This window comes from Protomyctophum parallelum, assembly GCF_964188405.1.
Source record: "Protomyctophum parallelum genome assembly, chromosome: 6".
In the NCBI taxonomy this organism is placed as follows: Eukaryota; Metazoa; Chordata; class Actinopteri; order Myctophiformes; family Myctophidae; genus Protomyctophum; species Protomyctophum parallelum.
In genome coordinates, this window is record NC_139701.1 from 8,730,694 (window position 1) to 8,802,782 (window position 72,089).

The following is a 72,089-nucleotide window of genomic DNA, read 5'->3' on the forward strand; positions in this document are numbered from 1 at the left end:
TTATTTATTTTTTATCAATCGTTCTGAAAATCTTTTAATACAGCAATGCATTGATACGAAAAAAGAACATTTAATTGTACGAATTTGACTGAGCAACTTTGAGTAATATTTGACCAGGAGTATCTATACTTTGACTATAAAAGTACACTGGGGTTGAGTATTTTTTCCACCACTGCCAGGACTAATGCATTGAAATAACATTGAACATCAGTGAACTTACTTAGCTTCCATGGTTCTCTTTTGCCTTTCCCCTTGTGGGTTCCATGCAGCTTAAACCTTGTCGTGTGAGATTTTCAGAAGTTATGGTCGATCCATCTTCTGATCTCCTCTGAATCTTCTCCTCTACACGGCCAACACGGGCATGTGTGTTCCTGATGGTCCATGTCTCTGACTGTCTGTCCACCTTGTCTGGAGGATCAGTCTCAGTCTCTTGTTTAAGAAGGTTTGTTTTGCTGTTACTATTTAACCGCAACCCTCTCCCGACCCGCAGCGCACCTCGGTCGGATGATAGGACGTCTCCCCAGTAGTTGAAGAAGCTGACATCCTTCCGTGGTTGATTTCTGAGGGTGATTGGGTTGTTTGACTTGATGTTTTGCTGCATGACTTTGGCTTTTGTCTCTGTGTTTAATCATAGCTGTGAAGCCTATGATGATATGCCTTGGTTCGCATCTGTTGGTGGTTGTTGACACGGGCCAGGTCACTTTGTGAGGGATGTGATCCCAGCCTCACATGAAGTGAAGACTCTTCAATCTCTACACTCTGATTTTTGCCTTCCTTCTACCTTCTAATATTAACATTTGCAATAATTATATGATAAAACACAACCAGTAATTAAGAATTGCTTAGTGACAATATTTACTGTTGTACTAATGCTTTTGCTCTTCATTGTCTCCACCAGGCCGAAGGCATGTGGGGAGAGTATGTTTTGCACTCCGTCCGTCCGTCCGTCCGTCCGTCCGTTAGCAGCTAATCTCGGCCACCGTTAACCCGGTCGATGCCACATTTTGCACACACACTCCCTGGATGCCAACGATGAACCTCTGCCCCAAACTTTCCAGAACGGCCTGTTATAGCGCCACCAGGAGGCCGCTTTGTGCAAAACAAGTTTTTGCACAGTACACCTACAGATTTTGTCCAAACATCACGCAAATTGGTACACAGTCTCTCTACAGCCATTCAACGAAACCGCTCTTTCAGATTTCTCACACTCCATCCTGATTGGTTAAGATTGGCTTCCAAAGTTCACAGGAGTGCTCAGTTTCAAACAAAATGCTGAACACATCGCGTGATTTCCGTGAAATTGTGCACCCACATTCCCACTAGGCCGAGGACAAAATGCCACATGAACAATTTCAACTCAGCCTCAAGGTGGCGCTATAACTGGCCAAAAAGTGTTTTTACCTCTAACTGCACGGATCTGTGGATAACTTTGTATGCCAACTCCCTAGAGGCCAAGGAAAAATCTTTGTCTGGAATTTTTCACATCTGCTCTTTATAGCGCCACCAGGAGGCCGACATATGTAAAACACATTTTCTATTATTACTCCTTCAGATTTTATCCAAATTTCACGCAAATCGGTACACATCATCTCCATAGTCATGTGATCAAGACAGGTTTGTTTGATTTCTCATATTCCATCCTGATTGGCCACGATTGGCTCCTACAGTTTTCAGGAGTAGCAAATGGCCACAACTCCTCAACGCAGCATCCGATTGCGATGAAACTGTGCATGCATATTCCCACTAGGCTGAGGAAGAATCCTGGTGGAGACCTGTGCCGATTGGCAATTTATCTAGTTTAGTTCCTGCAATGGCAAAAGATGAGACTGGGGGGGGTGGAGCCAGCTTTGCTGAGGACCATACCAACAGACTTGATTGAGAAGGGGGGGATTGGGAATTGTTTAGTGATTCCAGTTGGCTCTAATTGCTGTCAACCCCTGTGTGTATTTATTGGTTTGATCCACCACTATATAATCCTCTCATATGCCATTGTACCAGGTCTGCTCTGCTGGTTGAGTTCATTTCCTGTTTGGTTCCACATTATTTTCATTTAAGTTATGTTATGTTGACCTCAAGGGCCCTACCACTTCAGTGGTTGAAACTTTTTAAAATTATTTGTTACTTTTGACATTAAAACAAACTTTGAGTTTGAAAACCTGTGTCATCCTTAAGCTTTGACTGCTCGGTCCCACACTTGCAAAGCCTAGGTTCTTGCGTCTATTATAATACTTACTAAATGGCATTATTATTATTTTTTTGGTGGTCTAATAATAAAACTTTATTTGTATAGCACCTTTCATGACATGCAATGCAGCTCAGTGCTTTACAGAGCAATGCATGTTCGCCAACCTTAATGCATGTTAGGACTAACTTTGGATCTATGGGTAGTTCCCATGTTAGTTTGCCATGCCCATGATTGGTTGGGATCTGGTCTGTTATGCTCTACAATTTACAATTTACAATTTAGGCATTTAGCAGACGCTCTTAATCCAGAGCGACTTACATTTAAGCAAGAACAAAGCATGGGAATACATCACATAAAAAGCATTTATCATGAAACATGCGTAAGCTAAGAAAGTAACAGTGGAATATTTATATAGTGAAACTATACATACACTATACACTATACATATAAACTATACATATAAACTATACATCTTTACTACTATGCTATATATGTGTACTATGGCGTGCTATGACTACATACAATACAATTACAGTGCTGTCTACATAACATGCTATAAGTCTGTATCAAATGCTATATAATCCAACAGAAATGCTATCTAAGGGTTTATCTAGTATACAGTAATGCCATAGGAGCATCCACAGGGTCTCTCTGTTCAGGCTATCGCAGGGATTTTCAACAGGTGGTCCGTGGACCACTGGTGGTCCGTGAAGGTATTGCATGTGGTCCCTGATCATGCATTTAGTATTGTTGCGAACGCAGTGATTGCGAACGCAGTGATTGCGAACGCAATGAGCACTAACTATGACAGCAAGGGCTGAATGTCTGTGTGTGTGTGTGTGTGTGTGTCCCGCTGTTACACCACCCGCCCGCCACCAGAGGGCGCAGCTGTATCACACAAAACACACACACGCACTCACGCACTCACACACACACACACACACACACACACACACACACACACACACACACACACACACACACACACACACACACACACACACACACACACACACACACACACACAACTTAACTTAAAAAAAACTTAACTTAAAATGAAAAAGAAAAAACTTAACTTCAAAAAAACTTTAAAAACACTTAACTTCAAAAAACTTAACTTCAAAATAAAAACTTAAAAACTTAAAAAAACACAAAAAAACTTAACTTCAAAAAGAAACTTTAAAAACACTTAAACTTCAAAAAACTTAACTTAAAAATAAAATCTTAAAAAAACACAAAAAAGTGAAGTTTAAAAAGAAAACCTTAAAAAAGTATGTAATTTATTCTAATTGTTATTGCCATTTACGAGCTGCGTTCGCTTCCCGCGTTTGCGCGTCTTACTTGTAGCAAAGAAGATTTTGTATTGTGCATAAATGTAACTTCCACAGAAAAGGGAGTTCTCAAGAAGGGTGCAGTCTACCAGCTTACCTGATTGAGTCATCATTATTAGGAAATGTGCCCATTTGTCTGCTCTATCAGTACAGCCTACTGTATCAGTTAACCTGAGTTTAATGGGAGGATGGATGAAGTAAGAGAAGTGAAGTGTAACCGTGGGATAGGAATAGATCAGTGGTTCTCAAAAGATATATCTTTTGGCTCTGGACCACTCGTATATATTTCAGTTAAATAATGCCTTGGCTTGATACAATTTGTTGCACGTAGTATCGTGCAATGAATGAAATCAAGCCCTTAACAGTCATGATTTCTTTTTATTAGCTATCATTTCAAATATTTTCTTACATTTGATGTTTAATTTCAATCTTTTTTATTAGCTATTGATTTATTAGATTAAAATATTTTCTTACATTTGATGTTTAATTTCAATCTTTTTATAAGCTATCGATTCAAATATTTTCTTACATTTGATGGACTTTTGAAATACTGTATTATTTAAACATATTTTAATACATCTAAAAAGACATTTTATTTATATTTTCCCATGGACCACCTGCATGCCTATTATGCCATGGACCACTAGTAGTCCGTGGACCATCTGTTAAGAAACAGTGGTATGTAAATATTGCATAGCATTGGCAAGTGTTATGAAAGCGCTAAGCTTAGCCCATATACCCTCCCAACACAACAGTAGTCCCTAGCTTGATATGGCAGTGGTGTCAGATTACATACATGTATTATGGGCATTACCTTTAATCCTCCCGACACTAAAACATATCGTCATTACGTCACCATCGAAAACCAATTAGACCCTGCATTGGGTCCTTTAATCCACATCTTTATTACGTCATCATTGAGAGTGACCTTGACGTCATATGCTGCTATACGCATCAAACGGGGCATACGCAAAGTAACCACAGTATACCGCTAATCAATTTACAAATTACATATACACCCGACATAATAATCCACCCGACACTGTACTTGCGTGCTCTGCTTGCGCAAATGGCCTACTTGTGTGCAACAAGCAAGTAGGCAGAGTGCAGTTCCAGTTTTATTATGTCTCCTGTTTTCTATTCCTCTGGGATTTTTTCCTCCTGACATATTTTGTTGAATAAGCCAAACAGCATGTCAGTGGAGGCGTTCAGGTCCACTTTGATGAATGGCTTTGTGGATCTCCTCTTTGCTAGGCGGCCTGTTGCAGTTGACTTGAAGGTCTGTTTCTGCTGGATGCTGAGTGTGGTCTGAGGTCCTGGGGTAACATGTCATTGGTTCGACCTCCCGTTAGATCGACCATTACCAACCCTATCTCTAACTCTAACCTAAACATAACCGCAAGAACGGGAGCAACACATCCCTCACCAACCTTAAACCGGTCGTTTGAACGCATCCCTCAACAACCTTAATCCGGTCAAACGAACAGGAGGTCGAACCTTATGGCAGCCCCTGGTCCGGGTCCATTCAGTAGCTCTTTAAAGTGCTCTGCCCATCTTTCCATTAGGTTGTCTTGTGTGGTGAGTGTTTTTTGTTTTTTTTAATTGTCTTCTTGTGCTGCTCCTTCCAGTTTCTTTGGGATGCTGTAAAGCTGTTTCATGATTATTTTTGCCACAGCTGCCTCTGCTTCCATGGAAAGGTAAAGGTCGTCTACAAATCTCTTCTAGTCAGCTTGAATACTGTTTCTATAACTGTATACTTCTGGTATACGTTGTCTGTGCTGATGCTTTCTCTGGCTGGGTTCAGGTGGTGTTTATGTAAGATGCCTTTTAGCTCTTATATTAGCTCGTCGTCTGAGTCTGGCCCAGAGAGCTTACATGGCAGGGACGTACGTATACAGTACTGTATGTTCAATCATGCTGGACAGGGCAAAGGAGACCAAAATTAAAAAGGAACCGCCAGTCCTCCAGGTCAGAGGTTAGGTTTGAGGCCAACTGCCTCCACCTGTAACACAAAAAAAAAAGAACCAAAACAAATCTGAGAAGCGAGCTCCTTTCATTTGTGAAGTCACAAAGATTTTGAACAATGTGAAAAGGTAATACAATTATTGGAATTTCAACAGTGGGACATGAAAGTCTCAAAATGCTATACAAAGACAAGATGCATGCATTGTTGCTCATACATGTGTGTATGTGTGTGTGTGTGTGTGTGTGTGTGTGTGTGTGTGTGTGTGTGTGTGTGTGTGTGTGTGTGTGTGTGTGTGTGTGTGTGTGTGTGTGTGTGTGTGTGCGTGCGTGCGTGCGTGCGTGCGTGCGTGCGTGCGTGCGTGCGTGCGTTGTGTGCTCGTGCACACATGTCAGAGAGAACAGGAGGTGGTGTGTAAGGAAAAATATGGTATGTCTCTGCTCTTATAACATGCTTCAACATGTAGAACCCAAAGGGGCCTCCTGAAAATGCAGCATTTCTTTAAACTACAATCACTGTCAGGCTCTGTGTAGCCAGAGGGCCACTATTCTGTAGCTAGCACTGTACATTTGATCTTAGAAAATAGGCTGTCAGCCTATATGATTAATTATTGTACTGACAACAAAGCACAATTACGTCATCATTGAGAGCTAGTTATACCAGTTATACCCTGACGTCATATGCTGCTACGATACTGTACATACGCATCAAACGGGGCGCAAAGTAACCACAGTATACCGCTGATCAACTTACAAATTACATATACATATACATAGAGGCATTTCCTTTCCACCTTTCACCTTTCCTTTAATCCACCCGACACTGATCGACATATACATCACTATCGAAAGCCGATTAATCCACATCTTTATTACGTCATCATTGAGAGCTAGTTATACCAGTTATACCTACCTACATATACATATACATAGAGGCATTGTCCTTTAATCCATCCGACACTGACATTATACGTCACCATCGAAAGCCGTCTCTTACCATACTTAACAATACTACTTTTTTACCTCGAAAAACTAGGTAGGCCTACGTAGCAAATAGCTAAACCTAATAATTCAATATTTCAAACGTCGAGATTTGAGGTTTGTAGCGGTCGAGAGTACTTGCACACTCTGCTTGCGCACTTGTTGTGTGCAACAAGCAAGTAGGCACTCGATAGAGTGTCACGATCCGTGACATGTGTTGATTTTCATGTTTTCCAGTTATGGTTTGTGTTTAACTTTTCTGTTGTGTTCCTCTGATTTATATTATACTTATATGAAGTATTGTGTTCTTGTTTTCCTAGTTCCTGTTTGAGTTTTGCTTTACCCTTGTGTGCTTTTATTTTGTAGAATTGTCCATAATGTTTCCTGTCTGTCTTGTTACTGTTTGCCTCCCTTGTCAACCTGTGCTGTGATTAGCCTAGATCCACCTTGTCCTGTTTGTTCCCCAGCCTATCACAGTGTTGTTCACCTGTGCCCTTGTGTATTTATACCCCCCCTAGCCTCGATACCAGGCTTTCATTTTTGTTGGTGCAAAAATTGAAAGCCTGGAGGAACACATTGGCCGCTCTGGTCTAAAAGTGGGAGTCAACCCTTCCGGGTGGGCGTCGCTCCAAATGATGTGACGTAGCGCTGCACTAGGGGGGAGAGGAGGGGCCGGGGGTGACGGACAGATCGATGAGATCCAATCAGGGCGTGCGCAAATCTCAGCCGCGACCAGCCCCTCTAGACCAGAAACCTAACACGTTAGCTCAGGCTATACCCCCCCTGATCCCAGTGTCTCCTTGCTCGCCCAGCAGTCTACCGTCACCCAGACAGCTACGTGCACGCGACCTCGCCCTTTAGGGTGAGGTCGCTTCTCGCCCTCAGGGCATCTTACTGGTGTAAGCCTGTTATAATATAAGTATAATTATGGATGTCAGGCCCTGTCACATCAGGCCCCTCTGACAACACTGGTCAGTGGCAGGGCTGTCATGGCCGTGTCACAGACCCTGTCATGTTACCATGGTAACATGTTACCATCCCTGTCACACAGTGCCGTGGGATGTCATGCCCTGTCTGTCACAGCCCTGTGACATGATAGTGACACGATACTGACCATGATACTGAACACTGGGCACTACAGTCAGTATCATGACACTGTACACTCAAGACACGCTCCATATATGGCCAGTACAGTATCATGCTCAATAAAGAAAGTGGGTTTGCGCACATCCAGTTTCTTGCTTGTGCTGGACACAAAATGACTGCAGTTTTAAAAGATTCTTATTTTTGAGGAGCGTGAGCCCCTCCTATGCCCAGCTTTGTCTGTTTGTGTGAACACAAACACGACGATTTTATGGCTGATCACCCCATAGCGATGATTTGAGATTGGCTGAGCAAAGTACATATTGAGGATAATAATGTGGGGGCAGAAAAGTGAAGACGGCAAAAGTGATTGGCCGGAATGACATTTGTGATGATTTGATTGGTTGAGCATGGAATGTGATGTATGATGATAAGAGTGCCCCTCACTTCACACGAGTTTGGTTTTCTAAAGATATTTTTGGGGTCTTTTATGCCTTTATTTATAGGACAGCAGTCTTACACGAAATGGGGAGAGAGATGGGGATTGGGGAGTGACACGCAAAGGTCGTCGGGATTCGATCCCGCGACACACTATCTGTATGCATTTGCAGCCTAGGTGCGCGGACCACTACCCCAGCGGTATATGAAGTGTTTCATTTATATTTTAAAACAATACTATCATTAACGGTACACAGCGCTTCTGCCATAGTTGGCCTCCATCAAGTGCTGAAACCTGCAGCTACACACAATTCAGAACCCACACCTCATAGGCCTATGCCTTGAGTTCATGAAAAATGTCACCTCAAATTTAGGCTTCGCAATTTTCACATTTAGTTGAGCAATATTTGACCAGACGTATCTATACTTTGACTCAATCATCAGCAATAAACTTGTATATGATTATGTTTGGCCAAAGGGACTTTTGTTGTGGCAGATTTTATTTGTCAAGCTTGGGAGAGAAGACAGAGTACTCTGTATAACTCTGGGCTGTAATGAAATGTATTATGAATATACTGTAATGTAAACATGCTGTAAATGCAAATGTGAAAGGGTGTCTTATAAACCCATGAGGGTGTGCAGGAAACGAAAATAAATAAACAATCACAAACAATCTATGCCAAACTTACCATATTGTACATCATGAGGGACACGATGGCGAATATGTAATCTTACTCTCATCCTCTAGTCTATGATGTCATTTGATTTTTTTTAATTCATCAAATTAAATTAAATCAAGGGTAGGCCTATCTTATTGTGTGGTATAGCATAGTTAAATAATTCTGTTCAGCTCTCAACATGTGGCAATGTGGCATGGTCCCAGAGCCTGCGGCTTCCAAAACCATCTGAATAGAGCTTGCAATGCCAATTAACAAATTTGAGGATATTTCAGGATCCCTTTTATGTTGAAATGTATATGCTCTCTTTGTAGAGGCAAGTCTTGTGAATAAAAATCACACCCGTGTGAAGTGAGGGGCACACTTATCATCTTACAACATGATGATGTAAAACAAACATTGAGACAAAACAAACATTAAATTATCTTTATTGTCAATGGCGTTTTTTTAAACAAACATTGAACTAAAAACAACATTGACCTTTATATAGGAGGGGACAGTTTTTTATTTTACTGTTAAGTGTAAAATTGCAACAAATAAGCTTTCTAACATTTCAACATCACACGTTTTGGCAAATATTGTTTGCATTTCTCAACTTCATGTGGAACCATGCAGTAGCATTATTTGGTCATTCAAGCATTTATCATAGGCATAAATGAGAAAATGTGATGCCACATCTTTTGTCATGGTGCAGCGTTTCCTTTTGGGTTTCATACACCATCTGAGTGGAAACTGACAAAACGAGTTCTGGAGACAAACTAAACTAGGACAAAAATAGGATTTCAGCCCTACAGGCTTGAACCCTTGATAATTGAATAAGCCTATTTCATACAGGCGCTCCTCCTTCTCGCTTTAAATGCACTCCTGGTTTTACAGGCAACTGTGCCCTTTGCGCCGAGTTGACATACTGACAGCTGGATCATCCAATCAGCAGACGCAAAGCGTCAACATTATGTTTGCTCCAGTTCATCCTCCAATGGAATGGACCCTTTAACAATCACGACGCCATGCGGGTTTAAATTGCAGCCATCTTGGTAAGGGAAAGTCCGATCGTTTGACCTCACTGCTGCTTTTTGCTGTAGAATAGACTGCCACAGAAAGGACTGGTTACTCTACTGTGGGTTAATCCAGTTTGTACAACTATCAACTTCGACGAAATTGTTATCCTTCCCAAGACATAAAGACCTGTGTCCACTGTTCCTATCTGTTTAATGTAGATTTAGATACAGTGTGTAATGGACTAATACATAACAGCCTAAAGCTATGAGAGAGAAGACCATGTTTGCTCTTGCTAGCCTATCACGCAGTTTCCCTTCTTTATCTATATGAATTCATCACAGACACACACTGACACTGCACAATCTCAGTCTATAGCAGCCTATTCTGTTCAATATCTCACTCTACCTTTCTCTTCTCTCTCCCTGTCTCTATCTCTCTTCCTCTGTATCTACCTCTCTCTCCCCTCTCTCTACTCTACTAGTACTCTGCCTCTTTCTCAGTCTTTTGCGCTCTCTACCACTGCCCCCGTCTGTCTGTCTGTCTGTCTCTCTGTCTCTCTGTGTGTCTCTCTCTCTCTCTCTCTCTCTCTCTCTCTCTCTCTGTCTTTCTCAGTTCAACACACACACACACACACACACACACACACACACACACACACACACACACACACACACACACACACACACACACACACACAGCTCTCTTCAATTCAATTCAAAAGCTTTATTGGCACATAATGCCAAAGCAAAAGTAACGAGAAAATAAACGTGTATAGTAAACAGAGTTGTGTTACATTAACACTTTGAGTAATACTATCTTGTGAAACTACAAAGATTGTGCATTTTCTGTCAGAGATAGTTGTACATCCATAGGAGACGATTTATACTCCCCAGTTCAACTCTCTCTTCTCTCTCTCTCTCTCTCTCTCTCTCTCCCAGTTCAACTCTCTCTCTCTCTCTCTCTCTCTCTCTCTCTCTCCCAGTTCAACTCTCTCTCTCTCTCTCTCTCTCTCTCTCTCTCTCTCTCTCGCTCTCCCAGTTCAACTCTCCCTCTCCCGACCTTCAGCAAACAACCTAGTGGTGGATAAAGAATAAATAAACTCCTCCTCTGTGAATGCGGGCGCAGAGTGTGGGGGGGGGGGGGGGGGGGGGGAGGAGGGAGGAGGGAGGAGGGAGGAGGGGAGACAGAAATGGGAGGAGAGCGATATGGATATACAGAGAAATTCAAATGCCCCTGCTCTCTCTGCCCCCCTCTCTCTCTCTGCCCCCCTCTCTCTCTCTCTCTCTGCCCCCCTCTCTCTCTCTCTCTCTTCTCATCCATATGCATTGGGAAATCCAGACACTTAATTCAAACGGGGGAAGTTGGGGAACACCTTATGGTGAGGTTCAGTTCAGGATTATGATCAACTAAAGTTTACACACACCGCCTGGCGCCTGTTGTTGGAGAGCGGATCTAAAATACGTGAGCCGCTTATTATTATGTCTGTCTTATTTGTGTGTGTGTGTGTGTGTGTGTGTGTGTGTGTGTGTGTGTGTGTGTGTGTGTGTGTGTGTGTGTGTGGCGCACTGTGTGGCCGACCGTGCGTGCTGGCGCGTGCGCGGATGAGAGTGATTGCACGCACGGGATTAAAAACTTGTCGCGCGCGCCGCCCGAGTGAAGCCGTTATGTATGACCGTGTTCCACATCACAGGTAGCCCTTGCTCAACACGTACACGTACACGCGCACAATCACGCGTGGTCGCACACGGCACGCTGATGCTGCGCAGGCGGCAGGCAGCACACGACGGAACCCACGTACACGCACATACACGCGCATACAAGACAGAGCGAGAGAGAGGGAGGGGTTGTCTATTGTTCGCGTCTGGACCAATCGCAAATCGAGTATTCTGAGACCCGGCTGACCAATCGGCGCGCCCCGTCCAGTGAACGGCCCCGCCCACCAGTCTATAAAGGCGTGAGCCCGGGCGAGCGGAGAAGCCGCTGGCAATCTGACCATTATTTTCTCCTTTTAAACTATAAAAGGAACAAAAACAAAAAACCAAAGCCGTCTCATTTCACCTTCTTCAGGTAGACATTTGCTTGTTTCTCCAGCCCTCACCCTCATTGAAAGAAGGATAAATCTAACCATGGCGGACAGTCAAGTCAAGACTAAGGAGACCAAAGGAGAGCTGAGCGCCAAGGTAAGAGGAGATGCACGGATGGAGAGAAAGAGACTAAAACAATCCTCAGTGTTTTAATTTTAATAGTTCGTATAACTCCCTGAGTCTGAACGTGTACACACGTGACCGAACAGACCCGAGTGAGAGAGTGAGTCCACTTGGACTCAACGTTTATACTTTGCACGCTCTTGAGTTAAAAGAGATTTGGGATTTAACCGTGTAGCCAGGTTAGGCTGCTGCCTGGAGCCCACCGATGCACTGTTAAGGTAAATGATGGACAAGAGGAACTCTGGTTTCTGTAGTAGACTAACATTGAACCTCAAGAGAGAGATTGAGCCTCTGTGTGTAAGCCTAATAATAAACTGACTGCACTATTTAGTGTCAGCACAGACGGTCAGGATAGGGGGGAAAAGGAAAGCGTTTCCGACCGTGCAGCTTTGTAACACTAACATTGACGATCCAAATAAGTGCAGACAGGCAGACTGAACTGGAACGAACTGTTAGCCCCCACGGTCTAATCATCATCATCATCATGCCTCTGTCCGTGAGCCTTCAACCAGGAATGAATAGACTCCAGCCTCCCGACATCACTGGACTGTACACAGTCAAAAAAAAATCCTCCTCCTCACTGTTGTTCATTTAACTCTGAGTGGCGGTGGAGCGTCCATTTGGTTCCATTTGTGCAGTCTCGTCGGAGTTGCAAATGGATAAAAAAAAAGAACACTGAGGGTTTGACTGTGTGAGCTACTAACATGTTTGGATGTGGATAATGCTTCTTTTCACGGCTCTTAACTCCGTCCCCCTGTTTAAGTCAAAACTAAACAGAGTCCATTGTTGATTATTTGTTAGGTATTCAGTGAAATCCCCCCGGGGCGCGCGTTATTGCGTGCCTCTCCGGTTGCGATTAATTATTATTTATGGCTATTAGTATTCTCAGCCGATTAGGATATAACATTTACTTTATTTTTTTTATTTTTTTTTATCTATAATTCCCTGGTATTGTCACAGACAGTTTCACATGCGCCGGCGCTTTGCTTCTTCTCCTTGACGCCCGTAACGCGTGCCAATTCCCCCGGCGAGGTGACCGTGGTGGAGAGAGAGGGCGAGAGCGAAAGAAAGGCTCAGGCAGGCTGCTGGTTGTATTGTTTGTTTAATGATGAATTGAGCCCCCGGGTCGCTCTGCCTGCTGCCTGGGTTCGGCTCTGAGTCTCAGTCTAATCCGCTGACTGGAGAGAGAGAATTATGGAGGGAGACAGATAACGTTTCCATTCCATATCACGCTGCTCGTCGTGCGTACGGTGCGTTATTACGGACCGTGTACCGAGCGAGCACAGACGTCTCTCTCTCTCTCTCTCTCTCTCTCTCTTTCTCTCTCTCTCTCTCTCTCTCTCTCTCTGTGTGTGTGTGTGTGTGTGTGTCGTTTGAACGCAGCTCGTGGTTGCTTTCATTTCTTTCATTCAGTTAAGTATTGCGAGCAGCTGGTGCGAGGAGGAGGAGGTAGAAGAGGGAGGGCACGACCGTTCACCGTCGTCTCTCTCTCTCTGTCTCTCGTCTCGGGGGACGGAGGGTTGGAACTCTGTAGACGGTAATAGCCTAGGGGTTAGATAGGCTTTTCCTCCGAGGTGGAAAGCCTGGTGACGCGAGGTTATGTAGGCTATGACTATAAGCCGCAGGCAGGCAGGCAGGCAGGGTGACTCTGCCTGGCTGGGCAGGAGGAGGGTCGCCACGGCTCCGGGGACTGGTACCCTACTACTACCGTCTCAGCGCCTCTAGATCACTGTCTCTGCTGACATCATATCATCACGCATCGCCTGCATGCCGCGCGTCTGCACTCTGACACTGACATAGGTTATATGATGTGATGATAGATCTATGGACAATATTATATATATAAATAGTTGTAGGTATAGTTGTAGGTAGGCTATTACAAAGTCCAGGTCTCTCAACATGGTGTGCGTGCGTGTGTGCGTGTGTGTGTGTGTGTGTGTGTGTGTGTGTGTGTGTGGTTTATGTAAATGATTACTATAAGCATCGGAAATCATCCTGTTATAGTGAGACGGCCCGAGGCAGCCGCTCGCTCGCTTGCGATTGGGTACCTAGAACATTGACAGACAGACCAATTAAAACAGAGAAAAACACAGCAGCTTGTACTAATCTATCAGGACATGCAAGCAGAGGTGGATTTCCTCATTGTCTTCTGTCACACTCACAGTATAGGGGGAAAGTTTCTGTCGAGGCAGCACTTATCGCCTAATAGGGTCCCAGACCAATGTAAAGTGCATGTTCTCTAGTCTTATTCACTGACAGAAATAAGTTGGGAAGTTGGGAATTTGCACATAGGCATATATTTTACATTACCTCATATTTCTATTACCATACTTGAATAATTTAAATGGACTCACACAGGACTCATTCTTTTATTATTATTATTAGGATATAGATATACTTCTATAATTTACATGGTATGTATGTATGTATGTATGTATGTATGTATGTATGTATGTATGTATGTATGTATGTATGTATGTATGTATTTATGTAAGTTTCTCTTTTTGAATATATATACACAAAAAGAGAAATAAACCTTCCAAGGAAAAGACTGCACACTCCAGGATATATATATCTATCTATATATATATATATATATATATATATATATATATATATATATATATATATAATGCCCCTCTCAGCTTTAATTATGGGCTAAAGTAATCGTCACTTGTTCCGCTGGAATTTGTAGTTGTTTCACGGGTGTGTCTTTTGGTTTCCTAATGAGACTCAGCTCTGAATGGACTACAAGCATTTATAGACAGTGTCATGTTGCAACACGGTTGCGGAGAGCTGGGAGGGATTTAAAGAGTGCCGACCAATAAGAAGCCATAAAATCTTAAGTATCACATTTCAAATGGAAAATGAATGCAACATGCCTTCCCCAACAAGTTTGGGGAAGGTTAAAGGAGGAGGGAAGAAAGAGGAGAGAAGGGGGAGGGGGAGAAACAACATCTCTGATAGATTCCCGCTCCTTTCTGGAGGAGGCAGTTCCACCTCCTACCACGAAAGAATCAACCTTAGCTTCATGTGTGTATCTAGTTAAATTATCACATATATAACACAGGTCTGAATGGTTTGTTCTAACATTAAAATCCAAGTGAATATATAATGATTCAATTGAGGACTGCAGACGGATACATTACTGAACATTGCAGTTTTCACATTCATAAAACAATATCATACCAAGAAGACATGGCAAAAATACATTCCATAACAGGGCATGAAGTCATTTCAGATCAGACCTTGGGGTGAATATAGTTTATATGCAAGTGCCAGATGTGTAAAATGTGCTATAACATACTGTAATTCAAGTGTACCATTAGTGTGTGTTTCACAGCCTTGTGGTGCAGTTCAGTCCTTGGAAGTGGGCCCAATGGGGAGGTTCCTATCTTCCTACGAGATAACAACACATACATGCTCTGGCTTCCTGAGTAAACACCTTGAATTGTAATAAAGAGAGATAGAGCACACTGAATACCATGACATGTGTGTATCTGTTAACAGGCGAGTTATGTGTGTGTGTGTGTGTGTGTGTGTGTGTGTGTGTGTGTGTGTGTGTGTTGTTTCAGGAGCTGAAGGAGAAGAAACTGACAGAAGAGAAGGAGAAAGGGAAAGACAAGGCTGCCAATGGCAAGAGCAAGAAGACTGTAAGAACAACTCCACTGTTTCACCTTCTTTAGATAGAACACAGTCCTCCTCTCTGTTCGTTTGCTGAGGTCAACATAACTTGAGTGATGAACTAATTTGACCTCTCAATGGTGTCATTCCTCACCCCCCCCCCCCCCCCGCGCCCTCTCTCTCTCTCTTTATCTGCCTCTCTCTTAGGAGGAGGAGAATGGAGAGCAGGAGAATGAGGTAGAGGAGGAAGACGAGGATGTTAACGAGGAAGAGGAAGAAGAGGATGGAGAGGGTAGGTGACTGGAAGAAACTCAAGAAAGGGATGAGAAGACAGCAGAAAGCCAAACCAGACACTTTCTTTCTTGGGCCGTGACGCGCAGCCAACAATTTGATGCAAGGGAAATAGACACTTGCATCAAGAATGGCGACCAATAGTATGTTGTCCTGTTAGCGTTGTTCTTTGTTGCCCTGTATGTAGACATTATGCCTGTTCCATTTCTGTTTAAGGAAGTACTTACATAATATGTTCATTGCCTCCTATGTCCTTAAACCCTTTAAAGACAAGTATAGAGACAGTAGTTTTACGCAGCAATTGTCCCTGCTGTTAAATCTGACCACCCACTCACTGTTTATACAGTGCTGTGGTTCTCAAACACTTTCATGTCAAGGACCCTCAAATTATGTATTTGGCTGCGGGCCCCCATTTTATAAGATTTTGTGCCAGGAACCCACATAAGAGAAGATTTCTGAACTTACGCAAAACGGTTGGTTTTCAACCAGCCAAAAGTCTCACATGTCTCCCCCCTTCTCCGCTCCCTCCATTGGCTCCCGGTTACTGCCCGTACAGAGTTCAAAACACTGATTCCTGAGGCCTACACAGCTATGGCACCACCATATCTTCTAAGTAAGTCTGATCAAACCCTACAACCCCCCCTGCTTGCTCAGATCAGCCAACACAGGGAGGCTGGCAGAACCTTCACTAAAGGTTCACTCCCAATCTTCCGCCGTAGTCTTGAATACTCACCTCTTTAGACAAAATTTTAGCTCGTAGCACTTGCCGTAGCACTTGCCCCAGCCTCGACGACCTTACAGGTGTATGCAAAGGCTAAACTTATGTAATTTAGATAGCATATTATGTAGACATAGCACTCTATAGTGTATAGCCTCTCATAGTTTAATAGATATTTCTACTGTTGTATGTTAGCTTCTTAGCTTGCTTATGATTCTTGATGACTATTTGTATGCATCTGATGTATTACCATGTGTTGTCCTTGTGTTGTCCTTGCTTCCTACTGTAAGTCGCTCTGGATCGTTTGCTAAAATTAATGCCTAAATTGTAAAATGTAAAAACTAAATAGAGCTTCCAGTTAGAGTACTGCAGAGTACTGCGCGCGGTGCAATATGAAGATTAACACCACTGTGGGAGAAATAACAGTAGCAATACTCAATGTATAAATACTCTGATACAAGTTCTGCATTCAACATTTTACTTGAGTAAAAGTAACAAAAGTAAAATATGCTTACAGTACCAAACATAAAATGACTCATTATGCAAATTTAAAAAATCATGTTATTGGAATGTATTAGATTGCATTCATGCATCAGTAAGTAATAATAACCTAAATTTGCAAAGTAACTAAATAAAAGTTGTCAAATAATTGTAGAGGCGTAGTAGAAGAAAATGGAAATACACAAGTAAAGTTAAACTACCTCAAAATTGTACTTAAGTACACTCCCTGAGTAAATGTACTTAGTTACTTTAAACCGGCGATTAACACCAGCATCGAATATCAAGTATCATGCAGGGGTCCTTAGCGATGTTAAAGTGTATGTACTGTGTATTGAGAGTATTGTACTGCTGACATACAAACAAGAGTGATTGTTCAGTTGTTCAAATTATTATGACACAGTAGTCACAGAGTGCCACCTGGTGGCCACACAGATTAATACCACTGAACACACTGAAAGCATGCACACCTTTACAGTTGAACCTTTTATTTATTTGCATTAATATAGATCAAATAAAACTAAAGAAGTTTCCACCAAGCTGTTGTCTGAGACCATAAAAGCCTCAGTCGATGGCGTGCAAATAGAACCACGCAAATACATGCCTCTGTTAGAGCAAGGCAACAAACTGAAAGCACAGCTAAAGATAGGAACAGGAAATCCATTGTTCCTATTTGTCGACTAGATTGTAACTGGCATTTGAACTTGAAGTATGATTTTGTCCTTTTCACGTTTTATTACATATATCTATAGATGTTCATACAAGTTAACCACCAAAAATGGCTGTTATGGTAACCACAGTGCATCTTTTAAACATCTAAAGATGAACGTACCTCAAATAAAATAATGTGCCACTTTTGCTTCAGTAATAGCCTTTTTTCAACAGTACAGAGAGTTGAGGGGGAAAAAACAATTGAATGTCGTGTGCTGAACTCAGCTCTTCAGGGCAGCGAAGGTTGACTGAATTAAATATAAAGGGATTGTATGTGCAAACAAAGTAAAAATTCTCCATCAAAGGGGAATACTGCTTTAAATATATCTAGCTGAAAACTCCACCATTTAGCAGCGCATTCCAAGATACGAACATACGTTGAAGATGAGAAAGAACTTAAGTGAGGTTTGCGTAGATGACATTCTCTGAACTCTAATTGTTTTTCTCCCCTCACTGTTTTAAGGGTTGCCATTTATATTTCAATTGAACGACTGAATGATTTTCATTCTGTGTGTGTGTATTCAGGTGACGACGATGACGACGACGAAGATGACCTCGATGGGCCAACGGGGAAGAGAGCAGCTGAGGAGGATGATGATGATGAGGTGAGAAGGACCGCTTTTTCTCGAAAGAGCACAGCTTTAAACATTACAAAGCTTTCTTACAGTTGCAGTTACAGTTGGATGATGCAACACTCTACTGTACCTGCAACTGTACCGTGCTGTGTATATGTCAGCATTGGTGCCTGCCCACAGCTATGAATAGATCTCTATCCAGCAGTGGTGCAAAAAGCACTCAGATGTTTTACTTAAGTAAAAAAATATCAACACCTGCAATATAGAAATATCTATTACAAGTAAAAGTCCAGAATTCAAAATGTAAAAGTAGAGGTGCAAAAGTATTGGCATAAAAATGTACTTAAAGTACCAAAAAGTACAAGACTACAAGTACTAATTATACAGAAGGTCCCATTTAAAGTTCAAATCTATAAAAAATACTTTTGAAAATAGCAGATCTACAAGCTCACAACGTGTCACGATGGGACGCATTGTGAGCTTGCAGATCGGCTATTTTCAAATGGCCGATAACAATCAAAATCTCCAAAGTAATTACTAACTAGTAACTCAAGTTTTCAAATAATTGTAGTGGAGTAAAAGTACAATATTTGCCTCTGAGATGTAGTGGAGTAGAAGTAAAAGTATTGGAAATTGATCTTTACTTGAGACTCAAATAAAGTACAAATACCTCAAAAATGTACTTAGTTACTTAACACCACTGCTACTTCCAGCATCTTTGTAGAGCCTGATTATACATACTGGAGTTGATCTGATTTCCCAAACGTTTTCATGTCAAGGACCCCAAAATTGACACTAATTAGACCTGCGGACCCCCATTTAAAAAGATATGCCAAGGACCCCCATAAGAGAAGATTTTTACGGCTCTAGCAGTGATTCTCAACCCGTTTAATTTCAAGGACCCCCAGTTTGACATGCATTAGTCTACGGACCCCCATTTAATGGATTTTTTATCTCTGGGACCCCCAATTTATATTGTATAATCAAAGTTAATTTAACTCTGAGAGTGTACAAATGGAAACAAATGGACCATTTGTATACACTCTCAGAGTTACAGACCCAATTCAATTCAAAGGAGCTTTATTGGCATGAGAAAACAAATGTTACAGGGGGATCCATTTGGTTCCAAACTATCATTTAGCTGGGGTCCCCCCTGGAACTCCGTCAAGGACCCTTAGGGGTCCCCGGATCCCACTTTGGGAACCACTGCCATAGACTAGAATTAGTCCCTTTTAGTTGCAGTCGGGGCAAACTCTAAAATTGCAGTCCATGGCTACTGCTATAACAACCAATGATTCATCGTCAGGTTGTGTTCAGAAAGGAGAAGTGTGTTCCATGTTTGAAGCCAACCCTTATCAGCTGGGGTCATTGCATTTGTCCGTGTGTACGGACACATTGGTGACCCCTGGCTTATCAGTTCTGGTGCAACAACAGAGCACCCGGGCCCGTGCACAACGGGACAAAACTCTCTGTCCGTGTCGTGCGGGGGAATAGAAACCAATGTGCTCAGAGTGTGTCACGTCTTTGTTTCCAGGAGGAAGTTGGAACCAAGAAACAGAAAACTGATGACTAGAGACGAGCACCCCTCTGCCTGGAAGACGGCAACATCATCAACAATAAACAACAACAACAAACAGCCAGTTTTCTAGAATACCCTCAAGACTTCACGGTCCTCCCTTCTTAACAAGAATACTTTAAAAAGGAGAATTTGTTTGTATTTTTATTTACATTTTATATTTTTGTAAATATTGTCAGGAGGTCGGCCATTTTGCGACAGTGATCTCTCTCTCTGGTTATCAAGCGGTGCTTTGAAGACTTTTAGATCCATGATATATACTTCATCTATCTCCCGTCCAGATCCTGTACAAGCGGAACGATTCAGCCAAACATTCCAGTCCCACTCCTGATCTTAAGGAGGCTGTGTCGTTGTCAACACATCTACGCGTCCAACTGTGGATTACACACAAATGTGTTGATGTTTAATATATAATAATAACACAAGTTCTGGTGTAAGTAACACATAACGTGTCATCCCGTGCGTAGACTGGTAGATGTGTTGAAAAAGAGCAGCTTTTTAAAGAACGTTGTGTGTCTATTACTGTAGCTGTACCATACCATCCAGTGGTAGTTTGTATGAAACATCAAGGCCGTAAGCTCTCTGCTGTCTGTCCGTCCGTCTGTCCATCTGTTATTATGGCCTGATTTTAATGGTTTTTATGTCCGTGTTATTTTGTTGAACAATAAACGGGGATTTGATTTTGTTTGTTCTTAACTCTGTCTGGATTAGTTTCTGTCTGTTAAAGGCTACATCTATCTGCAGGAAGAGACTAGCTGTGTGAGCTATATGATCTTTTCCTTGCAGGCTAAACAAGGAAAAACCTTCAGATAATGGTCATATACGTAGATTGTATTTATGTAGGAGCAAAAGAGTCGGTTTTTAACCCTGATCTTCTCCGAGCTGATTAAACACCAACAAAAAATGTTCTAAGGTGGTTGTCCTTGTTTAGAAAGCCAGTAGAAGATCAGATCTTTGAAATGTTGTTAAAAACTGGTCTTTTGTGCATGTGGAAAGTGCAGGCACATAGGGTTAAATATCAGATTGATCCTATTCCTGTGGGTATGTAGTCCTAGAAGTGATTGTCATAGAAGCTCATTGTAAATGCCTCATCATGCCTTAACATGGAGAAAACCTGGTGAATTATTCTGCTGAATAAATTGACCTGAGTTAATTGTCTTCTGATACACACTTCTTGACCTCCTCTACCTCGAGATCTCTTTCCTCGGACTGCTCCAGTCAGTCTTCACCTTTTACTCTCTTCTGGCACACATTTAATTTACATCCCTTTTCTCAATCCTTCCTCTCCTTTTCTCTTTATACCGTTTTTTCTGTCACCCTGCCATACTCTCATCTGACATTTCCCCACGCAGCCTGCTCATATCCACGAAAGCAACACTTTCTGTCCAACACTGGACAGAAAGTGCTAGCCACAAGAGGGTGCTCTAGGCTAGGGGCATGTGCATATGAGATTCAGTTTGAGTGGTCACCTTCCACTAACCTGGCTTTTTGTTTAATTTGGAGGGGGGTGGGGCAATTCAGCCAAATGCTGTGCTGTGTTTAAAAGGAGACTGTCAGGTGTCGCTCAAGTGGGAGCGAGTCCTAAGACAAGAGCCATACATGCAGAGTGCTTGCTTGCCTTGTACTATTACGGCATTGCATCAAAGGAGTCAAGCCACCTAGAACAGCATGTGTCTGTATGTAGGGCCTACCTCCCAAATAATTATTTGCCCAAATACATGTGTATGTATGTCCCCCAACTCTATATTTGGGCAAGAAGACCATGACACGCACGCGCGTACGCACGCACACACACACACACACACACACACACACACAGACACGCACGCACGCGCGTACGCACACACACACACACACACACACACACACACACACACACACACACACACACACACACACAGCCTAACCTCCAGTCTTTCCTCTCTTGTCAGACTGACACACCTGCAGCAGGTTCCCCAAATCAGCCCAGCCAGGCTATTACCAACCCAGACACAGACCCAGCAACATCTCCAAACAAACCCTGCATTGTTCATCATTTAGGCTAGAGATCGAGCCTTTCTTTTCAGTTACTTAATTTTGTTATTTTATATGTTCACAAACTATGTAATGTAGAATCTGTAGCCTATAGTCTACAATACTAAATGAGACTGCAGAGCTTTTTTTTTTTCTCTGAGGATTTTGAAGATCATCACCTGGCTGACTTCCAGTGAAAAAAAGGTATGAGTGACAAGTGACTTATCGAAACATTCTGCAATAAAGATCACATGGCACTACACACAATTTAAAACGTGACAGGATCTAGTAATGGCCCGGCATCCCTGTGCATATACTGTAGGCCAGTCTGGAGCCATCCCATATAAACATCAAGGAAATAATTCAAAACAAGTCTCACAGTCATCATCTTGATCACCATCTGAAGTCTAAATAAATCACTATGCCAGTGAAAAGACCTGTATTCTACTGCTACTATGTCAGTAATTGGATTAATTTGGATAAATGTGCACAACTGGTGAGTGGTGAGATATGGCTCTAAGGATGAAAATGGATGGTTCAAATCACTGTGGGTCTAAGGAGCATTGTGGCCTCTAGGTGCCACTAGTGGGGCTTTTAGAGTAGTAAGTCTGGCCACTTTCTTTTCCAACTGTATTATTTTATATACCTACTCAAATACAGTGGACCACTGTGTATACCCTCCATAGCAAAAACCTTACCCCTTCGGGGACAAACAAATAAATTAACCTGAACCTGAGACGTGTACACTAATGTCCCTAAATGCATGTATGTAATGTGACAATTGGTTGTGGCAGTTAAGGACATTATAGATTACTCAAGGCCAAAATAATTTGGTGAGCCTGTTATTTGCTAGTTGAACCCTGATAGTGTAACAATCGATCTATTCTGTATAGTGACCCTTTTCTTTAGGGGGGTAATGACAGCATAAGTCTGCTAAATGCCTACATTATAAATTGTACACATCATTCTCTTAATGAACAAATAGTGAACTTTTATTGAGAAGTGCTTTAAACATTTTTTTTCTTCAACTCACTGCAGGCAATCAAGGTTACAATTATATCATATTTGGCACCCGTCCAAAAGGTTTGGAACGTATTCAGGAACACTAAGCAAGCATGTAGTATCAATTTGAATTTACAACAATACAAGAAGTCTTAAAGCCACTGGGCAGTTTTGTAAAAAAATAATAAGCCTCAGTTAAATGAATGTATAACAATACATAGTCTTAAAGGTTTCATGACATACATTTTCATTGATTTTCTATATGGTTTTATGACCTCAATTACACGCAAAAAACTTGAACTGTGGTCTGTAGTTTTCTCTGGGGTTTGGAAGCCTTTTGAGCTGCAATGAAAACGGGCAAAACAATTCCATTGACATGTATGGGATTTGCAGGCTGTTGACAAATGGCAGAGCACTTGTTTGAGCCAGTAAACCACAGAAAATCTACTGAATGTTAAAAGGTCAGGTATTTTGGGTGCAATTGAGCTCAGACAACCTAAAGAAAATGAAGAAAAATTACAAAAATGTTTTTTTTATGTTTGTCACAATCCCTTTAAAGCCACTGGGCAGTTTCATCAAATGAAGCTGCAGTGTAAAAACATGTCCGATTGGTAGAATTAGAAATACCACCATCAATACAAAATAAAGTTGACTGGTACTGTAATGATACGACTGATAAGAGGGCAGTACAGTAACCGGTCACGGTGCACCTCCTGTTCCAAATCCAGTACTGGAAAGATACAAGCTAGCGTTGCAATCAGAGCTTGAACTATGATGTAAAAATCGTCTCTCAGTCTCACAAGAGACAGTGGGGGCTGTAGCATGCATGCATGCCACTTGGACACAGGCCGGGGTCTGATCAGCCTCGGTCGGGTTTCCTGGAGCCGGGGGGTGTCTGTTGTAAGACCCAGAAACACCCAACGATTCCAGGTTTACAACTCTGATGATGTGTCCAAAGTTTGTCAAAGTGATAAAGTCAGCAAGTGGATGGGCTGTCATGAGACCAGTGTACACGATGGCAGTGACAAGTTCAATGAACCTGTGCTTTTACTATATATATATATGTTTTTTTAAGGCTTTATTGATGAATTTACTGTAGAAGGTGGTGACATCATTGATTTATCGACCCTCGTTATTGATTTGAGGACGATAGGGTGAGGAAGAGTTTATGTGGGTATGCGGCTGCGGAGGTACTCCAGCAGAGAGTCTGTTCCCTTGGTGATAATCGCTGCTCTGGGAGTGCGGAACGGGTTCCCCTCCAGAGTCAGACACCTGCGGGAAGGTTAGGGTTAGGTTAGTAAGGTTGTGTACTGAGCTAGGACTATGTTAGGATTAATCTCAGACTGGTACAGAGTTTTAACTTAAGGCCTATTCATACTCCAGTTTTAGGTGATAAGGTGACCACCGCGGTGGTTGGGAAAACTACAACATGATGTCACACTGCGGTGATCAGTGACTCAACGCTCACCCAAACACATCTCTCTGGTTTTTACCAACTACCGATTCGGTGGTCAACCTATCACCTAAAACTGGAGTATGGATCGGCCTGTGTTGTATGTGTAATACCTTAGGCTTGTACACAGGCCCAGTTCAGGTGGAATGTTTAACAGGTCATTGTTTGACAGGTCCAGTGTCGACAGATTGACCATTCGCACAAGTCGACCGGGGTCCATCGCCCCAACCTGGTTGTTGCCTAGCAACACAGAATCCAGGGAGACGATCTGATACAGGACATCAGGGAAAGTCTTGAACCTGCAACCAGAAGGTACAAAAAAAATCTTCATCTTAACATCTTCTCATTCCGGCCAATTACAATTTGCGTGTTAAATTTTCTGCCCTCACTTTTTATCCTCAATACGTACTTTGCTCAGCTAATCAAAACATCGCAATGGGGTGATCAGCCAATCAAATCATCGCTGAAATTCACACAAACGCACAAAACTGGGCATAGGAGGGTCTAGCGCTCCTCAAGAATAACTGAAAAGCTGCCTAAGTAATTGACTAAGTGGTGAACTAATTACCTGTGTTTGATAACTAACTTAGAATTTGATACAAGCTCTGTAAAGTTTAGTCTGCATATTGACATGCCACTGCATATTGACATGCCACATAAATTACACATTTCTGCTCATTTTAACACTGGTGGAGGTCATCTTTTGTCACCTGGAACTTTGGAGGTGCTTGAAAACTAAACTAAGTGCTGCAGTGCCAGCACCAGCGTGGCGTCCATTGGGCCACTCGGACACAGCCTAGTCAATTGAGATCTTGGCCAGTCTAACTTCTAAAAAACAAGAAAGGACAGCCTACATTGGCAGTAACCTCACGTCACCAGACTTTCTACCTCACCTCGGAGTGGCAGCCCCTCACCCTGTGCATGCACATTTCTGTTGTAGCCAACGTGTCCAAAATCACTCCAACCACAGCAAGCCGCCTTTGTTTTAAATGCATGTTCCCCATTAGCAGTTCGGCAAAACCGGTTTCAGTTGCGGTTTCAGCGACGGTAACGAACTATAACAAATGAACAATCTCTGAACGTTATATAAGTACCTGTGAAATACTGCTGAGCAGTTATTTGATAGATGGACTGGCTGAGTGAATAACCTAATGTAACCGGTCATAGTTAATTAAAAAGAGCAGTTTGTCAGTTTGACCTGTTATGGTTGAGGATAATGGAGCGTAGTTTAGTCAGCTTCTCCAGCTCAGAAGGCAGATCACTCAGCTGGTTGTTCCTGAAAGAAACACAAGAAAACATAAGACGATCGACAATAGAACATCAAACTGTCTTTTACTTTGTGTGTCTGTGTGCGTGTACCTGAGGTCTGTGTGTGTGCGTGTACCTGAGGTCTGTGTGCGTGTACCTGAGGTCTGTGTGTGTGTGTACCTGAGGTCTGTGTGCGTGTACCTGAGGTCTGTGTGTGTGTGTACCTGAGGTCTGTGTGTGTGTACCTGTGGTCTGTGTGTGTGCGTGTGTACCTGAGGTCTGTGTCTGTGTGTGTGTACCTGAGGTCTGTGTGTGTGTGTGTGTGTACCTGAGGTCTGTGTGTGTGTGTGTGTGTGTACCTGAGGTCTGTGTGTGTGTGTGTACCTGAGGTCTATGTGCGTCAGCTGAAGCATTTTGCCGATTTCAGGCGAGCAGCAGCTCAGTGTGTTAAAGCCCAGATTTAACTCAGCCAACGAAGACTGAAACTCTAAAAGTCTGGAGGGAAGGAGGGAGAGATGAAATAACATATATTTAGTTACATCAAGCATTTCAACAACAGTACGTCATACAAGGATCAAGGACATATATTGTTTGTTTGTATGGTGACTGTACAACAGCGAGATGAGAGAGGACAGTTGTTGCTGCTGCTATGTTGCTCTTCTTTAAATTATGATGGGAGAAAACAAGAGTGCAGGACATGTGGGGTTATTGTTTTCCACTTGCTGCTCAGAAAGCATAATAAAACATTTGACGTAATGAATCTATTTAAAACAATCTAATTGATCTTTATAAAAAACAATCAATCATTATTTAATTCTCGGAAAACACACTGAGGATTGAGACCCCCCCCCCCTTTTTTTTTTAGAACTATTAAAAGTACAGTTTAAAATAAATGACATCACACAGTTGATATGATAATATCATATCAACTGTGTGATGTCATTTATTTTAAACTGTATTTTATGTCAGACTGAAAATAGAGCTAGTATAGAGCAGTGGTTTCCAAAGTGGAGGTCCGGGGACCCCCAGGGGTCCTTGAGGGAGTTCCAGGGGGTCCCCAGCTAAATGATAGTTTGGAACCAAATGGACCCTTATGGGTCTGTAACATTGATTTTACAATATAAATTGGGGGTCCCAGAGAGAGAAATAGAATAGAAATAGAAATTAAGACTAATGCATGTCAAACTGGGAGGGGCCATTAAACAGGTTGAGAATCACTGCTAGAGCCGTAAAAATCTTCTGTTATGTGGGTCCCTGGCGTATCTTTTCAAATGGGGGTCCGCAGGGCTAATGAGTGTCAATTTGGGGGTCCTTGACATGAAAAAGTTTGGGAACCACTGCTATGTGGTTATAAGAGTTATAAGAGGAATAAGAGTTAAACCTTAGCAGCAGACCCTGTGAATTGTTTGAAAAGTATAGTCTTTCCAAGGTCTGTAGAGACACGCAGGAAATTGGGAAGACGGTGAGGAATGAAACCCCAATTGGTTTATACCGTAACCGCAACTTTGTATGAGTTCTGGTTTTATCCTTTTCTATAATCGGTCTATAATCCACCAAATTAGTGATGTTGGCAGTAGCACCAAGAATTCTACCATCCTATCTGAATAAAGCAACATCAACAACAAAAGTCGAAAAACACTAATAGCTGAATATAGGAGGGGCTAGCGCCCCCCAAAAATCACACCTGTTTGGAGTCAGCGGAATCATACATCATCTCAGTCCGGCCAATCACAATTTGCGACCTCACTTTTGTCTTCAATGTTTGTGTTTACACAAACACTCAAAAACTGGCCATTCAATCTTTGTGTTAAGACAAGGTTTGTTTACACAAACCCTCAAAGCTGGACATGGGAGGGGCAGCCCCTCAAAAATAACTAACACAAGTGTGTGCCTGCCCTGTACCTGTTGGGCAGGGAAGTCAGCTTGTTCTTGCTGAAGTTAACGGTGGTCATTGGCTCTCCTGCTGCAGCGTCAAAGATGTCATCTGGAATGTTCTCTGCCTGCTTATCACTGAGACACACATGCAAGGCACATACTGTATATATAAACGTATTCCGATATAGTCAAAGACAGTAACTGTCCAGTAAAGTCCATTGTTAACTTGTAGTCATATTTTGCTAAGAGTCAATTTACAGTTTATGTTTCTTGATTGTCACCAATATAATGTACATTGAAGTTCAAATGTATATTTTACAAAATATGTAAGCAATACTTGGCTATGGTAATACTAATAATATATAAAATATTTCACAGTGTAATCACATTCATACAGCACTTCACTAGATGAATTTGGAACATAAACCAACCTATATTCCAGGGTCTTGAGTGTCTTAATGCTATGCAGGTTGACTCTGGCTTGACTAGGTAGAGTCATGGCTGTAGGATTGTCCTCTACGTTTTCTGGTTCCTCTGGAGAAATATACACATGAGTTGGCGATTGCACTGACACTGGGTGTGTTCAGTAGGAGTCAGTAGAAAGTAACTGTGTATTGTACCTTTAATTCGTCCTCTTAAATATTTCAGCAGCTCACCGGTTCCCTTCTGTCAGAAAGACCATAAATAAACAAAGTTAGTCGCAGAGATCAATGGAGTTGGAATGTGGTCTTAGGGAGGAAGTATACAGTCGTACTTTCTAAGACTTGTGCACTGTACATGCACAAGTCTTGTAGCCCAACATTCCCTGGCTGATAAAAGGGCTATGGTGGTAATATTAAAATGTGGAGGTACTGTACAATGGACAAAGCTACAAATATATCTGTCTCTAACCCTAATGATGTTGGTAACTCCAGTGCATAATAGAAAGATGTGATTTGTGTTTTCTAAGGTGCAATGTACAGTTTATTTAAAGACTGACATGTGTAGTGTAAATAGTAGCTGTTTGTGTGCAGTGAGTAAAGTATATTGGGTTTATGGGCGTGTAGTACGTGTACATATGTGTGTAACATCCGAGAGTAAAGTATGTTGAGAGACAGATCATGTGTGTGTATGTGTGTAACATACAGTGAGTAAAGTATGTGGGAGACAGTTCATGTGTGTGTAACATACAGTGAGTAAAGTATATTGGGTTTATGGGCGTGTAGTACGTGTACATATGTGTGTAACATCCGAGAGTAAAGTATGTTGAGAGACAGATCATGTGTGTGTAACATACAGTGAGTAAAGTATGTTGAGAGACAGATCATGTGTGTGTATGTGTGTAACATACAGTGAGTAAAGTATGTTGAGAGACAGATCATGTGTGTGTATGTGTGTAACAAACAGTGAGTAAAGTATGTTGAGAGACAGTTCATGTGTGTGTATGTGTGTAACAAACAGTGAGTAAAGTATGTTGAGAGACAGATCATGTGTGTGTATGTGTGTAACAAACAGTGAGTAAAGTATGTGGGAGACAGATCATGTGTGTGTAACATACAGTGAGTAAAGTATGTGGGAGACAGATCATGTGTGTGTATGTGTGTAACATACAGTGAGTAAAGTATGTTGAGAGACAGATCATGTGTGTGTATGTGTGTAACATACAGTGAGTAAAGTATGTTGAGAGACAGTTCATGTGTGTGTAACATACAGTGAGTAAAGTATGTTGGGAGACAGATCATGTGTGTGTAACATACAGTGAGTAAAGTATGTTGAGAGACAGATCATGTGTGTGTAACATACAGTGAGTAAAGTATGTTGGGAGACAGATCATGTGTGTGTATGTGTGTAACATACAGTGAGTAAAGTATGTTGAGAGACAGATCATGTGTGTGTATGTGTGTAACATACAGTGAGTAAAGTATGTTGAGAGACAGATCATGTGTGTGTATGTGTGTAACATACAGTGGGACAGATCATGTGTGTGTGTGTGTGTGTGTGTGTGTGTGTGTGTGTAACATACAGTCAGTAAAGTATGTGGGAGACAGTTCATGTGTGTGTATGTGTGTAACATACAGTCAGTAAAGTATGTGGGAGACAGTTCATGTGTGTGTAACATACAGTGAGTAGGTCTCTCCTGATTCCTCTGACTGGGTTCCCCTCCAAAAGCAACATCGTGAGGTTGGGCAACAAGCTGAGAGAGGCTGGAAGTCTGGTATATATGTACACACACAAACAGGCATGCATGAACATCTAAACACAAATGTTTTACGCAACATTGTAAATCCTGTAATATCTGTAAGTTCTGGCGAGAGCGTTTGCCCCAACTGACACTCAAAGTGGCTACTGGCCAATCACAGCACGTCCTTGCACAACCCATGTAGACTTTCAAAGGATGCATGTTTTACACTTGGCAAGGTCCTGTGATGCTCACTAATGAAGATTCCACATTGTTGTCCTTCACTCTCAGTGAATGTAAGATACTTTAGGGACAGAATAAGGGTTTCCAGAGTTTTATGGGTATATTTTCTGGTTCAAGTAAATGTGCAGTTAAGTTAATAGAGTAGAGCTTTTCTTTCCGGTAAATTCTGACTGTGTGGATACGGTCTTGCTTATGGGTAGAAAAGGAAACCTTTAAGTAGGCTGGTGCAACCGGCCATTTTAAGAGATTTTCTTGGCATGCATTTAGTCTCTCAAGCAGAACTTAATCCCAGGCTTTATCCCACGGAAACGGTTAACGGTAGGCCATAGTTGGAGTTAGAGTAAAATAATCCAACCGAAGAAATGATTTGTACAAACCGAAAGGTAGCTCTCCACCAAACCTACTACTACAGATTACAACAGACTGGCAGTCAAATGAAGTCAGTTGGAAGGTGTGGCTACGTGCACCTGAGAGCCAAAATCGACATACAGGCATGCTTAAGGCATGGGCACAAGGTGTCTGTATTTAAACTACTTTGGTGTAAAAAGAGAAAGTGCTGCCAGAGTCACCCAGGTCAACAAATTCCTTTCTGTAGCATTTACGCTTTCTCCGGAAGCACAAATATTGCTTTAAACTAAGCTTTGCTGTGTTCTACAAATGGAGTTGTGCTGACTTTGGTTTCATGCGCTGTTACATTAGGCAAATTGATTGAAAGATCCACCACTGTGCCAAACCTGAATGTACTACATACATGATGATGCCATGAACAAATGAGGTGCCATGATGGTAATGCCTTGAACCTACGTGGTGATGTCATTGTTGGACACATCGAGGCGTGTCAGTGTGCTCAGTAAGGTGATCTGATCGGGAAGAACTTTGAGCTTGTTGTCTCGGAGTTCTAGTATAGAAATGGCCGACAGGCTGGCCAGCTGTTCTGCTTCCAGTTCCTCAATCTGGTTGTTACCAGCATACAGCTCCTATGACAGAAAAATAACAAGGTTTTAACTTAAAAATACACATACATATACATATACACACATTTATATAGCGCTTTTACATTCATACACCGATGGCGGAGGAAACCATGAAACTTTGGAAGGCCCCAACCTGCTCATCGGGAGCAATTAGGGGTTCAGAGTCTTGCTCAAGGACACTTTGACACTAACTCTGGGGGAGCACCGGGATCGAACTGGAAACCTCACGGTTCTCCATCCGGCTGCTCTACCGGCCACTCTACCGCTGATCCACTGCCGGGTGGGAACCGCTGTCCTAGACACGCATTGTTTATTTCAAGTCGTCATTGAGGCCATCTGATGAGCTGATTCTGTCTCATCTCTTAAATCAAATTTAAAAAATGGTTTTACTTCAGCTCTTTGTATCGGTTACTCCCTCTGTCACCATGCTAAATTGTGGGATTTATTTGGATTTATTTTTTTAATATAATTCGTTCCAACTTTGTGAAGCACTTTGTTATTTCTGATTTTGGTGATCGCTCTAAAAACACTATCACTTTGCCACGGGGTAAAAGGAAGAGATCTACCAATTAAATCCATGTTTGTCTTGATGCAATACATGAGAATATGCATTTTATGAATGTACACCAAATGATAACAGTTATGTTGGGGAGAAGGGCCCTGGAAATAAGAAAAGGAAGCGACGCAAGCAAACCTTTCTGGTAGGCTAAGGCAGTGGCTTAAACACACAGGGTAAAAAAACGACGTGGTCACTTCATGATGTCTTCATGATGTCTACTCTACTCTACTCTATCTGTACTATGAAGTCAGCCATCTCTATCTGGATAAGATGTCAGCCCAATCCGACCTTCACTGAATTTCAGTAGAATCAAAATAAAGGTTTTAAAAAGGTCAATATTTTGCACGTATTCAAGTATACAATGTGAATAATATGCATTTCCTTGCGTGCATAAGAAAAATCACACCCGTGTGAAGTGAGGGGAGCTCTTATCATCTTACAACATGATGACGTAAAACAAACATTAAATTCTCTCTATCGTCAATGGCGTTTTTAAAGCAAACATTGAACTAAAAACAACTGTATATAGGAGGGGCTAGCGCCCCATAAAAATCAGTCCAGTGGTTTGGGAGGTTAGCCCCAGACACATACTGTTCGCCCCCATAGGAGCCACTCCATAAAAAGCACTGGAACTAGATGTTCAAATCTTGTTTCAAGTGGTCTCCATATATGGGCATTTTACGATTGTGACTTCACATAATATACTGTATGCTTCATAGCATGAAAATCATAGCGGAAGATCAGAGGAGCGCTACCCTGTGCGATATTCTGTCAATTGTTTTTTGTGACATTTTGTTGTGACATGACGTGTCAAATTCAATGATGAAACGGAAATGTGCATCTGGATTCTCTCCCTTCATGTGGTGGGCCTGAGACAATAGTAATTTATGACACTGGTTCACAAACAAACCCATTCCTATGGGTTGTGAGTAAAATATATACTTTGGTTTTTTTATCGTTCTATCGTTTCAAAAGATTTTCAAAAATGTCCTTTGTTTATAAAATATTTATCATAAATTAAAGACAAATTGAAATCATTTTCATGCACTAAAAGAAAAATCTAAGAATTTCCATAACCATATAAATAAACAAATATTTTAAGTAGATCACCACTGTGCAAATTTGGGCAAGGTTTCAGCTTGATCTGACTGCCATTACAATTTTTCTAATTAAAGAGTAATAAAGCTGTTTGGCCTAGTGTCAGTGAGTGCAAGACGCACCACTGATTGGTCCGGTTGTTTACAGTAGACACACACTCAGTCCGACCGTCTTATGGATGGGTGTCAAGCCTCTTGCTGAGCCATGCCATAAGAAGCCAAGTAAAGTCGAGTCAAGTTGAGTTGGATCCCCATGCTGTAGACATCGCTTCGGCAGCAGTCATTTCACTTCCACGTTTCCTAATAGCAGCCAGTAGGCTCCAGTAGAGCCCACTGGCTCCATTGCATGGTCTTGATGAGTAACCTACCGGTGATTATGGGTTGAAAGCTTTCGAAACGGGTGACACAAGGGGTCGGGCGGGTCTCCACAAAAAGAGAAAAAATAAAGAAAAAAAGTTCTCCAAAGAGAAATGAGAGCTACTACTAACTAACCGGTAGTCAATTACTTCAGTAAATTCAAGAAATGCAGACAGCCAGGTTTACTTTGCAGATGTGTTGATTTGATTGAAGAGCTTGTCCTTGATGACCTGAGACATCAGCCCGTGTATGGTCTCTATGGTGGTCTTGCAGCTATCTCTCGTCGCCTTGGCCAGCTTGTCCTCGGACCTCCGGTCGTGCGTGTCCAGGCCAGGCATGAAGCTGCCTCTGCCCAGCTGGGCCTCCGACTGCTCCAGCTTGTCGGACAGGTCGAACACCTGGTCCGTGATGTAGTCTGCGTTCGTGAGAAGGCTGGAAGAGCTCAAGGTGTTGACCCAGTACTTATTCCAAAGAAGCTCCAGGAGTTTCCTGTCGAGGGAGGATTTGAAGTAAGACACCTCCAGGGGGTAATACTGTTTGCAGTGCACGCCGAAGTCTTCGATCTTGCTCAGGGGGATCGTCTGATACTCGGACGGTCTGTCATCGGGAGGTTGGTAATCCTTCGGGTAGGTTCTGAAGGCGCCGAGGTTGACCTTCCCCGCCGATATGGTGCGAGTGGGGTCCACCACGACTGCCAGGAAGGGCTCCTGAAACTGCTGGTTGAGCATCTGAGTGCCGACGTCTATGCCCGAGAGCCAACACCCGTAGCCCGGGTGACTGTGGTACCAGCCGATGGCGTTCTCCAGTCGACCGACCTGCTTGGCGCTCTCAATGTAGGCGGCCATGTATTCGTAGGCCGCGGCCTGAGCGTTGACCTGGGTCTCAGTGCCTTCCACCGGTAAGGCGAAGCTGTCCATAATGATCATGGTCTCTCCGTCCACCTTCCCCAGCATCAGTCCCATGACCTCCAGGGTTCCTCCTGACCGGGCATGCATCACCATCTTCAGCAGTGCCAACGCGGAGATCTTGCAGTACTTGAAATAGTGACGGTCCCGCTGCCATGGCTTCCCAGACAGGATTTGCTGCTGTTGATTTTGGTCATATTTGTAAATTTCATCTATGCTCTGAACGTCCTGCATGCTATTGGTCATCTCCCAGTTTTTCTGGGCTATGTTGCTCCCTGCCATCTTTACAAACAAAGCACAATGCTACTAAACCTTGTTTTGATTTGAAGTGACCAAAACCTCAATAATTCACACAAGCTTTAATAGCATAAAAACCGGCATAAGAACTGATGTATAACTTCGATGAGCTTTTATAAAGTTCATGGATGTTGTGATGTGTGCGTGACATAAGCAGCCATGCCCAAATATGGTGTGGCCAATCAACCCTAGCCATTAGTGTCCCAATGTGCCTTCATATGTGTGTATGAGTGTATTTAATTTGACAGGGACAATTTGCAATTATGTAATACACCAGAGATGGCAAAGAGCTAACTGTGCATCTGTAGTCCATGGGTGGCCGTTGTCAGTATCACATGGAACAAAACAAGTTCAAGTTCAAATTCAAGTGAATGGGAAAATAAGCAGATCAGGCACCTGACTGTGATTTGTTTTGAGAGGCGCTAGCGTACGTCATATTGTCTCATATTTGCCATAGACAATAAAGGAGAAAGTAGGTCAAATGTCCGCCAAATGACGTAAAATATCCACAACACAAACATTAAATGCCATTGACAATGAAGGGAAAATCCACGTCATCTTGTCCCCACACGACTCATATTTCCCAACGACAATGAAAGGAGAAATTAGGTCAAATGACCGCCAAATATGACGTAAATTTGTGACAACAGGCATTCTGATTGGCTAGTATGAGATGATGCATGATGATGTACGATGATAAGAGCGCCCCTTACTTCACACAGGTATGATTTTTTAGAATATTACTGTCATTTGGGGAGCCCGTCACACCGTTTTGCACGGCGCTGGTCATTTCTAGACGTTTTCTGACATTCATCCTGGTCAGCAGCCAGCTCTTAAGGTCCTTGACAAAGGGAAGGTTCATCTTGTCACGGTTTTTACTGTAAACATTCAGGAAAATACCAAAGACCACCAGAAGGGCTCCCCAGATGTACTGGAAGGTGAAAGGTTTTGCAAAGAACATGAAGGACAGGAGGACGGTCATAGCCTTTCGCCCGGTGGTCACCGTGACGGCAACCAGAGCGCCAAAGAGCTTGATCAAAGCCAACACGAAGGACATGCCGAAATAGCCCGTAAGAGAGAATAAGAACACGTAGCCGTATGTCTTCAACAGATGCTCCGAGCAGAACGCCACGGCGGGGCCCAGGCCGCCCGAACCCGACAGGCCGGCCAGTATGTAGGCAAACCCAAAAGAGTAGGAGTACAGAACCATTTCGGCCATCGAGCCGTTGTGGCGTTTCATGGCTTTCTCCTGCATGTTTCCCATGAGGGCGTCGGCACACAGCGCCGCGGAGATGAGGAGCACGCCCGTGGGGTTGAAGTTGGGGGTCATCTTGCTGTCGGCCAGCGTGAACCAGATGAGACCCAGGGTCATGCAGAGGGCGGCGGACACCTCGGCCACGCTGTAGCGCTTACCCTGGATGAACACGCCTCCGATCATGACGGGGATGAGTTTGCAGCACTTGAAGATGACCTGCATGTGGTAGTTCAGGTATCCCAGAGACCTGCTGGACAGCCCGATGCTGCCCAGGGTCAGAAAACCTATGATCATGTACGTCTTCCCGGGTATCCTCCGTCTGTCCTTGGTGACGAGCTGCAGTTCCACCAGGCCGAACGCGGAGTAGAAGCCAAACTGCACCAGGGTGAGATACCATCCGAAAGGTTTGACGCCTTCCAAGGAGAATATCAGCTCCTGCAGGTAGCCGTAGAAGAGGTGGAAGACGAAGACGCCGGCCACGCAGATGAAGAACTGCGTTGCGGTGCCGAAGCGGCTCAGGTTGAGGCCCAGGACTCTGAGCTCCTTGGCATGCTTGCCGTGGGGGGCCATCTCCTCTGAGGCAACACCTCCGTTCGGGAGTTCCAGTGCGTCCGGGTGTTCCAATCCTTATGGGAGATGTTCCTCTACTTGAGAGAACAGACACCACTGACTGGACAATATATTCTTCCTCGTTTGTGACACAGCCGCATAAAATAATCTAAACATTTCAATGTTTTCCCGTCCAATGACGAAGGAGAAAAAAAAGATCCTGTATTTACAGGGTTGGCTTCTTCCGGTCATGACCAAATATGGAGGGTCCATGACATCAACCTGATATCAACAAGCCATAGGCCAAGGAAGTACCTCCACGCATGTCTTCATGTATGTTTTAAACATATTTTCTGAAATATTTAACTTTTCATTTATCATGGATGGAAGTCAAAGGGGTCATCGATGACCGACATCACAGGCCGGGGAACCACGCCATTATTAGACCCTGTCTTGATTTGTTCACATGTGTTTTATGTATTTTTCAACAGGCCACTTTTTTGAGGGGCACTAGCCCCTCCTATATACAGTTAGACTTTAATATATTAGCGCCCCTCACTTCACACGGGTGTGATTTTTAAACTGTTAAATTAAGACCTGGAACGCATCTATGTCACATTAGCCTTTAATCACTTTAACCATTATCTTAAACTTTAGCTGTTGAGAAATAGCAGATTTACAAGCTCATAGCGCGGCACACGGTGCTGCACTATGAGCTTGTATATCTGCTATTTACAATCGTGAAAATGTGTCACGAATCTTTGAATATAATTCTATTCTTTCACAGCAAACGTTTTTAACTCTAATCTTTGCCTCTGGGGGGTACAACACATTTTCAGATGGGGGTTGGCGGCCGAACTACATATCATTTTGGACGTCCATGACATGAAAAGGTTTGAGCACCATTGATATAGAAACATAGTTTTTTCAGAGAACTGTTAGTACCACCATAATAACTGATATAGGTGCATATACCTGCCCCATCTTATTCAGCTATGCACAGTTAACACAGGAGGGAGGGGCATTTTAATTTATTCCTTGATTTTTTGTTTTTTTGTTGTTCCATTCCTAAGCCAATAATGCTCGGACAAAACTCAGTCTAATCACTAATCAGCACAACTGAAATTTCTAATGTGATTGATCGGTTCTCAAATCTTCTATTAACGGCTAGGTGTGTGCTGTCATAGCTTATTTCAACCAATTGCTTGGTCAGAATAATAATCTGTAGTAATATAAATATTTCACTCCACTTTGGTCTTTTTTCTCCTTTTTTTTGGGCAACTTCTCCGTGTACTACCAGAGGGGGGGCTCAAGTACCACCAGTGGTACACAACACCACAGGTTGAGAATCACTGCTTAATTAATTAAATACCTTCAGGCTAGGGGCGGGAAGCTGTGGGAGGAGGCGGAGCCTGTTGTGTCTCAGGAAGAGCTGCTCCAAAGCGACCATCGCTGACAGGCTCGCTGGAAAGCCAGTCAACTGATTGTTGCTGCATTCCAGTAGTTTCAGGCCTGTGGACAAAGACACGGGGTACACTACAGGCATAAGTTCTGACATACTAACAGTCCGACAGTCATTAGTCCAACACCCTATACCCCAAACCGCACGCGGGATGCAACGCATGGCGGACTGAACGCATGTCGGGAGCAACGGGTGATTTGTGCATGTCGGACTGTTGGTGTGTCAGATAAGCACCCCAAGAGATGCACATGCTACATGACACTGGTTCCCAAAATGTTTTAGCTCGAGACCCCAAAAGAGAAACGTGATGTTTCGCCAGGAACCTAGCCTGAGCTAACGCTAGACCTTTCTGGCCTAGATGGGAGGGTCGCGGCTCAGATTTGCGCACACCCTGATTGGTTCACCGATCGGGCCGCCATCACTCCGATATGGCGGCAACGCTTTGTCTATGTAGCGCCTCAAACACGCATGTAAACATATTGTTTGTTTGTTTATTGACAAAATGTGTCACGAATCTTTGAATATAATTGTATTCTTTCACAGCGAACGTTTTTAACTCAAATCTTTGCCTCTGGGGGGGTACAAAACATTTTCAGATGGAGTTCGGCGGCCGAACTACATACTGTATCATTTTTTGGACGTCCTTGACAAACGGGGGGACAGATGCACAACGGAGAGCGCTTGTTTCACCTGGCAGTTAATGATACGCGTGTCATTCTTGTTTTATATGCAAATGTCTGGAAGCCAAGAAATGGATGAAGACAGACAGACATGTCATCTTACCAGACAGGTGGCCGAGGCTGTCAGGCAGACAGGTGAGCAGGTTGTGAGACAGGTCCAGCTTCTGCAAACGAACCAGGCCGCCCAGGCTGGAGGGCAGGGACTTCAATTTGTTGCTTGAGACGTCCTTCAATCAATCAATCAATCAATCAATCAAAATAAAGTCATGCTGTCCATCAGTCAGGTTCTCTTTAAACTGTTCATGTAGAATTTTGTATTCTATATGCTGGAAGTTAGATGTATGCATCTGTGAATATTATTAGCAGTGGTGGGGAAGAAGTACTCACATGTTATACTTAAGTAAAAGTATCAATACTGCAATGTAGAACTACTCCCACAAGTAAAAGTCTCAATATGCAGAATGCCCATTTCAAGTTTTCAAATGTTTAAACATATTTTGAAAAACAATCTACAAGCTCAAAATGCGACACAATGTGAGTGAGCTTGTAGATCGGCTATTTTCAGATGGCCGAAACGTATAGGGCTGAAGTAGTTGACTCCACCAGGCCGAAGGCATGGGGGGAGAGTATGTTTTGCACTCCGTCCGTCCGTGTGTCCGTCCGTGTGTGTGTGTGTGTGTGTGTGTCCGTCTGTCCGTGAGCAGCTAATCTCGGCCACCGTTAACCCGGTCGATGCCAAATTTTGCACACACACTCCCTGGATGCCAACGATGAACCTCTGCCCCAAACTTTCCAGAACGGCCTGTTATAGCGCCACCAGGAGGCCGCTTTGTGCAAAACAGGTTTTTGCACAGCACACCTACAGATTTTGTCCAAACATCACGCAAATTGGTACACAGTCTCTCTAGAGCCATTCAACCAAACCGGTCTTTCAGATTTCTCACACTCCATCCTGATTGGTTAAGATTGGCTTCCAAAGTTCACAGGAGTGCTCAGTTTCAAACAAAATGCTGCAAATCATGAACACATCGCGTGATTTCCGTCAAATTGTGCACCCACATTCCCACTAGGCCGAGGACAAAATGCCACATGAACAATTTCAACTCAGCCTCAAGGTGGCGCTATAACTGGCCGAAAAGTGTTTTTACCTCTAACTGCACGGATCTGTGGATAACCTGGTGGAGACCTGTGCCCAGAAGGGCACTTTTTCTAGTTTATGTATGTTTTGTAATCATAATCAAAACCTACAAAGTAACTAGTAAACGTTTTCAAATAAATGTAGTGGAAAAACATGATAATTAAGTCATTGGCGATGTATTAGTTAAGTAAATGCACTTAGTTACTTTACACCACTGTTTATTAGTTACCAGCTCTGTCAGATTCACTAGTTGTCCCAGCTCTTCAGGTAGAGTTTCTAGAAGGTTCTGTTTGAGTGTGAGACTGAGAAGGTTCTTCAGAATGCACACCTCTACCGGTAACACCTTCAACTTGTTGTGACTGGAAAGGCAGATCCAAAAGACAGACGGTATAAGGACAGACAGACAGAAATGCTTTTTGTGTGTAATGTGGATGTGTGGATGGGACAGTAGTGGCTGCACTTTGTACATCTGTTTTTATGTGAAGCTCATTGCCTGGTATGAAATGTGCTATAAAAATGAAATTGACTTGACATCAGGTTGATGTCAGATTTCACAACAATGGTCGGTTTCATGTTAGAGACACACGTGTGCATGTGTGTGTGAGTGTGTGCGCGGCTGCGTGCCGTCTACCCGAGTCGTAATTGCTGTAGCTGCTCCAGTTCTCCTACGGTGCTGGGAAAACTGCTCAGCTGATTATCATGCAGCTGGAAAACACACACAAACAAACAAATTACTTCAAACATACATTTTCAGTGAAATTAAGATTGTAACGAACAGACAGTACTATAGCCTACAGAATATTCTGTCTGTCTGTCTGTGCGAGAGGGAGAGAGAGAGGTCCAGTCCACGACGGCACACACACATGCACGTTATGAGTATAATTAGATTTCACTGTGTAGGCTATAGTTTATGAATTGAACACATTGATAAGGTCCCTGCTGCGTTTCCAATTGCTGCGGTTATACAGCGCAGTGTGAAGGCAAACCGCAGCAAATCAGGCAGATTTTGATGACTTTGGTACCAAACAAGACATGTCAAAAGCTATTACCGTTAGTGTTCTGTTCAGAGCAGCACAACATCTTGGAGCTTTTTAGACAGACAGTGTTACTTACATCAAGTGTTGTGAGTCCAGACAGTAGTCTGATGTCGTCAGATATCTCTGTAAGCTGATTGGATGAGAGCAGAAGCTTGGTGAGGTCAGTCTGCTCCCACCAACGATCCGATTCTCCAAACGATGTGTTCTGATTGGCCTCCTCGGGCGTGTCAACGTTTAGACGGTACACATTCTGCGGAACTGAGACAGATGACGGTTTCTTGCATTAATAACCTCTATTCCCTTTTGCATGGCCTACAATTTGTGTTAGAAAAACATTATGGTAAGCTTTCCGTGGACTGTCAACATCCAAACTGATACCTCTGATATAGCCACACAGTAAAATCCTCAGCATTAATTTGTCCATTTGTGCAAATGAATCATCAGTGTTTAATCCATACATGTTTTACTCTCAGTCTTGAGTGTATAAATGTAACCAAATTAAATTGACCTGTAATAAGGTCCATTTGGTTAAATGTGTAGTCGGACTCTCAGTATTAACACAGAGGATTTTACCATGTAGTTAAAATGTAGGCCTACCTGATTGATTGGCATTTTTATTAACGGTTTGTAGAATGAGTACTGCAGTTCAAGGAAGGTACAGGTCAATACAAAAACTGCTAAGAGGATAAAACCAGAAAAAACACTAAGACTTGTTTACATCAGGGTCCTCCATTTTCAATTCATCAAAACATAATAAAGACATACAAATAAAATATACACACCAACAAAATAAAAATGTAATATATAAAACGGTATAGAAAAAACATTATGGCAATCATTGCCAATCTGGAGCCTTTTGGCCACCCCCTCTGGACTTTGAACCTAATTAGAGACAGAGTACGCACACGCACGCACGTGTTTGTTTTTTTCTGTCTATTTGTAAAACAAAACCAAATAAAGTGCTGATCATAAATAGAGATAAAATGGGGTTCCCAACTTGATCTCTGTAACATCATGGGTCAGAGGATGGACTGTGGAATGTGGATTCATCTACAACAGGTGGATGAGGAATCGGATCAATTAAAAGGCCAAATGTCAATGTCAAGTACAGAGAATAGCATTAAATGTTAATTCCATCTTTTACTCAAGTGAGTACAGACAATCTCTTACCACTGTAATGTGTCAAATTCTCAAATAGCCTTGGAATGGATCAAGGCTTTGACGTTTGGTTTGCAACATACAAACCAAACCTATACAAATGTCAAATGACTTGATTTGATCCAAGGCTAGTACAGATAGATAATAGCATAACCATGTCCATCTCACCCTCAGTCAGCCCACGACCAGACAGGTTGAGCTGCCCGCTCTTTCTCGCTGCCTTCAGCAGTCCGTACGGCACCGAGGGTTCTTGGATCTCCGTCTTGAATCCAGACAGAGAATCTGCTTTAGCACCTCTTTTAAAACGAGACATTTCTATAACACGCCTTCAAAAAAAAACACCACTAAAGTGTACAACAAACAAAGCAGCAGTTCGACTATAGCTGTCAGGTTTGTTGTTTATTTAGTTTGTGTGGCTGCCTCTGCTGCTCTTGTTAACGGTTAGTTCCGGGTTATGGTGTGGCGTTTTCAAAATAAATGCATTTCCAGAGCCATAGAGTTACGACAGAGTTACGACAACTCTGTTCACTTCATCATGGGGTCAGGCTCTGCCTCCCTTTACGGAATGCATTGGAGTCTATGGGCTCGAGCGAGTACATGAACCACGTGACCAGGCTTTTTTCTGCCCCCTCAATGTCGTAACTCTGTCTTACTCTATGGCTCTTGAGTCTGGACATATCGGGTATAAGACGTAAAGAATTCATATAACTCTATGGAAATGGAATAGTGTCGAATCCAAACTCTTGTCAAATTTAAATACCGGTAGGTATGTGCATGATGCCATGGTAATGGTATACTATTATTATTATTATACAAAGGGGAGGTTTTATTATGAAGGGGTGACTACGTTGTTGTAGGAACTAGGAAGCACGTGCCTGGTGATGGTTGGTTGGTTACTGTACTGTCAAAAAGCTGGAACAAGTGGAACAAGTGGAGCACTTTTGATACTGTCTGGAAGAAGATGAACTTGAAGTAAAGTCCTGATTCAACCACGTCAAGTGAGTACAGTACGTATAGTGACATTATGGAAACCTGAGTGGTTTACTTTAATTGTTGTCTTTATTCTATATCCGGAGACGCTTATAACCACCAACTAATTTGAGGTGTCAGAAATAGCCTAGCTTGCTAGCAACGTGGGCTAGCCATAAGTGGATGGATGGATGGTGGTGAGGTGGCCACCAGTGTGGCATCATGAATATTATCAACAGGGAATTTAAGTGATGCCAATAATTCACATTATGTCAAATAGTCTTTGTAAAAGTTATTAGCTGCGATACTAAAGACACATTACAAGACCTAACCTGGTCCTGAGCGTTAATTGGCTTGAAAGGTAATTGTTTTATTTATTTTTAATTCGATTGCTAATCCGAATACACTTCCAAGTTTTCTTGATAGTTGGTCTGTCTGTGCTGTATAGCTGTTATATGTGCTGCCGAAAATTGCATCACATTCCTCCTTTTAGATGATGACTTTTTAGCAAGATAACCTTATACTGGGACTGTAACAGTGGTGGTGGAAAGTAACTACTGTAAGTACATTTAATACTGTAGGGGCATTTTACTATGTCATTAATATTGAGCTGCTGGAAATAATACAAAACCTCATTGAACTCAAGTACAGTATAAATGAATACACTTGACTCGAGTTCCTTCCGGCAAAAGCAAGTTATGCTTTCTGACAAGATTTGGATTCAGCAGACCTTAATACCCCTAGAAAACATGTATGCCATAAATTAACACGATTTGCCTTCAGCACTTTAAATAAGCACATTCTCTGAAATCCTGCCTTGACTAAGAAATGCATTCCTTTGAGGAACACTGTGTAACAAAAAGAAAAACTGACAAGCTGTACGTGCTAAAATGGGAGTTGGACAGCTAAAGCATTTGACAAAATAAATAAATGTGAGTACTTTTTCCACCCACCACTGTTGGTTTGAGAGACTACACTGCCACATCATTGAATAACTTTAGTTCAGTGGTTTTCAACCAGTGGCCCGGGGACCACCAGTGGTCCTTGAGGGGGTTCCAGGTGGTCACCAGCTAAATGATGGAGAGTTGGTAACCAAACCCTTATAGATCTTTGACTCTTGACTTGAAATTTACGCAAGTTTAATTTACACAATTTGACAATGTAGAAGAATTGTTATTTTGATCAACATTTGCCAACAGCATGGAATTGTGGACAAAGATAACAAAACGACGATAACAAAACTTTTTTTTGTTTTGGGTCTGAGAGGCTAAATCTCATTAAACGGTGGTCCGTGGATCAAATGCCGAATAAATAATGAGCCTTGATATGAAAAAGGTTGAAACCCACTGCTTTAATTGCATCTCTGTCCCACGCAGGCATGGCCAGCGTTGATCAGATCGCAGCAGTTGGACAGGTCCTGGTGGCAACAGGAGAGGACCTGACCCGACGCTTCAGAGCACTGTTCACTCTGAGGAACCTGGGAGGTAAAACTACATTTGCAATTGTTCATCTTTTTTACTCATTCATGTGTTGTATAATTTAAATCTTAATTGTATACATTTCCAACCAAAAAAGTGGTTCTACTTCTCCCCGCTCACGGGGTCCCTGATGAGGGTCCACAGCCAAATAAATATGTATCTTCAAAATCAGTTTAACCACTTTAACCCAATTTTTTGCTTGGGATATTCGGAAATGGCTGATCTACAAGCTCACAACATGTTGCAAATTGTTAAAAAAAAAACAAGGGTAATACATTGTATTCAGTGGGAAATTAAGGGAACACACAGTAAAGAGCCACATTTCCATCTATAAAGCCAAACCTCAATGAACAAAAACATTGTGATTACAAAATGAGGATTAATTCGCAAAATGTGAAGAGAACAAATAATGAACTGATAATCACAGGTGAATAAATAAGTATGTGGTTAATACTCAGCTGACATCAAGCCATATCACTATCTTGGAACAAACCGTTCAATACCTACAATCTTGTTCAAAACAGTGAAAATAACTAATTGTATTTTTATTGGTATGACCGTGACGGGCCGCAGATACATTAAGCAGGGGCCCCATGCGGTCCATGGTTGAGTAACACTGGACTAGACTGTGGTATACATTTTTTATAGATTTTGTTGTGCTAAGTATGATTTCCTGTGGTAATCTGGATAGAGCTTAGCGTAACGTATCTTTTTACTCGCGAACTCTGTTAGGTGCTGAAGCCATAGAGTGGATCAGCAAAGCATTCGCTGATGACTCTGCTCTGTTGAAACACGAGCTGGCTTACTGTCTGGGACAGATGCAGGACAAAAGGGCCATACCTTCGCTGATCACCGTCCTAAAAGACACACAGCAAGAGCCCATGGTCAGGCATGAGGCAGGTAGGTACAACTACTGAAATATGAAGCCAGAATCATGGAGTGAGGTTAGGTTTCTGACTATTCAAGTCATTTAGTGGTGTCAAAAATAATTGATTCAGCAGCAATTGCATCGGAATTCAACCATGCTGCCATGCAGCAATGTGACAATCAAAGCCTAAATATAATTATATATAATATAATAATACTGTTACTGTACACTACAGTATATAATATATATAATCTAATTCTAAATAAAAGTATATCTGACTGCTTGTATTGACTGATGAAAAAATTGCCATGTTGTGCAGAACAATGTGATGCATTGCAATGCATCGTAGAATCGAATCGTTAGCTGGTGATTCATAATCTAATTGAATTGTGAGGGCAGTGCCAATGCACACCTTGTTTATTTCAACCCTATAGTATACACGGTAGCTCATGTTGTAGTTTTAGTAAAAAAGAAAAAAAAAGAAAGAGAGATGTGCTAGGGTGCAGTGATGTCATGTAGTTTTTCACTTAAAAACTGGAGTTTGTGTGAGCCTTTAGGGTTCATCTTATTTGGAACAGATGAGTATTAAAACGTGTGTGTGTGTGTGTGTGTGTGTGTGTGTGTGTGTGTGTGTGTGTGTGTGTGTGTGTGTGTGTGTGTGTGTGTGTGTTTTTTCTCTCTAGGCGAGGCACTGGGAGCAATTGGTGACCCTGAGGTTCTGGACCTGCTCAAAGAATACAGTCGGGACCCTGTCATAGAGGTAGGAATGACCCCCTGGCCCACTTCTTATGGGACCCTGTCATAGAGGTAGGAATGACCCCCTGGCCCACTTCTTATGGGACCCTGTCATATAGGTAGGAATGACCCCCTGGCCCACTTCTTATGGGACCCTGTCATAGAGGTAGGAATGACCCCCTGGCCCACTTCTTATGGGACCCTGTCATAGAGGTAGGAATGACCCCCTGGCCCACTTCTTATGGGACCCTGTCATAGAGGTAGGAATGACCCCCTGGCCCACTTCTTATGGGACCCTGTCATAGAGGTAGGAATGACCCCCCTGGCCCACTTCTTATGGGACCCTGTCATAGAGGTAGGAATGGCCCCCTGGCCCACTTCTTATGGGACCCTGTCATAGAGGTAGGAATGACCCTCTGGCCCACTTCTTATGGGACCCTGTCATAGAGGTAGGAATGACCCCCTGGCCCACTTCTTATGGGACCCTGTCATAGAGGTAGGAATGACCGCCTGGCCCACTTCTTATGGGACCCTGTCATAGAGGTAGGAATGGCCCACTTCTTATGGGACCCTGTCATAGAGGTAGGAATGTCCCCCCTGGCCCACTTCTTATGGGACCCTGTCATAGAGGTAGGAATGACCCCCTGGCCCACTTCTTATGGGACCCTGTCATAGAGGTAGGAATGACCCCCTGGCCCACTTCTTATGGGACCCTGTCATAGAGGTAGGAATGACCCCCTGGCCCACTTCTTATGGGACCCTGTCATAGAGGTAGGAATGACCCCCTGGCCCACTTCTTATGGGACCCTGTCATAGAGGTAGGAATGACCCCCTGGCCCACTTCTTAAATCATAAACCCTAACCTTTAACCAGATGAACTCTATTGTCCATAATATTTTGTAGCAAACATTAAAAATAAAAATCACACCTGTGTGAAGTGAGGGGCGCTAATATATTAAAGTCTAACTCATGTTGATTAGGTAATGGTGATGTAAAACAAACAGTGCCAACAAAAAAAAAAACATACAAGCATGTAGATTAGCTATTTGAGGCGAGGATACAGTATATAGTGTAGAGGGGAAAATGGAGGGGACTACTATAGACTGGTCAACTAACCATAAAACATATACCGTAATTTCCGGACTATAAGCCGCACCTGAATATAAGCCGCACCAGCCAAATTTAGGGAAAATCCCATATACAAGCCGCACCGGACTATAAGCCGCAGCTACGTTAGCTCAGAGCCTGAGATGGCTCTGCGTTAGCTGTAAAAATCCATAGATTAGCCGCACCGTTGTATAAGCCGCAGGGTTCAAATCATGGGTAAAAAGCCGCGGCTTATAGTCCGGAAATTACGGTAGTTTTATGGTTCAAATATCAATTTGGTGTGACCTCCAGAAACCGGTCGGTTGTTGTCATTTAAATGCACTATATTTCCTCATACTGTACAGTGGTATAGTAGGAGCTGTTTGTATTGGTAATCCAAAACTACTTGACCTAATGATTATGAGGGGAAACCCTGCTGGGGAGCTTATCAGTGGGATACTTTTAATACCTTGAGCAAAGTTCTCCCACACTTTTCATAGACTACTCATCACATCATTGGGACATACCAAGGTTCGACAACAGTGATATATTGCTTTAGTTTAAAGTATGATAAATATGTATGTAATGTACCATTTGCCACGGGGACATTGCCTTTGCATAGTTCTTAAGTACAGCTTGGTGCGTTGCCAAGTGGGATCGGTTCTGAAAACTCCTTTCAGAGGGTCTGCCATGGTAACCTGACTCCGCCAGATGGGGCAGTAGAGAGTACCCAGGTTCCCTGCTGGATGCAAAAATAGCCAACGCATAGTGGATAGTCATTCACACATTGGCCTCCTTTATGCAGAAGTTTTGTATCGTGTTTGTTCCCACACAGAATTAATGTAGGGGGCACAGACAGTACAGTATGTAATACTACTATGGCTGGCTACGGCTGTTGTGAAAAACCCGTAGCAGTATATTTTCTGCTCCTAACCGGTAGGTGGCAGAGACGTGCCAGCTGGCCGTTCGTCGGTTCGAGTGGCTCCAGAGTGGAGCAGAGAAGCAGGAGGCGGGTGATGATGTCACAGACCCTAACCCATACTGCTCCGTTGACCCCGCCCCGCCCGCCGCGAGGAAGAGCACCCCGGAGCTGAGAGACTCCCTGCTGGACGAGAGCCTTCCGCTCTTTGAACGTTACAGAGCCATGTTCGCTCTGCGTAACCTCGGCAGCGAAGAGGCAGTGCTGGCACTGGGAGATGGTAAGATGGTAAATGAAGTGCTACTAGCCTTTTTAAGTGGCACAGATTCCCCAAACACTTTAGACTTTAAAAGAGCACATGCGTTTTTTAAAGATTGAAGGTTTTCCTCCCCCTGGTCAGCCTGATAGAGGAGAAAGGAACTGGTTGGAATAACGTGTTCCTTCCACGCGCTACGTCCAACCGGGGAAACGTCCCCCTGTCAGGTGATAAGAAGTGGCCTGCTCACTCCATTATATAAAAAAAGATTAAAGGTTTGGATCTAGTGAGTATTTTTATGAAACGTGCTCAATTCATTTACACTAATTTTGCATTGCATTTAAATGTCTTTGACCAGCTAGGTTTATTTATAAAAAATAATAATAATAATCATTCAAAACCACAGCATTTCAAGGATTTTCACAAGAAAATCCAGGGAATTATTTCCATAGGTCCTCTCACATTTAACAGATTAAAGTTAAAAATACATTACAATTCATGTATTCACAAAACATGACGTAACATATACAGTACATCATCATCAAGAGCTCCCTTATCTATCCTATACAAATAACCCTCTATAGGGGAACCTTTTCTAATAGCCTTAGTCTGCTGTTTAAAAGACCTGGTTGTCAGTTTGACACTGGTTTCGAGGTCGTTCCACTGTGTGGCGCATATGTAAGTAAATGATCCTTTGCCCACTTTACTTTTAAAAGCAGGAGGGCTCACATCTGCTATACTGTCTCTGGTGTACCTCGTTTACCCGCGTGAAACATGTCTTTCAAAGGTCACTGCTGAAGCAGCACTTTTCTTTTGCCTCCCGTTAGGTCTGCAGTGCTCCAGCGCTCTGTTCCGCCATGAGATCGGTTACGTCCTGGGCCAGCTGCAGCACCCGGCCGCCATCCCCGCGCTGCAGGCCGCGCTGGAGCTTTCCGGCGAAAGCCCCATGGTCCGCCACGAGGCGGCCGAGGCGCTGGGCTCCATCGGCCGAGACGACTGCATCACCGTGCTGCAGCGGTACTGCGGCGACGGGGAGCGCGTGGTCAAGGAGAGCTGCGAGGTGGCCCTGGACATGCTGGAGTACGAGAACAGCGATGAGTTCCAGTACGCCGATGGACTGGTCAGGTTACAGAGCTAAAGCTGGTGGGGTTACGGACAAGAACGCCAGGCCGCGGCCCCGTTTTCTGCCCCGCGAAGGGAGGGGCTGGAAGGAGCGCCGCGGCTTGTGATTGGGTCGAGACGGGCCGTCAGTGGGGTAGGTAGTGCTTCGCTGTGTTAATTGTAGGGGGGAAGAGGATTTACTACAACTCAGGCGGCTCTGAGTCGGCTCAAGCGAAATTCGCAATGTTCGACATGGAGACTCGCTCGCTTGGTGGTGTCTCTTGGCTCTTGTTCGCCTGAGACAGTGCCCCTCCGTCGTGGTCTAAAGCTATAGGGTGAAAGTCCCTCCCTTCGTGGGGCAGAAAACGGTGTCACCCTCAGGACACCTGGCACACTTCAGCCCCTTTGCCGACAAATCAAAGCTTTTAACCCATTCTGACCGGGCACCCATTTTGGTGTCAGCATCACGTTAAGCTTTAGCTATTTAAAAACAGCAGATCTACAAGCTCATATCGCGCCACCGAGTGGCGCGATACGAGCTTGTAGGTCTGCTATTTTTTTTAAATCGAAGAACGACTGACATTTTTTAGAATCTGATCTCAGGTCAGAATGGGTTCATCAGACCCAGTGTTTGTCCGGCGGAAACCTCGTATGAATCTGATCTCAGGTCAGAATGGGTTAAAACCTTTAAAAAGTCACCCAAGAGAAAACATTGTCTTCAAGTCAGTAATCACTCTAAATATAACTTCCGTTTTCAATTCTGCATTGTGCAGATGTTTTATGTGCCCGGCGGTGATGAAACCTTCATATTGGTATACAGTTTTCGACCTAGTGTGTACCAGGTGGTACTTGGCGACTCACCCATGCTGTGGGGAAATCACTGTCTATGGAGATGGTACTGACGGGAGATAAGATTAATGCACAGGAGGGCAAGCAGTCGGGTCTAAATGTGTGAATCACAAAGTCACTTTACCCACATGAGTAATGTACACCCAAGTCAATTTGCAATTTGGTATGGTTTCTAGAATTTCAGTTACAGGTAGTCTAGGGCTGTACAATTAATCTAAATTAAACGAATAATGTGATTTGAGGTTTCACAATGATTTGATTGCAATGTGACAATTAAAATATCCTATTTGGTCAGCTTTTGCATCTTGCCCTCATCTCATCACCATAGCACAGGGTTTAACAGCCAAAACAGTGTGCAATTTCCATATGTCAAGGTCATAGTAGCCTCGGTACCAGGCTTTCATTTTTGTTGGTGCAAAATCCTGGAGGAACGCATTGGCCGCTCTGGTCTATAAGTGGGAGTCAACCCTTCCGGGTGGGCGTCGCGTGACGTAGCGCTGCACTAGGGGGGAGAGGAGGGACCGGGGGTGACGGACAGATCGATGAGATCCAATCAGGGCGTGCGCAAATCTGAGCCGCGACCCGCCCCTCTAGACCAGAAACCTAACACGTTAGCTCAGGCTAAGGTCATAGTTACTAAGTTTGAAGCACAATATAATCAGAGGCAATGGCTAAAGATGTCAATGATTGGCACAATTAGCAACAGACATTTTAATTGGTGATCGTGTTTAGTAATTTTGATTATCATTTTAGCCTTAATCTTGCAGCCCCAGGCTAGTATGTTTAATGCAAGTTGAGACCACATTGTAGACAACTAGACATGGTGGATGAGAAGTAACAGGTGGCTAAAAAGGACACACAAAGTTGAACTGTGCCAATGGGCGCATAACATTTGCTGTAAATCTGGGTTCCCGACCCGTAAAGCAGAATTCTTTGCTTTTGTCTCCCCAAATGTAGTCATTTTGCCAGTTGATTTCTCCCCACACACATTTGTGTCTTGTCACTGCTGTTGTATGTATCCTAGTGACTCGCCTGCCAGCGAGGAGCCCCCACCCGGCTTCCCTCCTCCAAGCATGGGCCGTGGTGGTGGGCAGGAACATTACCACTGCACCACCCGACTGCCCTTGGTAAGGCAGAATCTAAACGTAATCAAAAACCTCAGAATTGGCCAAAATGGGTTGATTTTACAGGACTGATGGTTACAAGACCAGTATATGCATATTTATTTACCTATAGTCCTGTCTATAGATAATGTATGTACATTAAGTAAAGTTTATATTTTCTTTTGTCTTGAAGGGCCATGTTTTGCACAATAACAGTCTTCTTAATATGTCTGCCCACGATCTCTGTGATTTATACAGTACGTTTGTTTACCCCACAGTCACTGATACTAAAATCGAATGTTTTAATTTAAAATCTTCGATGAATCTGTGACTTGACACACATACTGTTATAAAACGAAAGTTTATATTGTTAATGCTGATTGAAGCACAGTGGAGATGAAACAACCTCAATATGGTGGTTATAATACGGTTCTGACTGGGTCAGACTCAGAACCTTGCCTGATGTGTTCATACGGACTGTTGTGATTTAGGATCAGGCCTGGGTCATTCACTCTATTCAACCAATTGAATGACAGTACATTTGCTATTTGTTTTGCTCATTATATACCTGAAACAGAACAGGTTTTTTTTTTGTGTGTCATTCTAAAGTGTATCTTAAAAATGTAGTCCACTGAAGATGACCTACTTAAAATGGTTGCGTAAACACTTATGCATTCAACTGTCAGCCCTGTCAGTTCAATGTGTAATGGATGTGTAACTGCTTCCTTCCCTTTGGAACATAAATCAAAACATTTTCAGGAATCTGTTAAATTATTGTTTGTCTGCAGTGAAATCAGGATAAATATATGTATTTATAGTCTGACTATTACTATATTAATAATCTGTTACTCTCCATCTTAGATCTGTGTTGTAGTTTCTGCTGATATTCGACTATGCATCACCTATGTTTCTTAAGGTCCCTCTGGATATAAAGTATATCTCATCTCATCTCGAACACAATAAAACATTGCTTCAACATTTAACATAATATCCTGTTGTAATGTTATCTGTCATCAAAGTTATGTGGTGCACTGCATGCTTGGTTATGGTCAATTATTGTCAGGTTTTTTTGTGTTGCGAGTAGTATTGGCCATATATTTTAGGGTTTATTGTATTCACATAGTAGTTTGTTAAATTATTTCATTAGCTGGTTAGTCTGTTGGTGGGACATTCCGTATATCTAGATGCTAGCAATGTACCTGGTGTTGCCCAGTTAAATGGGCCCAAAGCAATACGTTCGTGTGGTTAGACGTGAATATGTTTAGTAGACCTTGTATTGATCCTTTGGAGGAAGGAAACGAAAAGGAAGCTCAGTTCATGTTGTGGGTAGTGGAAGAGTTACAGCATGTCTCCCTTGGAGTGTTTTTGGGGGGGGTGAGACACGCAGACTTACTGAGTGTTATAAGATGTACCAAATTATGTTTATTTTCTTGAAGCTTCTGGATTGTGAATGTTGGTGGTTTTGACATCTGGACAGAGTGCAATACAGATTGTTACAATTTCAAAAGCAGGAACATCCAACACAGCTTATAAATAAAACTGGATGACTGGATGGTTGAGGCCACTTGAGTAGTTCATAATTCCTGGGAAGAATATGGCTGGGCTAGAATATAATCTAAAATATGACGGTTGGTTGGAGAATAGAATATGTATGGTTGGTGTATAACTATATAGGGATGTTCATAGAAAAAGTGTTCATGACATGTCGCTCTTTAGGCGTGGATATGGGCTTGGCAAGTTGTCATTCCGTGTTTGGGTTATTGTGGTGTGGGCGTGACATGATGGCTTTTATGTGGGTATGGCCTGGGCTTTGACTTGCCCATGACCTTCCCTGATCACAATCACAGCCCATTCCCGACCCGTTGTGGGCATGCATAACATATACATTGACACACACACACACACACATACATCAACTTTATTTCAAGGTACTTGAAATACATTGCGCGTTACTATTTGATAGGACGGAGAACTCCGTTTATGCTCCGGTGTTAACTATGGAATCGTGAATTTCCCGTCAGCTAGTGTTTTGGTCGGGCGCGTGACATCATCAGGGATGGAGCACGTGATATCATGTGACATCATCAGGGATGGAGATGTCACATGATATCAATATTAAGCCCATATACATATGTATGGAGATCCCTGATGTCATCAATATTGGCCAGCAACTCTACATCTGACCTCAAACCCTTAGATCTCCATATATGGAGCTGACCTGTTCTGACATTCCATATGTTGATCCTTCCCCATCCATCCTTCCTTTTCGATGTCTCCCTTGTGACTGATACCTGTCCATTTAAACTCTAGACGGGCCTGCCCCAAAGTTATTAGTGCAGCCGTGTCTGGCAGCCGGTGAAAACTAGAGTTCTCACCAGGCCCGAAAATGAAGATCTTACCCCCCCATGCCAAAGCGCCAGCGCTCGCCCAGCAGTCTGCTGTCACCCAGGCAGATGCGTGCACGTGACCTCTTGCGAATACAAGAAGACTCACCCCATTTCTGTTTTCCTCCCAGAATTTTCCCCAGTGAGGGGTGGGAGAGGCTGGACAGCAGACGGCTGGATTTTGAATTTCTCTAACTATAAACTTTCATGACAGCAGACAGCCTAAGTACAAATATAATTTATGAAAAGCTACTACAGTGAAGTCTGTTCACAGAAGTTGTTGTAGGATATGTGGGGATTATCTGACGAGGTACCATTTGAGGGGGCAAAACCTTACATATACTAAATGATACTAAATTGTTTATATGGTCAATATAAGTAATATAATATAGCCTTTCCACAGGAGTATCTTTTTATATTTTTCTAAAAAGAATACAAACAGCCAATAGCATATTACAAAGTTATCCCCCTCACTGGGGAAAATTCCGGGAGGAAAGACGGGCACGCACCGGGGTGAGTCTTCTTGTTACCCTTGCCCTCAGGCGTCTTACTGGTATAATGAAAGTATTTGTTGACGCTGATACGTTTATAGATACCATTTTGAAAGCTGGACTTTTACAGTTATTACACCATGTGGTATTGCTACTTTTACACTGTGGTATTGCTACTTAAGTCAGTTATCTGGGATAAGTGGGACAGTTTGCTATGCCTCCTCCCTTCCCCAGTACTGCTGAGCTGCATATTTTACACTGCCGTAAGTACTGTATACTGCAAATTGAGTTTAAATTTGTATGTGCTACACAAAGTTTTGAAAGTGTCAGAGATGGTTACATTTAAAATGCATTTGGGACACACCCCACATATACACACACACACACACATCACTCACAGCACACACGCACATACACGCACACGCGTGTGCACACACACACACACACACACACACACACACACACACTCTTCATCAAGACAACCCCCATGCCGCAGGAGAGTGATTAAGCAGAATTGTTTTCTTCTTTCACCTTCCTTCGGCTAAAGAAGCCTTAACTAAGTAAGCCACTACTACTGTAGGACAGAATCAGGGGTGCCGTACGTGTGATAAAGCCTTTGAGAAGCTCTCAAAGGCTCTCGAAGCTCAACAATGTAGGATTTTCCACCGTGATCTTTCCTGAGGGCCGAATCAATCGGGTCAGAATCTGGCCGTGGTCGTGTCTTAACTGTCTTCCCACCTTGAAGTAGAGAGAGAGAGACGATGTAAGGACGGAGTGATAGTGGTTGAAGGGGGGAGAAAACGGATGAGAGGATAGACTGATATAGGCTAGCTGGTCACTAAACGACGGAGGACCAAAAAGTGGCGTATTTCCATGATGCTTCATCCAGTGATCCTGTGTGTGCTGGTGGTGAACGTATCCATCACTGTCGTCTATTGGATTTACATCATCACTGAAGCCTTCTGTAGGAGGGAACCTGAGGAGTGTGACTGCCAATAGACCATGCAGGTATGACATGGTTTGTTCTATACTTTGGTGGTGTTGATTTTGACAGCGAATGTGCGAAATAAATTATTTAGTTTGAGTAATATTTTTGTCATCTGAAATGTTTTAGCGTTAAAATCATATGATTTTAGTTGACTAAATCTACAGTAGATTTTGTCGACTGATAGGCCTATATGTGTTTTGGTGGGCATTGATGGCCTCGTAATGCCTGATTTTACACTTGGTTGCCCACTCTGAAAATAGATCGTTATTTTCAGGGGGCAATCAAGTTTAGCTCTACTGGATCTCTTCTCCAGTGTAGTGTAGTTTTTAGTGGTGGACGAAGTTGTCAGTATATTTAGTCTTGGTTTTAGTCATCGTAGCTTAGTTTCTAGTTCGTTTTAGTTTTGTTTTCATCAGTGAAATAAGGTATTTTAATTTGTTTTGTCATAGTTTTAGTCGATGAAATCAACACTTTTATGTTATGTCAGAGACCGTTCTATTTTAATTTAGTAATTAATATAGTGACTGTTCTAATCTATTTTAGTCTATTGTCCAGTCTTGTGCTGTTCTGTTCTACTCTAGTTGAGTCGATGCTATTCAAATCGGTTGCCATTTTGTTCTTTGGTCTGTTGGAATTTCTACTACATGGAAGGAGTAACCAGAACTGGTCTACCACTTTGTTCAAAGACAGACGCAGTCTAAAAATATCATCAATCTGATGTTCTGTTTGTTGTTGCATCTGTTCTTTTGATGTAATTTGTTTTGTTAATGTGGTCGTGTATCTAAAGATGGAATATACGGTATAAGGTTCAGAATGCATTCTGTGATCTTACTCAAACAGTAAGATGTTCTCAAGCAGGACATACAGTACTGCAGTGAGCTGGGGGCTGATTTAGGCCCCTTTACACTGCTAAACTCGTTATTTGGTTTTATACAGTCAAATTATACTGCTGAGTGTGGCCTAGCTAGTTTTAAGCCGATCTGTTTACAGTAACATTTATTTTCAGAACATTTTAGTTTCCAGTTGGAAGATTATCTTTGGAGTATATGCCATCTGATTGTTTACAAATTGGCTGACTAACTTGCAAACAAACAGCTGCGACAGACTATGTCCACAGGAGGTGCACATTGGTTGTTATCTTTGAAATTCAACTATTATGTCAATAATGAACAATGTCTGTACAGAACGGTCAAAATGGAGATGTACTGTATACACTATATGCATAGTGTATACATCTCCATTTTGATGTAAACAAGTCACACTACCTACCTAAAGAGGGTCTGGTTTTAATTGATAACATTACACAGTAACAAACAATGTTTGCATCAAAAATGTAAATGTCTGCAGGCCGGATTTTAGATTGAGCATAGTAAACTTGTTATCTCATATGAGTTAACAAATGTACTATGATCTACACATTTTATTAAGTAACTTAAGCGACATGTTGGACGTTGTAAATATGGCAACCTGTGTGTGTGTGTGTGTGTGTGTAAATGGTGCATTTACTGTATATAGTGCCTTTATCCAAGGCGCTTTACATAGATTGTGCATTACATTCACACACACATTCATACACCGATGGCTGCGGAAACTGAGCCACCGCCGCCCCTAGTGTGTGTGTGTGTGTGTGTGTGTGTGTGTGTGTGCGGCGTGTGCATGCGTGCACGCGTGTTGAGAGGTGGGTATTATCTACCATCATACTGACAGATTATAATAATCCTGATTCACACACTTTAGCTGTGTCAGCAGCAGTTAGATTGATGAGTTAAATGTGGAAGCATATTCCACCTATGGGAAGAAGAGGATCAAAGCTGTTTATAGAGGAAGACAGATCAGCAGGCTTGCTCACCCAAAACCAGCCGTCAGTACATAATCACCAAACAATACTCGACTAACGCTGTTTCTATAGGACCGAGGCGGCACCAGCCTTACTTCCAAACAGACAACCTGCTGAGCAGTCTACAGCCACGATTACTGCCAGCGACTCATTCAGCCTTCCTCCATCAATCAGCAAGCACAGTCACTCCTCCAGCCATCTGACCAGAAGTTGTTCCAGCGAGCCAGTCGTCCAGCCATGCATCCCCTGCTCGTCAGCATAGTAACAGCCAACACCTCTTTAACAGTGTTTCTGTGGCAGTTCCTGTTAAGAGAGGTCTTCTGTAAGCCAATTGAGGCGGCGCCAGCACCAGGTGATCCAGAAGCCGTCACCACGGCCTGAAAGGTATTCTTATTCTTATTATTCTCACTAACTGTAAGCTAATACTTGAACAGTAACAGTGCTTGTAGCTCGTTGCACATGTAGCTAAGGGATAAGCGGTTGTCCTAGACCAAACACATGGTATTGTATTTTGTTAGTGTGGTGACTGTGGTCGCAGTAGGCAACCAGACTATATCTATCTCTGGACAGCAGGGCCCCTGCCCAAGGCCCATATATGGAGCTGGCCTCTTCTGACATCACACCACTCCATATTTGGACACGCCTGACACAGAACCCCATATATAGGAATACAGGGACATAGAGAGACACATACAGAAATCTCCATATACTGTATGGCCATAAAAGGGACAGACATCGGTGGGTGGAAACGGGTACTGCATTTCCGGTTGTCCAGAACCAGCACAAAAGCCTCATTTGGCATGCCTGACAAGGAACTCCGTGTATGGGCATAAAAGGGACATAATGCACTCTGTCGAGCTGCCAACTTGCGCTTCGCACACAAGTTGGCCATGAATGGCCTACTTGTGCACAAGCAGAGCGCGAAACTTACCTCTAACTCTTGTCAACTTACCATCCCTCCCTCTATAAAATATAACAAATAAAGACGAAACCCATAAACAAACAAACAATTTAAAATAAAACGTACACATAATTAGAAAACAAAATCTCTTTCCTACAACAACAAAAAAAATACTTTAAAGAATGAATAGGTAGACCCCGGCCAGAAGACCTTAGGGTACGTGGTGGCACATAATATTCAACCTTATTGCAAAGGTGTAAGCACTGTTGCATCCACACAGGAATGATGTAACGAGGACCATGCTGTTGGCGTGACTTTGCTGAATGAATGAATGAATGAATGGGAGTGTAAAATGCTTTTAACCCCGGCGCGCGGAACAGCTCTCGTCTCGAGTCAAACTCTAAGCTCTGAACTGCCTCTGTTCTGCACTGACCTTGATCTTCTTTTTCCCCATATTCAGAGCCATTTCCTGCACAGACACACACACACGTTCATTTAGCGGTAGTTTGTGTTCCAGGGCCGCCCACTTCATTGTTTTGCGGTTTGAGTGTTATTGCCCTTTAATCAGCTTATAGGGTTGGTGTGTCTGAGCTGCTCTGATTCACTTTAACCTTCATATAGCCATACCTGACCTACACTGTCAGCTAACACTTGGATTAACACATGTGCGCGCACACATGTACGTACGCATGCATGCACACACGCACACACATGCACACAGGCACACACACTCTCTCTCTCTCTCTCAATCTCCCTCTCGACCTCGTAATCTATCACACATGCAAGAATGCAGGTACACACACGTTCTCTCTCCTATCTGTGTGCAGAGACTGGTCCCACCCATGGTGATGATGTGGATGTACCAACGAGGATGGAGAGACCAATCGGAATTCACAGAGGATGTGCATGAACCAACGAGGATGGAGAGACCAATCAGAATTCACAGAGGATGTGTATGAACCAACGAGGATGGAGAGACCAATCAGAATTCACAGAAGACAGGAGGATGAAATCCAGAAGAATATTACATGATTTTTAAATGGCTGTGAGTTCAGGTGGTGCACACAGACTGAACAGAAAGTTCTGCTTGTGTGGACCACCTGAAAGAATCCTGGCTATTATTAGTTCCTGATAGTATTGCAATCCTCTGTAATTCGTCTGTTTCATCATTGGTTAGCGATTATTGCATGATGGCATGGCCCTAATTTAAAGCGAGACAAGTAGCTTGTGAGACAACGAGCATTGTTCAAATCCCATTTATAGTTTTGTACTGTACATAAAGGCCAGACTGACTGGGATGTATCACTGAAATTCTGAAAAGAGCTATTAAAATGTACAGTATGATCTTGTTTCTTTCTTTACTGTGTTTTTTTACCCGTTTATCTACTAGCATCCTGATGCTACAGATTCACCACTCCCATTGGCTGTTGCGACCTCTATAGTTCCCATGATTGGTTGAAGTCACTCTACTCTGGGTCATAACTGTTACTAATGCTGTGTATAAGTTTTATTTTTTGGAAAAACAAATTTGGCGTTGATCCGTCCAGTAAACGTTGGTGAAAACCTACAAATCTACACATTTTTGCCTTTGGCTTGGCGGAGATATTGCTAATGTAAAAATCTGGATTTGTATCTATATGCTGTAAATGACTGCTGAGTAACACACACACACACACACACAGCCATAAACAAGGATATTATGGCAATCATTGGCAATCTGGAACCTTTTGGTCACCCCCTCTGGACTTTGAACCTAATTAGAGTAAAATGCACACGCACGCACGCACACTCACACACACACACACACACACACACACACACACACGTATCTCAACAGAGCTGTACATAGTCCAGCCTATTTTGAGTGCAGCATTAGACCTGTTCACTCTTTCATCCAGGTGTGATCTGCACAACATTTAAGATGTTTATATTACGATTTCTGTTCTGTCTGCTGCTCTCTGTTGTTAGCTGTACCGCTCAGAAAGGTAAGACAATGAGTATTCAGCAGACAATAGACAAATACATACTGAATACATTATTCAGTATGTGTTTGTCTATTGTGTAGCAAATTGATCACCCGCTAATGGAAATTAAATAGACTGCCCTGGTGAACCCAGTTAGGTTAGAAGGCTATGATCCCTTATGATTTCACGGTCCAATCAGTTTCTGCCTTTAAAACAGAACAGACCAAGCATATCATTAGCATACACAATATCCTGCAACCTTTGACGGAAAGAACATTTTGACTGAAGGTGGACCTTGTGCCATAGACCTCACAGTCACCCTGGATACTTATTTAGAGTCATGATTAGTTTTATCTGTACTAAAAAAGATAAACACGGTTATTATTATGGTGGACAACGTGTCTGTCTTGCGTACCAAACATTGTAATTAGTAAAAGTGTATTGTTGCTTTTGTACACAGGGTGATTACTGTAGGCTAGTAGTCACTGTGTCTAAATATATGTAGCAATAGGGGCCAAGGTTATGTGTTGGTCTTGAGGTACAATGCAACATCCTGAGTATTTAACTAACTAACTCTGGATGTTACTGTAGACTGAGAGAACTGAGAGCCTCCCAATAGAATATGAAGAGTTTGTTCCATGCCCAAAAACGTGATCGTGACATTCCTAGTAACAATATTATATCCATATCATGATATTAGACTGGATTTGGGATATTGTACTATTGTGATATGTCATACGACGTGTTCTATATGAAATATAAATATCGGATCAGGAGAAATCGGTATCGGCAGATACTCAAAATCAAATGATCGGATCGGGAGCAAAAACATTCCTAATTATAGTGTATAAGGTATGTGAACAGTGTGCAGAATTATGACATATTAGTAAACACTCAACTCAACTCAACCATTGATCATTACACGAAGACATGGCATGGGAATCTTGTGATGTATATGTTAGACCACACTGGTTCTCAACCTGAGGTCCGGGGACTCCCAGGGCTTGTTGAAGGGCGGTGGTGGCTCAGGGGTAGAGTGCCTGGATGGTAACCGCAAGGTTGCCAGTTCGAACCCGGGCTCCCCCAGAGTTACTGTCGAAGTGTCCTTGAGCAAGACACTGAACCCCTAATTGCTCCCGATGTGCTAGTTGGTGCCTTGCATGGTTTCCGCTGCCATCGGTGTATGAATGTGTGTGTGAATGGGTGAATGTAATGCACAATCTATGTAAAGCGCCTTGGATAAAGGCGCTATATAAATGCACCATTTAGTTGAAGGGATTCCACGATTGATAGTTGGGATTCGGGAACTAAAATAACTCTTACAGGTCTGTAATTCTGCAGAGTGTACAAATGGGCACCCCCAGGTGTGTTTAGAATATGTCTTCCCTGTGTATTTTTGGTTTCTTCCTGAAAGCTGAAAGCCTTTGAGTCAAAAGGCCCATCGAAATAAACCACGTTAGTGACATCACAATTTCATCCCCTCCCTTAATCCCTCCCCCTTTATCAGACAACAACAGCTGTGGGTGCGGCTTCAGTTCAGGTGGATCACCACCACCACCCACCTGAAACCAGGCATGGCTATAATGAACTTGTGGTTGTGGCTACATAAAAACATAATTTTAACACTTTCAGACCAAATATTTCTCCTATAGTTAGCATAATCATAGTAGGGTGACGGCATTCTAGCATTCCATCTTTAAGACAGTAGGTTGGGGTCCCACATATATAAATCACATCAATTGGGGGATCCATGACCTAATAGTCTATACCTAGTGGGGGTCCTTGAGACTATTGAGATAGTAAGCCAGATAGTGAGTGTGTGTGTGTGTGTGTGTGTGTGTGTGTGTGTGTGTGTGTGTGTGTGTGTGTGTGTGTGTGTGTGTGTGTGTGTGTGTGTGTGTGTGTGTGTGTGCGTGCGTGCGTGTGTGTGTGTGTGCGTGCGTGCGTGCGTGCGCATGCATAGGTCACAGAGCTGCTGTGTCCCAGTCCAGGACCGTCCAGCCCTGGCTAATTGGACTGACAGCTGTAGTTGGTTTCCTCTTCATCGTCTTCGTCATGGTCATTATTAAACGAGTGCTCAGAAACAGAAAGGACGGGTGAGGACGTGCACATGCACATTTGACACGCACACACACCATGTAGCTTTTGATAGTTAGCGCTAGCAGTATGGGATTTATATCTTCCATCTTAGTTTACAGATAGTCCCAAAAGTGTTTCATGGACCGGACACATTTGATCGATAGGCTATACATTGTTGTATTCATTTATTTATGATATAACCTCAGAGAGCTTTTAATAGCATAACTATACAAGACCCAGAACTGGAGTGACTTAAGTGACAAGTTATGGTTAGTTACAATGAAGTGGTGGACAAATTACTAACATTTTTATATATAAACTTGAGTAAAAGTACAAAAGTATTGGTATCAAAATGTGCTTAAAGTACTAAAAGTAGAAACTACTCTTTATAGAGAATGTCTCTATTTTCAAATGGCCGAAAGGAATATAGGGATGAAGTGTTTAATGTATGTTTTGTAATAATAATCAACTAAGTACAGTAGCTAGTAACTAAAGTAGTAGAGTAGAAGTAACTACTTGCCTATCGGGCCATGGCTCTTTAGGCAAGTAGGAATGCAGCCACCTTAATAGCCTACAGTAAAAGTACTGGAAATTGGAAATAGCCTACTCAAGTAAAGTACAAATACCTCAAAATTGTACTTAATTAAAGTAGCCTACTTAAGCAAATGTAGCCTACTTATAGTTACTTTTTTACACCTCTGCTTTTCTTGTTGTGTTGCAGAGAGGATGAGGAGGAGGACGCTGGTTCTTTTGAGCACACGGTTCTTGACGTGGACGCAGGAGAGAAGCAAACCAGCTTATAGGAGGCCTTCGCCAATCAGCTCAATCGGCCAATGAAAACCAACATGAACTCTTTCATTGCTGGTTGTCATCCCTATCAATCCAACCTATCTATTTTTAATCTGTTACCTTGGGTTATGAGTGCAATTTAAGTATTTTCCGTTGAACCCGCATGCATCTTCAGATGCTTTTGCTATGAGTAATAATGAGACGATAAAGAACAATAAACAAAGTCTGTTAAATTTGACTGGATGTTTTTAATTGAACCTACTGTTGACTGCTTTCTTTCTTCTTGCCCTTTAGCTGCTGTAATTTCCGGGAGTCAGCACTAGAGGGCCCTACAATACAGATACTGTAGCATGTCAGCACTCTAATAGCACTCTAATTCTAATTCATTGATTGTATTCTGATATTGTTAATGCTGGATCAAGTAGCCTACAGAAGGCCAATGTTTTCAGTATATCGCGTTTATCGCGTACAGTTTATTTCTATACTATTTCAAAACTAGAAATATTATCTTTGGGGTGGTGTAACTGTCCCAGAACGAGAGACAGGGTTTTCAGCTATAAATATAAATAATATTGTATGGTTTTGCTTATATGTATATTCATGCATATTTTGGGTTCATTTCATGAATAAATAGAATTACAAATGGCAATAAATATGTTAAAAGGTTATATCACAAGGTAAAAATGCACCCTTTGGAAGGGAGTCACATGATCAGAGTGTCACGTCATTCACATGATGTCACCTGTCAGTAAGGGTCAGAGGTTGAACTGAGTTCCTGGAGAGAAGTTGGATATTTTGGGAGCGTCAGAGAGAGAGAGACAATTATAGTTCATCTGCACATGGTTCAAACGCACACACGGTACATATATTCTTTATTATGTGTTCTTTTTGATTGAGGTGTGTTGTATATTGCTGTAAATGTGGAACTGCAGACTTTATTGACAAGTTGGACTCACATGTGTGGACTCTCACTAACTAGAGGACTCTGCTTCCTTGTGTATAGCCTATGGACTGAAAAACCTGAACAAAATGTCTTTGTTTCATTATTGTAGTTTTCACGGTGTCTTGGTGACTGGAGGAGTTGAAAGTCGCATGGAAAATAAAACCAATATCTGTATGATGTGTGGACATACTTGAACCTGTACAGCTACAGGTGGCAACACGGTGTCACTGTATTTAATTGCGACCGCACGTCGCATTTTCTATGAAAACGTCAATTTCCCGTCAGTTAGTTAGTTAGTTAGTTATAGTTAGTTAGTCACCCTCGTGACATCAAATGACATCACTTGACATCATAAGAAATGGAGATCCCTGATGACATCAATATTAAGCCCATAAATGAGAATGCCCATATATGGAGATCCCTGATGTCATCAATATTAAGCCCATAAATGAGAATGCCCATATATGGAGATCCCTGATGACATCAATATTAAGCCCATAAATGGGAATGCCCATATATGGAGATCCCTGATGTCATCAATATTGGCCAGCAACTCTACATCTGACCTCAATCCCATAGCTCTCCATATATGGAGCTGACCTGTTCTGACATTCCATATGTTGATGCTTCCCCATCCATCCTTCCTCTTCGATGTCTCCCTTTTGACTGATACCTGTCCATTCAAACTCTAGAAGGGTCCGCCCCAAAGTTATTAGTGCAGCCAACGGCCCTACCTGGGCTCTCATCAAACCATGTACACTCAAGACACTGCCCCCGCTGCCATGCTTAGATCTCCATAATATGGAGCTGACCTGTTCTGACATTCCATATGTTGATCTGACCTCATCAAACCCTGCACACTCAAGACATGCTCCATATATGGCCACTTGGCCAGTACAGAATTCATTCCATAGGTTGATCTGACCCCCCATGCCAAAGCACCAGCACTCGCCCAGCAGTCTGCTGTCAGGCGTCTTACTTGTTACATCTTTTTTATATTTGTATTATAGTCATTATAGTTATTGCTTCATAGTATTGTAATAGTGATTCGAATGAGCAGTCACGACAACGACTGTCTGTACTAGAACCTTCTTTTATTGTCTCCACCAGGCCGAAGGCATGGGGAGAGAGTATGTTTTGCACTCCGTCCGTGTGTGTGTGTGTGTGTGTGTGTGCGCGCATCCGTCCGTCCATCTGGTAAAACGGTGGGATATATTCCTCAGCCTAGTAGGAAAGTCCATGAAAGATTTCACGTAAATTGCACGCTGCGTTTGAGGCTTTTTGTTCAAAACAGGCCAATCCTGCAAACTTTGAAAGCCAATCCGTCTTGAACACATGACTATAGAGATAATGTGGAATGATTTGTGGGATTTTTAGACAGAATCTGGAGGAGTAGATTGTGTTTTACAAAAGTCTGTGTCATGGTGGCGCTATAACAGGCCGCTCTGGAAAATTTGGGGCAGAGTTTCATTGTTGGCATCCAGGGAGTGTGTGTGCAAAATTTGGCATCGACCGGGTTAACTCGTCCACTGCCTAGATCGTCTTTTGACGTCTATGGCTTTAGTCGCCGAGATCGTCTTTTGACATATTTTTATATATATTGATTACGTTTCACAACTCTGTTCTGCACGCATCTGTATCACTCCGGTTGCCGTGTGATGAAGTAAACGGAAAAAAATATTTTACATTTCCTGTTTTTCCGTTTCTGAGTAAAACCGCTTTCAAAATAAAATTGAAATAAACGCTTTGCAGTTCTCAAGTATATAAGACGATATATAAGACGAATGATAGAAATCCATAGACTTGGCATAGATATGGCGTAATCTTCAAAAAGTCCCTAAAAAAAGACAACCATGCATTTGACATTAAGGATTCACGGCTGGCTGCGTTTTACAGAGGAAACATCAAATGACACCAGCTTTGTCACTGCCATCCATGAAGGTGATGGCTGTAGTGGTAGTGGTGAGATGTATAGCCTGTTCTGTTCTGTTGTAGTGAGTGTAGTGAGCAGTGCACTGGCCTTGTGTGAGGTCTGTTCTGTTATGGGAGCTGGGGAAGGGGGCAGTAGTAGTGTGTGCGTGTGCGTGCGCGTGTTACGCTGCTGCTCTGTAATTTTCTCTCTGCCTCCTGTTGTTCGTCATGGCTGTGATTGGCTGAAGGCTTCTGTGGTCAAACCTGATTGGTTGGTTGTTTACACCTCTGGGGGAGGCTAATTGGCTAATTGGTCAAGAGAGTGGGAGTCTGGGGTTGATTGATTGGACTACTAATTATACGTTTTTGTTTTGTCCTCAGCGTGTGTGTGTGTGTGTGTGTGTGTGTGTGTGTGTGTGTGTGTGTGTGTGTGTGTGTGTGTGTGTGTGTGTGTGTGTGTGTGTGTGTGTGTGTGTGTGTGTGTGTGTGTGTGTGTGTGTGTGTGCGTGCGCGCACGTGTGCTCGACCCTCTCTACTCTCGATTCCTCTCTACTTTTATATTTCCCAAGCTCTCCTCTCCTCTGCAAAACTCTGTATCTTGAATTTAGAAGGGTTATTTTTACAGATCCTAAATAAAACTCTTTGTACATGTGCCAGTGTTAGCAAGATACACAGTTTCTATAACTCATCCTTCAACATGATCTTAAAGTCCATTGAAGAGAGGAGGCACAATTGTGTCCACACCAAATTATACTAGTCTGAACTGATCTCCTCTCCTCCCTTCTCCCGTCCTCTCCTCTGACCATCCAGACGAAAACAGCAGTGTGACATTTGCTGGTGGAGAGGCCTGACCTTCTCGGTAGCCAGCTGTGGTTCCTCAGATCCCACAAGCCTGAAAACCTTTTACTGTGTAACTCTCTCAGACCCAAGCCTCCTCTCAAACTCCAACCAGCCCTGACCATCTATAAGACTCTAACTCTAACCTTCACCCCTTCAGTGCTGTGGGCTGACAGTCTGACACAGACATGAGGACTGACCGCACTGTCACCACACTGTCCCCTGCTAAGGACGAGAGGAGAGGGAGGAGAGAGAGAGAGAAAGGTCAGTGTCATTATATTCAAAATGGACACTGAGTCACTGTGGATGGTGAGTGAGGAAGACAGAGTTGTCGACACAGGCGGACAAACTCAGAAAGCCTTCAGCGAGTCTTCGAGACTTTAACTAGTCTCTAATCATGTATACGAGCTCTGTGCTTTCTTTGTCTCTTCCACTATTTACTCAATGCTCCTAAATATCTTCTAAATTCTAAATCTCAAGTTACGTGTGTGTGTTTAGACAGCTGGCAATACGTAGGCAAGCATGTGGTAGGTGTGTGTGTGTGTGTGTGTGTGTGTGTGTGTGTGTGTGTGTGTGTGTGTGTGTGTGTGTGTGTGTGTGTGTGTGTGTGTGTGTGTGCGTGTGCGCGTGCGTGCGTGCGTGTATGTGTGTGCCTCTGGCTACTAGTACCTAATCCTCCCCTCTAGTGACAGCCCACACAATTAAAGATGTGTGTGTACACTTGCGCACGTGCGTGTGTGTGTGTGTGTGTGTGTGTGTGTGTTCTGAGAGAGAGAGAGAGAGAGAGAGAGAGCGAGAGAGAGAGAGAGAGAGAGAGAGAGGGAGAGAGAGAGATGGTCAGAGAGGAGAGGAGCAGTTGGTTTGTGAACCAAGAGAAGAGAGAAGGTCTATGTGAATTCAGAGTGGGACCAGAGTGGATATGATAGAGCTTCCAGAACTAAGCATGGAATGAAACATGGTGGGAACCTAACAACTCTGACAGGTACTGGAGCAGAGCCTGGAACGCTGATGGATTGGAACCCGACAAAGAATCACACAGAGTCAGAACACATAGAATGTGACACTTGGACAACCGGGACACAATACCGCAAAAACAATTGCCAGCCAATGTGATGAGAAATTATGTGGGTTGGGGACATGATTGCTCACATGCCAGGACAGCCAGAACATGCCTAATTAAATACAGAGCAAACTTCTGCCCTCACATAAACTGACTAGAAGTGGCAAAGATTACAGCTCAAAGGGACAGGCGGAGTTCAAGGCTGTTACGAAATAGAACTACTACTTCACTACTAACACAATCTCTGGATCTCTCAACTCAAGGACTATAGAACTTGCTGGGACGGTGGGACCAACATCTACGGTGTGGAGGGGAACCGAACACGAATCACAGACTGGGTCATTTATCGAGAGGTGGAAATCAGATACAATACAATCTCAGACTTCTGTGGCTTCTGTGTATCTTGCATGGATGAGAGCTGGTAGTAGAACCTGCAGAGATTCAAGACTCTGCCGAAACCACCTGACTCTCATCTTGTTTTGGGCGCCATGATGGCAGCACCCGGTGTGCCAGGGAGTAATGGCGAGGCAGACAGTTCAGTCAAGTGGCAGCTGTGTTACGATGTCACTGCCAAGACGTGGTGGATGGTGAGTTTGATCTCTGACCTCTAACGTCTAACGGTTAGACTCTAACCTGTCTAAGCCCTATGCCATGCATAGGGCTTAGACAGCCCCCCCCCCCCGAAAAAAACCCATTTGATTTTATTTCAAGGGGGAGAGGTTTACCAGGCTACATTATTAGTATTGCAATATACTAATGTGTGGTAAAAAAAAAAGGTTATTCATAAAAATATATGTATAATTGTATGAGTCCTAAATTATGTGCATGCAAGCCTTTAATAATAATAATAACAATAAAACTTTATTTGTATGGCACCTTTCATGACATGAAATGCAGCTCAAAGTGCTTTACAGAGCGATGGAGAAAAACAAAGAAAAGCCTTGGTCCCAGGGAGAAACAATATTTGCTGTTTGAGAACCATTTTAAAGGACAGTAAAGTAAAATGTGTTCATTTAGTTAAACACTGAGGATTTTACTGTGTATTAGGTTGTGATTCATTTGCACTGAACATATCATTGCTGTCATTTTAAAACAAATAAAAAACATGACAGTTTTCATTTCAAAATTTCTTCAGCTTAGTTAGTGCTAGACTGTTTCTGTGGATATCAGCTTCATCTCAAATTAAATATAGTTGTTTATTTCTGCATGTGAAGTTTGTGAACATACAGATAAACTATCAAAATAAACAATTGCAGACTCTGCAATTGGTAACATTATATGATATCATACATAAAACAATATGTAACTATACAAAATTGCTACCAGACTTTCTCTAGATGTTCAGCAATGCAAAATGCTCACTTCTTCATTGCAGTTCGCTGTGTGGGTATCCAGGAATTACAGCCAAGTTGGCTCCTGAAAACATTCCTAATATATTAAAAGATAAGTCATAATCTAAAAAAATATGCAGTTACTTTGGATGTAATGACATTGTAAAAAAAAAAAAGCAATGTGCTTGCTGATACAGCTATAGTGGGCAACAGGAGTGTATACTCTGCTTCCAGGAAATTCAAGTAGTGCACCTGGATGTTCTGTGCGCATTTAGAGTAACTGAACTTAAACAAACAGCAGCAGTGAGACAAACAACCATTTCACAGGGTATCATCATTATTACAGACCATGTGTTTTGGGTAGTTTCCATGCTTGACAAAACCATTCCTCCTGTTGTAAATCATCATTTCTCAGTGTTTGACATTTGCGTGGCAGCAACGTACGCCAGGCTGCACTAACTATACTATACACTTCTGAGGGGAAACACCACCCTACAACAGAACTATGGTATGCAGTATTGCTCTGATATTGACGCCTTATCACAGTATCATCCGTGAGATCAAAAGAACAATGTGAAAGCCGCTTAAAGGTATATTCAGTGATTTCACTCAAAAAACCTTAGGTTTCGTTTTTGGCTGTGGGACCCAGCCTTTCGTCCAATCAGGATAGAGAGTCAAAAACGAAACCTAAGGTTTTTTGACCCCCAGGGGTTAACTGGGGACAGGGAGGAACTCCTTATATGGCCAGCACACTCTATAGTAGGGAGGATTATCACAACAAAACCAAAAAATAAGTGATATTTGAATTAAGTGAAATCACTGAATATACCTTTAAGTGTGTTTAGGTTTTCGCTTTGAATACAACATGTGTGATGAGTATAGCGGCAAAACATGTAGCTTTCTTAAAGTTTTCTGTCAAACAACAGGCTAACCCTAAATCTACTGCTGTCAACAGACCCTATATGCCCCCCCCCTGTGCCTGGCTAACAACTACTGCTTCGGGTCCAATCACAACCAATTTTCACTTTAAACAACTTACTGGGTGGCATATGATGGAGAGGGAGAGAGAGAGAGAGAGAGAGAGAGAGAGAGAGAGAGAGAGAGAGAGAGCAGAAAAAGTAGGAGGTAAGTAATCATCTTCATAATGAGAGGAAAGAGAGGGAAAAAACGAGGAGGAAGGAGAAACAGGAGGGAGAGGAGAGGGAGTTGTTGAAATGGGAGTTAAAAGAAAGACAGCATGTTTTAGCATCACATACAAGCAGATTATAAACAAAAACAAAAGTTCCATGCACTGTACAGTATTATAGAGAGATACTGTATAGAGAATCAACACCAATCTGGCTGCACCCCTCCCCCTTCCCCCCAAACAGAATCTATATTCCATACTGATTCCAGAGATTCATCTTCTTAACCTGCAGGGACTCATAATAACCAATTCAATATCAGCAGCTTTAAGCCTACTATGCCATAGGGTTCCAAATCGAGTAAATGTAATAGAGATTTCTAATAGAGATTGTGTATGTAGGTCACTTTTCCACCAGGACACGCCCTCCTCGTGGAAAAACATTGAGCAGCATGTTGGAGTTTGGAAGCGCTTGTTGGAAATCACTCAGCGGTCCTGCGTACCACCTGTTTCTAACTTGCACACGATGCAGGTGGCAGCATTATAGAAAACGAGCATTTCCAAACACTTCACAAACAATCACTGGCACCTACATCGAATTTCTTGATGGAAAGTAGCTCTTAATAACATGTCTATGGTGGATACAAAAACATTGCAGATAGAAAGAGGTAAGTCAATAAAGCGACCAAATCGGTCAAACAAAGATTAAAAATACTTAACGGCTTCCGCGCCACAGGAGATATTCGCAGCGGAATGTATAGGTACTTATAGTTCACGAATTCAGAAGCCCTCAAAGGAAAACAGGCCGTCAAACGGTGCAGATACGATGTTACGGAGCATATTTATGTCCGCGTTCCAAAATCCCCGTACGAAAATATAGTTATGAACAGGGACCCTACATAAAACTCATCCAAATTTCAGAAAAGCTTTATGGAGGGTTCCGAGAGGGGCTAGGTGAGGTGTACAATTGACGATATTCAGACCATCTTGCCAGCAAGGTGCTAACTAGGTGCAACTTCCCATAGACAGCCCATTCATCCAAACAGAAAAGTCCTATCTAATTGTATTAAACAACGTCAAACTCACCAACATTGCAGCTGTACAGAATGCTTGAATTATCCTCTTTCAATCTGTAAAGTTTTTGTTTCATAAAAATCCACAGTAGACATGTTATGAGCTACTTCCTGTAAAGAAATTCCTTGCAGGTGATTTTCTTCCCTAAGTATTGGAGTTTGGAAGCACTCATTTATAGTAAAGCAACCTCCTGCATTATGTGCAAATTCAAAACAGGTGGTAAGGGCAGGGCTATTGACTGATATCCAACGATCACTCCCAAACTCTGACACTGAGAAAAAAAGACCTGCACAGAAATTTCTTGTCAAGAAGTAGCTCATAACATGTCTAGGGTGGATTTTTATGAAACAAAAATGTTACAGATTGAAAGAGGATAATTCAAGCTTTCTGTACAGCTCCAATGTTGGTGAGTTTGACATTGTTTAATACAATTAGATAGGACTTTTCTGTTTGGATGAATGGGCTGTTCTATGGGAAGTTGCACCTAGTTATCAGTAGAACCTTGCTGGCAAGATGCCCGCGGTCTGAATATTGTCAATTAAGAGTAGCTTTACACCTCAACCATGATTAGCTACACCACCTGGCCAGGTGTAGCTAATCAGTGCTGAGGTACTGCCTGGACATTTTTAAATCGAGGCTAAAACCACATCTGTTCTCTATGCACTACGGTTTTTGATAATAATAGCTATATGCAGATTTTCTATGTTTTACTATGTTTTCTTATTGCTATGTTTTGAGTCTTTGATATGTTTTTGATGTATTGCTGCTGTAAAGTGACCCCTTGGGGTGATTCTGTGCTATAAAATTAAATAAACTGAAACTGAGGTGTAAAGCTGCACTTCAAAATAGATGAGGCATGTGTCAGTGGAGTGGGATGTTCTGAAGCCAGATTGGAATTCATACATTTTTTTGTGACAAGAACAAGATACTTTTCAACCTGTTCATAGACATATATATATATCATATATTTTTCGAGATGGAGCTAAGAATATAAATAGGGTGGTAGTTGCCGAGGTCTAATTTGCTCCCTTTCTTGTGCAGGGGTGTTACTTTGGCCAGTTTGAAATCTTGGGGGACCTGTCCCTGTTTGATGGAGAGGTTTATTATGTGGGTGATGATTGGAGCTATAGAAATGGCTGAGTCTCTGAGACATTTGGAGGGAATACTGTCATGGCCTGTGGCCTTGTAGGCTACCTCCTCAGTTGTTCCTCAGTTTTAAATCATCTTTACAAACACCTAGGTTTATGTAGAAGGCTTGGATGTTCTCTACACCAAAACGCCCAGAGTGGGAGGGCAGTTTGTTAACCAGCGTTGTTGCAATTTTTGTAAAGATGTTTAAGTAGTTGGCTACGTCAAGCTTGTCAGTGATGAGGGTGTCATTCGATCTGATGTTTATGTTTGGAAACCTGGTTTTTAGTTTCTGACCGCAGCCTAGTTGATTGTTTAGTAGTTTCCAGAGCTCCCGAGGATTGTTTTTGTTTTCCTCTGCTTTATCATTGATAAAGTTACTTTTAGCTGTACTTTTAGACTCCCCGGGGACCCCCACACAGAGTTGCACCACTTAGTTCACACGGGTATGATTTTATATTTGTATTGCTGTTGGGACAAGGATGTAAGTTTTTTAGGGAAGGCTTTGGCAACATAACATAGAATTGTCCCGTATATAGTAGATGAAACCACCAATTTCTCCACAATAA

The 72,089-nt window shown here is 42.6% G+C and overlaps 5 protein-coding genes across 6 annotated transcripts; 2 read left to right on the forward strand and 3 right to left on the reverse strand.

The window, feature by feature from the left end:
• The first annotated feature begins 11,617 nt into the window (after positions 1–11,617).
• On the forward strand, positions 11,618–20,552 carry ptmaa (prothymosin alpha a). Of its 2 annotated transcripts, XM_083767001.1 has the most exons (6): positions 11,618–11,836; positions 15,439–15,516; positions 15,695–15,779; positions 16,335–16,391; positions 18,231–18,310; positions 19,815–20,552. In XM_083767001.1, exons 1-6 carry the CDS (start codon positions 11,783–11,785, stop codon positions 19,851–19,853), a joined length of 393 nt encoding a protein of 130 aa, XP_083623127.1. In that variant the 5' UTR covers positions 11,618–11,782; the 3' UTR covers positions 19,854–20,552. The 2 variants fall into 2 exon arrangements, with proteins under 2 accessions (XP_083623127.1, XP_083623128.1); XM_083767002.1 differs by lacking the exon at positions 16,335–16,391 and having other exon boundaries at positions 11,620–11,836.
• Positions 20,553–23,375: 2,823 nt separating this feature from the next.
• Positions 23,376–41,670, reverse strand: lrrc40 (leucine rich repeat containing 40). The gene is made up of 15 exons (XM_083766421.1): positions 41,485–41,670; positions 40,235–40,416; positions 39,753–39,826; positions 39,351–39,480; positions 38,087–38,210; positions 37,214–37,353; positions 30,653–30,825; positions 29,548–29,638; positions 28,068–28,113; positions 27,879–27,981; positions 27,475–27,582; positions 25,957–26,067; positions 25,523–25,600; positions 24,438–24,623; positions 23,376–24,143 (listed from the first exon to the last, which is right to left on the reverse strand). The coding sequence occupies exons 1-15, from the start codon at positions 41,627–41,629 to the stop codon at positions 24,038–24,040; spliced, it is 1,797 nt and encodes a 598-aa protein (XP_083622547.1). The 5' UTR covers positions 41,630–41,670; the 3' UTR covers positions 23,376–24,037.
• Positions 33,018–34,022, reverse strand: LOC310860801 (COP9 signalosome complex subunit 5-like; the record flags this gene model as incomplete). Its single annotated transcript, XM_083767981.1, has 1 exon — positions 33,018–34,022. One exon carries the CDS (start codon positions 34,020–34,022, stop codon positions 33,018–33,020), a length of 1,005 nt encoding a protein of 334 aa, XP_083624107.1.
• Positions 34,747–35,862, reverse strand: LOC310860805 (adenosine 3'-phospho 5'-phosphosulfate transporter 2-like; the record flags this gene model as incomplete). The annotated part of the gene is made up of 1 exon (XM_083767995.1): positions 34,747–35,862. The coding sequence occupies one exon, from the start codon at positions 35,860–35,862 to the stop codon at positions 34,747–34,749; it is 1,116 nt and encodes a 371-aa protein (XP_083624121.1).
• A 548-nt stretch (positions 41,671–42,218) lies between the features above and the next one.
• On the forward strand, positions 42,219–49,124 carry LOC310860494 (deoxyhypusine hydroxylase-like). Its single transcript, XM_083767441.1, has 6 exons — positions 42,219–42,314; positions 43,662–43,769; positions 44,496–44,663; positions 45,315–45,391; positions 47,393–47,651; positions 48,455–49,124. The coding sequence occupies exons 2-6, from the start codon at positions 43,664–43,666 to the stop codon at positions 48,763–48,765; spliced, it is 921 nt and encodes a 306-aa protein (XP_083623567.1). The 5' UTR covers positions 42,219–42,314; positions 43,662–43,663; the 3' UTR covers positions 48,766–49,124.
• The last annotated feature ends 22,965 nt before the right edge of the window (positions 49,125–72,089 follow it).

Bases quoted from the DNA above. Each gene is read 5' to 3' on its own strand.
- lrrc40 (XM_083766421.1), bottom strand. From the start codon at position 41,629: ATGTCTCGTTTTAAAAGAGGTGCTAAAGCAGATTCTCTGTCTGGATTC. The intron at 39,481-39,752 runs GTAGACGGCACG...CTGCCTTTCCAG, and splicing joins CTACAGCAATTACGACTCGG to TCACAACAAGTTGAAGGTGT. The intron at 26,068-27,474 runs GTACAGGGCAGG...CCTTCCCTCCAG, and splicing joins CTGACTTCCCTGCCCAACAG to ACTTTTAGAGTTTCAGTCTT.
- LOC310860494 (XM_083767441.1), top strand. From the start codon at position 43,664: ATGGCCAGCGTTGATCAGATCGCAGCAGTTGGACAGGTCCTGGTGGCA. The intron at 44,664-45,314 runs GTAGGTACAACT...TTTTCTCTCTAG, and splicing joins CATGGTCAGGCATGAGGCAG to GCGAGGCACTGGGAGCAATT. The intron at 45,392-47,392 runs GTAGGAATGACC...CCTAACCGGTAG, and splicing joins GTCGGGACCCTGTCATAGAG to GTGGCAGAGACGTGCCAGCT.
- ptmaa (XM_083767001.1), top strand. From the start codon at position 11,783: ATGGCGGACAGTCAAGTCAAGACTAAGGAGACCAAAGGAGAGCTGAGC. The intron at 15,517-15,694 runs GTAAGAACAACT...CCTCTCTCTTAG, and splicing joins ATGGCAAGAGCAAGAAGACT to GAGGAGGAGAATGGAGAGCA. The intron at 18,311-19,814 runs GTGAGAAGGACC...CTTTGTTTCCAG, and splicing joins AGGAGGATGATGATGATGAG to GAGGAAGTTGGAACCAAGAA.